General features: G+C 44.7%; 2 protein-coding genes across 2 annotated transcripts; one reads left to right on the top strand and one right to left on the bottom strand.

The window, feature by feature from the left end:
• Positions 1-21,630: 21,630 nt before the first annotated feature.
• On the bottom strand, positions 21,631-25,094 carry LOC132473522 (E3 SUMO-protein ligase ZBED1-like). The gene is made up of 5 exons (XM_060073710.1): positions 23,014-25,094; positions 22,698-22,929; positions 22,467-22,601; positions 22,254-22,331; positions 21,631-22,170 (listed from the first exon to the last, which is right to left on the bottom strand). The coding sequence occupies exons 2-5, from the start codon at positions 22,746-22,748 to the stop codon at positions 21,805-21,807; spliced, it is 630 nt and encodes a 209-aa protein (XP_059929693.1). The 5' UTR covers positions 22,749-22,929; positions 23,014-25,094; the 3' UTR covers positions 21,631-21,804.
• A 26,157-nt stretch (positions 25,095-51,251) lies between these two features.
• On the top strand, positions 51,252-53,373 carry LOC132473587 (uncharacterized). The gene is made up of 4 exons (XM_060073793.1): positions 51,252-51,458; positions 52,083-52,331; positions 52,465-53,063; positions 53,216-53,373. Exons 1-4 carry the CDS (start codon positions 51,252-51,254, stop codon positions 53,325-53,327), a joined length of 1,167 nt encoding a protein of 388 aa, XP_059929776.1. The 3' UTR covers positions 53,328-53,373.
• The last annotated feature ends 18,716 nt before the right edge of the window (positions 53,374-72,089 follow it).

Here is a 72,089-nt window from a genome sequence, read left to right as displayed (position 1 = left end):
GTGCAGTTGACCTGCAGATCCTGCACCAATGATGGTGAATTTCTGATTCCGATCTTGCTATTTTGAGGAAACAGGCTTCTCGCACTTTTTTGAATAGATAAGTCTCTTGGTTGGGATACCGCTTCAGGTGATTAGCTAATCCTGATCTTGGTGTTTTGAGAAGTTTCTTGTTTGTTCTTGATCTGTTCGAGTGGTTATGTATTCAGCCATTATTTTAAAAGAATGGGCTTGTCGCTTGACGTTCCGTTTGAATGAGTTTGACCCGCTAATCTTCCAATCACGCTGCAGTGTTGGATCTAAAGAAAGGGCCAGTCTGTAACTCTGATCTTGGTGCTGTGTGGCGATAGGTTCTTGTTTGAAATTCTGGTTGATTCATAATTCATCCGACTGGTCATGTGTTAACCAAAAGGCCAGTTTATACACTCGGTCAACTTTTTATTTGTAATTAATTACAAACAATTCGGACATTTTTTAATATAAGATAAAGAAATTGTATGAACCGGCTTATTGTCTGTATTTAAGTCGTGTTAGGATTAAGTCCTCGGAGGTTTTTACGACCCGGTTCATTTGTTGTTGATTCTGTCATAAATAAATTAGGCGGACAGAGAATAGTTAATTTGTTTTGAAGTAGTTGATAATCATAAATAAATTAGACGGATAAAGAATAGTTCATTTGTTGAAGTACTGAATAAATGTGTAAATCCTCTTTGACATCACCGCGCTGACTAACTGCACGTGCACGAGCAAACACACAGGGGACGAGCAGGAGCCTGCAGGCCAGTGTGGGGGCTACATTCCAATCTTTGGGAGAGAGACGAGCGCTTGGGGGGAGTTCACGTTTGTAGCTTAGAGATAGTAAAGTATTTAAACTAACTAGTAGAATAAACTCAAATAAATTGTATTAAATAAATAGTGTATTTCAGAAAAAATAGATAAGTAAAGTAATAAAGTAATAATTAAAAATGGCACCAACAGCGGTAGAGATTTTGAGTAGAGACCGTCTATTGCTCAAAGGTGAGATGAAAAAGATCTCTGAGAACTGGGAAGAAAGGACAGAAGCAGCAGGTACTATATGGCCCATGGGAGGGACTTTTGATTCAATAATGTATCGAGACATGGAGGTAGTAATAAGGAATTACATAGATAACAGAAGTGGAAAAACGGCCTTAGCGAAGAAAGACAGGGAAAGGTTAGTGCTAGCTTTGTTCGAAAAGGAGGGAGAGAGGTGGCGCGCAATACAACGAGTGGCCAGAAAAATAATCACAAGGGAAGAGTGTAACAATGCTGACATTTGTTGTAATGAGGGTGAAAACGAGAATGAAGGAGAGGAGGAGGATGACATTGAACATGTTGGTGAAGGGTCATCACAACCATGTGTAAAACACATTACTAAGAATGCTAAAAGGAAATTAAAGAAGCGGAACAAAAGAAAGGAGGAGTGGTCTAGTGGGACACAAGGGGCAGAGGAGCCTGGCTGCAGTACATCAGTAAGCCCCACACCACTCGAGTTAGATGAGAAACTAAGGAGATCACAGAGAGAAGGAAAAGCACCCGAAACTTCTCCGGGAAATTATCCTACTCTAGTCAACGGACAACAGGCCCATTATCAACCGTGGGGTTCACAGGACTTAAAGGGAGTCATTTCTAAACTCCCTAACATAATTAACGGGGCGTCTAAATGGATTAGAACATTTGAGGAGCTCACAGTGGGAAAGCTAATTGCAGTGGGTGACCTGAAAGCTCTGTTGGCAAGAGTATTGGGGTTATCTAAAATGGAGTCTGTACTGAGGAATGGAGGGTTGGACATAATGGATGGAATGTATGATGGGACTACACTTGATCGCTACAGAGTGGCGATGTGGAACACACTCAGAACGGAGTTCCCTACCCATATCGATCATAAAAACATGAGAGGCCTCCCCATCAATGACACAGAGAATCCTGCATCCTACCTCCAGGCCCAAGTGGACAGATGGCGCTTGGAGACGAATGAGGATCCTGAGATCCATCCGGTGTTCTCTGTCATGTTTAGAAACTCTGTGATAGAGACACTTCCCAGCCAAATCAAAGCCAAACTAGAGGATGTGGTTGGACTGTCTACATCAGGATCTCATAGAAATTTTAATGGCCATTTAGTTCATGCAGTGGATGAATATCGTCAGAATAAACAAAGAATACAGGAACAAAGCAAAGAGGTCCAGAGGAAGCTATATCAACTTCAGCTGGAAGATCTCACAAGGAAGGAAAGAGATAAGGAGAGACAGGCAGGTGTTTTAGAACCAGCTGCTGTAATTTCGCAAGCCGCCCAGCAGGGCGCACTTCAAAACCAATATCCACGATTGGCATTTTCTCTCCCAGTACAACAGCCTCAGAGCCAACTGTCACCTACTCCACCTGTTACACATGTACACATCCATAATTATGGGAACCCCACCAATAAAAATAGACAGAATCAGGGGCCCCGAGGACAGTTTAGAAACAATCAACAACCAGGATCCCAAGGACAACGCAGAGGTCCTTTAATATGTTATGGGTGCAACATGGAAGGACATATGAAGAGAAATTGTTTGACTAACCCTCTTCCATCCCAGCAAGGACAGGGTAACAGCGACCAGGGACAGGCGGGTCCCTTTTTAGGTCAGGGATACTAGGGGTGCCCAGAGAATCCACAGGGGGAGGGTCAGCTTGTAGCAATCACAAAACAAGCTGATGAGGAACCAGTACTGCAGGTTCTGATAAATTATAGAGGCACGCCAATGATGGCCCACACTACACTGGAGCCACTTACACTTGCGTAGGTCCAAATTATGCCTCTCACCTCCCCATGGCAGGAAAATTCACCAAAACTTTAGGATTCTCGGAACACACGCAGTTAATGCCTATGACAGCTCCAAGGATGAGAATCGGTGAATTCCTATTTTAAGTTGTATAAGTGAGTGAGTGAGTGAGTGAGTGAGTGAGTGAGTAAGAGTTAGCATTGAGTTAAGTTAGAGGGGACAGATGAAGTGATTTGTGAAGAGTGAGACAGAGAAGAGGAAGAGTGTGTAGATTGGCAACGAGAAGTGACGATGAGATTGGAGAAGGCTTTCCGGTTAGAATTTTCTTTGGGGAGATTCATATCTTTCGATGGCCTTTTTAAGATTAATAAATCTAGTTTTGGAGAGTGTCCAAAAAACGAATAAACCAGAAAGCAAAGGAAGTAGATAAAGAGAGGTAAAGAAAGTTAGAGAGAAGGAACGTAAGTAATGAAAAAACCCGCAGGTGGGGGCTGGACAGAGAGACAACAGAGAGAAAGAGATTGAATTTGCATTGTGCCTAATACATGATTTATGCGTTTGGATGTACTCTGTAATTGGTTCCTGTATGTAACCCATGTCCACTGTTTTAGAAAAAACCTAGAACCACCGCTGGGATTGGTGATTCTGTGGCTCTTGGAGACTCTCCATCGCATCGGAATATCATGTGGTATATATCATTACATCTTGGTACACAGAGCACTGGTGAGACAACAGGTTGGATCAGAGGGAGAAGGTGTTTGGAGAAGGGAGTGGAATGTATAGAAAGCAAAAAGGGCGGATGAGGACCGACCCGGAGGTAATAAATCAGCGGAGAGGTGGCTGGGGTCGTTTAGCTCAGGAGGTAGAGCAGTTGGCTAGTAACCAAAGGGTTGCTGGTTCGATCCCCATCTCTCCTAGCTGAGTGTTGATGTGTCCCTGAGCAAGTCAAATGGTGATTACAGGATTTAGGAATAATTATTTAGACTCCAAAACATGAGCAATTAGCGTTAAAAAATTGTCTGCACACCACACTCCACAGGAGTCAATGGGTTCAATGGCGCCAGGGTAAAATGACTCAACAAAAGAGGAGCAGACCCAACCCATGGACTCTGCGTGGATAGGTGGATGTTATTTTGGTGCTTGGACCTGACGAGGTCTAGGTGCCAAGATAACAACACAAATAAAATATTTCCCTCGAGATTATGATAAGTAATAGACAATATATTAAAAGTGATCTTATAATTTAGAAAAAACAATCGGCAATACTTAAAAATTAGACCGAATAAGTATGATAAAACGTTATCCAAATTTCTAATTTAGGTTATCCACAATGACATGTCATTCAAAATAAATAGGTAGAATAAAAGGTTTAATTAGGTCGTTCAATTTAAATAGATAGTGAAGGGCAATCGGGTAGGATTATGAAGAGAATTATGATTTTGAGTAATGGTTAAGACAAAAGTGAGTCGCGCAATATTGAAAATGCAAGTTTTAATATTGTGATTTTTGTTTTCTTTCACATCTCCCTAGTAAAGGACAGTAGGTGGGTTGACGCCACATCTGCTGGGAAGGAGTCATACGTGCTATGTTGTCAAATTGGATTCGGAAGTAGTGGGTTTACCTTCAAATGCCACTAATACTGCTGCAACACATTAATAATTTTAACTCTGATAAATTATCTTTTGTTTTATAGTCGCCCTGATTTGTATTCATTACGCACACATATGGTTGCATAAGGCAGATGCGGCTGATGACTCTGTCTCCATCCCTCCACTTTGCGATCTATACCACCATATAGGTGGGGATTGATCGTATCCCAGGTACGGCATCCTGCAATAAGCCAGTATGGAAGGCTGGTTAGCCAACGACGGGTAAGATCCCACCTTGAAGCCCGGGACAACCTAATTCAGGCACAGTCACGATTACTTGGCAGAGTCACTGTGAGCACTGGCTCACTTGATCATGGAGTGACGGACTGCAACCATCATAGGAAAAGCCGGCTGATGAAAGGTGGAGGGGGAACAGGAGTCAGATATGTCAGCTATGGCAGCAGAAGTGGTCTTGGAACGGGGCATGTCGCGTTTTTATTTTATTTTATTTTTCCTTTGTGGTATAGAAGGCCACTAATGCATGTACGTTTTTTCGGTTTAGTGCATGACTTTGGAACAGCGTGGTTTCAGGCGGCTGATGGTAAACCCACCCATATTGGGCTTTGGATTTGAACATACAGGTTTCGATTTCCCTTCCCAAAAGATTGGTTTCAGTTTGCTGATGCTTAAGGTTACACGTTTCGACGTTGGCTGCACCAACGCCGTTATTAGATTTGCTTATCATTTACTGCGCATGGCTTTGACCATTGCGCAAGGGGGGAGGTATTGAGGAGAATTAGGACATTTTTTGAAAACAAGGTTTTTCTTCACCATACTTGCAAACAATGATTAACATCCAGCTAAATAAGTGTGAAATATTTGAAAAAACAGTGTTCAACAGATGGGTAGAAGCAGTCCCATCAGAAGACCAAAGTGCGGTTACGGTAATTAAGGTTCTGACTAGAGAAGTCATGCCAAGGTTTGGAATTCCGTCACAAATTAGCTCAGGCAATAGGGCAGTGTTTATTCAGAAAACACTCAAACAAGTGATTTAACATCTGCATGTCAAACAAAGATTAGGCTGTGTCTACATTCCTCAAACCACAAGGTATGGTGGAGAGAGGAATCGGACGCTTAAGACAAAGATTAACAAAATTAAATTAGAGTACTAACTTAAAGGACTAATGCACTACGACTGACACTAATGAGTTATCGCATGAAAACTAACAGAACGACGCATCTAACCCCGCATGAAATGCTTACGGGTCAACCCATGCCTTCATCTGTCATTCGAGGGCCTCACAAAGGACCTCCATTGGAACAATTGGAAACTGAATTAAGACGCTATATGGGACAACTAACTGGCATACACAGGCTTATTTACTAACAGGAGAAAGACAGAGTTCCAGAGTTGGAGAAGGAGCCACCAAGGGGGGTGGAGCCGGGTGACCACGTGTACATCAGAGTCTTCAGGAGAAAGTGGAACAAACGAACCCAGGAGAGAAGGACCATACAAAGTCACCAACGCAACACCAACAGCCATCCACGTGGAAGGAAGTGCCACGTGGTATCATCTCAACCACTGCACGTGAGGAGTGAGGAGGAGGAGCCAGACGCAGACACACGTGGGGCTGACCAGCTGCCCCAGGACCAGATCCAGTCGAGCCAAGAGATACAGCAGCATGGTGATGCTGAAAACGGGGAGCCTGTTTCTGATCCTTTACGGGTTGTGCCAGATTCAGCTGGCACAAGCACAGACCCCGAGGAAGGATGAAACCATTGGGGCAACACAAACCTGGAAGGGCCAGGAATTAGGGGGTAGTAGGCCAACTGAAGAGAGCCAGAGAGGAACACAGGATAATCCGGCCCAAAATCATTCAGGACTGGTTGACAACAAAGGGAAAATAGTCTTGTATGCTCAGATACCACCGCAAGACCAAATCAATGACTTTGTGTATACTGTTATGTCGGATGATGAACACCTATGTGCATTAACCCTCCGCCAGAATTATGAACATGCACATAGGAAAGATCGGTGTAAATTACATATCCAATTTGATTCAATGAAATGGTGTCTAAAAGTAACGTCAGGAAGAACATGGGACTACAACGGAAATTATCAATTGAACGTGAGAGAATTTATATTTTTTAAAGCAGTGTCAGACAGAACGTTTAATTTCACATTAGAAGCAGAAGATCCTTGTGTAATCAAAAATAAACTATGGCGACAAGGATCTTTACACCAACATCCATGTCTCTTGAAGAGACTCTTGTAGAACGAACAACTGTTAAGCATTGGTCGCCGCTCTACAGCGTTTGAATTTTGCTTAGAAGAACGGACACAGCAGGAGTATGATATAGAGGTCAATTTAAATAGAACACGAACAGAAGGTATTCCATATCAGAAAAAGTATGTTATATGTTCAATGAAATGTTTTCTGCCGTTAGGATCGAGTCAACATAACAAATATCTTGAAGCTAAATATGACGGAATGCCATGGAATGTAATCATGAAAAGATGCCGAGAATTTGATATAACTCTATCACAAGAAATAGGCGAAGTAACACGACCAACACAAACCAATTTTCAAATTGAAGAAGGATTAGAATGCTTTCAAAATGACGAAGGAAACGAAAATGCCAGCGATGTAGGTAGTATAACAGAGGAACAATGTAACATAATTTGGAATGTCACGCTATTCGATATAGACGGGAAACGAATGTTATATCAGCCACCTGCGATTAAAAATATTCAGCTTTTACTAGGCTCTCAGCAGAAGTCTAGAGAGAACTACATGTCAATACTGTGGAGTGATGGAGCATTCGTGAGCCAGGACAGAGTGGCTTGGCAGAACAGACAGGCTTTAGATTGGCTTCTAGCAGAAAGGGGGGGAGTTTGTGATCTTATTGGTGAAATGTGTTGTACCTTCATTCCAAATAATACTGCCCCAGATGGATCATTTACACTTGCAATGAACAATTTAAAACGTTTAAGAAAAGAGTTAAAGGAAAACGCAGGCCATGATCAGGGAATGTTTGGATGGCTTGAAACAAAGTTTGGCATGTGGGGAATGATGTTCGCTAAGATAGGTGTAGTGCTCCTAATAGTACTAACAGCAATGGGTCTTATTTTCTGCTGCTGCATTCCCATAGTCAGATCCGTAAAAGCATCCAGGCTTTCTAAGGAGATGGCCCTCATGGTGTCTGGCATAGAGGAGTCGGGGGAGTGGGAGAGGATACTCTATGGGGAGATAGATTGGAGTGACACTAGAAAGGAGACCGGAATGTGAGAATCGGACATCAGGGGGAGTTCCTATTCTCTTAACTGGTGCCCTAACCCCCCACATTATATAGTATACCGGTACATGACAATAATCAGAACTATCCCAATCCATGCAAGCTTGTTGACAGTTTTCAGTTTTAATTTCTTTTAGTTTTAATTCCTATTGTTTACTTATTTTTTGAAATATCATTTTTTGAGTTTCATATTTTTATGTCATATATTTTGAAATGCTTATTTTCAATGCATGCTGAAAATACTGTGTTATGTGTGAATTCTAGTTAGACATGTTAGACATTTGATAGATCTTTTTGCCTTAAATCAGGTTGAGACTCCTGAACATGTTTAAAGGTTTTTAACGATGATCAAATGTAGTGCAAAATATGACCCAAACGACTGTTATGTTTTTGTTGTGACCTTAGTAGTCACAAAGGGGGGATTGTGGTAGAAATTAGTGAGTATATTCTATAGTAAACCATGATTATTAATAGGCTTAATATTTTAAATAGTGGAAAACACATGACGCCTGAGTCAGGTTTCACACCAGATGGTAGGTACGCAGAAATGCCCTGGGAACTGCAGGGTCAAGTCATGTTGACCTCCACCTTTCAGGCGTGGGTCATTTTGACTGACAAGCCTAATCCCTGCGTACCTCAGATCGGGGCACGGTTGATAACATGCTGAGATGAAGAGACAAGGCGGAAAACCTCATTAGGGACAAAGGGAACCTCCATTGGATTTCGAAGTTCCTGTATGGGTATAAAGGAGGGCTGGGACCGAAGTCCAGCCAGTGACTTTGCAAACTTACTCAGGCTGTTGTCGATGTTGTTTTTCTGCACGATAAAGTCTTTTGTCAATTCTTGCTCCGGACCCCTCGATTTCTTTTGCACTCTCTCTCTTGAATTAGTCTAAGTGTTTTAAATCTCAGTTAATCTTCATTAGTATCACCAAAAAGAGATGGATAATTATGGATGAGGGTTATAAGCTGAGTGCGTTCAACCTCCCCCAAATGGCGCAACGAGCTGTCAAGGTTAACAAGTGATTCAGAATTCTTCAACCTCCCATTTAACAGGGATTGGTCAGGAGTGGACAACCCATCCTCCTCAAGCTCTGCCACCGCATGAGGGATGGAGTCCACAAGGACTGTACTAGCCAAACACGCCGGACGGGGGCATACTGGAGAGGACACACGATCGTAATAAGTCTTCAGTAAGTTAATATGACAGAGTTGGTTAGGTTTCCTACGCAAAGGCGTGGCAATCAAATAGTTTTGGTCTGAAACTTTCTTTACAACTGTATGTGGACCAGTACATTTTGCCTGAAAGGGGGAACCAACCAAAGGCAGCAGAGCGAGAACTTCATCACCCGGGGAAAACGTGCGTTGCTCGGATCGACGGTCATAAAGACGCTTCATTTTATGTTGGGCGCCTGCAAGTTTCTCTTTTGCTAGCTCTCCAGCAGCATATAGCCTATTCCTGAATCCATTTACATAATGCAGCAAGTTTTTAGGTGGCTCAGAATTCTTCCAATCGTCCTGCAAGACACACGCACTGTGTGTCCAAACACCAGATCATTTGGACTAAAGCCTGTACTTTCCTGACTTACCTCCCTAGCCCCCAGCATCAACCACGGTAACCCCTCTTCCCAGTCTCCGTCTAACTGAGTACAGTACGCATGGAGTAAAGACTTCAACGTGGCGTGGAACCTCTCAAGAGCTCCTTGACTCTGCGCGTGGTAGGCTGACGCCTTGTTATGTTTCACCCGGAGTTGTTTCAAAACCTGTGCAAACAGATGAGAGGAAAAGTTAGAACCTTGGTCTGATTGAATGACTTTGGGGATTCCAAATATGGAGATGAACTGAGTCAGGGCACGCACTACCGACTTAGTAGTGATGGTGCGTAATGGGTATGCTGCCGGATACCTAGTGCTCTGACATATCACTGTCAACAGATAGATTGCACCCGAACGAGAACGAGGTAGGGGACCAACACAGTCAATAATGAGATGCTCAAACCCGTTGACCAATTGCCATAATTGGGCAGAGAGGAACAGGCTTTATGCTCTGATTCGGTTTTCCGGTCAACTGACACGTATGACAAGTTTTAATACACGAAGCCACATCCCTCTTTAGACGAGGCCAAAAAAAAATAACGCAAAATGCGATCATATGTTTTACGGACACCCATGTGTCCACACTCATGTGACACCTGCAAAACCAAACTATGAAATTTGGAAGGCACGACAATCTGGAAAATAGGATCTCCAACAAAATCAGGACCATGTGGCACCCACTTTCTCACAAGAACCTCATCATGAATGAAGTATGCCTGTGCACTGTCCCTCGCACCAGCAGCAGGGAGAGCCCTCTCAAACAGAGGCTTCAAAGAAGGGTCCACCTGCTGCTCTCTCACCAGGTCACCGTGAGAGACAGCCAAAGGAAAATCAGACAAGGATAACCTGATAGTTTCTGGGTCATCATCCACTTTTTTAACAACATCGTTTGCACGGCGCATCGCACGGGTGACTGCACAAGCAGTGAACACCTCGGGAAACTCCCTTTCACTATCATCAGGCCTGCTTTTAACTAGCGGTACTGACACTACCACAACGGATGGCACATCAGCCCAAACACGCGCACCAACCAAACCATTACCCAATATCATTGTGACTCCTTCAATTGGTAACGCTGGCCGAACTCCCACCTGCGCTTCACCCTGGAACAAATCAGAAAAGAGCCTTATCTTGTGTAGGGGAACATTCAAAACGTTCATGCCCATTCCAAGGACTGGAATGAAGTCACCAGTATCAGAGTTTTCTGAAAACGGCAGAACTGACGCTACAATGAACGTGTCAAATGCACCAGTATCACGCAAAATTTTCACCTCCTTTCCTTCAACAAAGGAACGTCACAGGAGGTACACCTAAGTAATCAAGTGTGCCCCTACCAATCAAGGCACCTGGGAGCCACACAATCAACAAAAAACGAAATCAATCGGTTTGAGTTCAACAGAAAATGCTTACCACTACCTGATTCAAACGGACGAGCCCCCAATTTGTCACGGCCCGGCTCTTGGCCATAACAAATATAGAGACACACCGAGGTTTAAACTGAAAAGTAACCATAATTTATTAACAGACACAAAGTTTAACCAAAAATAATGGGTCTGGAGAGGGAGAGAGCCATGGGCAGACTGGTGAGCCTTTTATCTGCCACCCTCTGATTGGGGTTGATTGGGCAGCTCCGCCCATCCGGAACCACCTGAGAGGAGAGACCTGGGGAGGAGCAGAGGATCTTGCCCAGGTTACCTATAACAGTCAGAGGGCCGTCACAAGGCCCATTCACACCCTACAGTCAATACAGATACGGACCGTTTCGTCCAGTCCCGGAGGTGATTCGTCCGTCAATGGATCCGTCGCCTCTGAGCTTACGAATCCGGAGTGCTCCGGGAGAAACAGAGCAATACCACCGGAAATCGAGGCGGCAGTAGAGTCAAAAGTCAGACCATTCGTGAAAATAGATAGAGTAGCATAATATTTGATTTGTATATATATATTGTATTTAACGTTTTATACTTACATTATACTCTATACATGGGGCCGTATTCACAAAGCATTTTATCTTACGGCTAGGAGTGCTCCTAACTCGTGCTAAAACATTTTACGTAGGAGTTTTTTCTTAAAAGTTATTCACAAAGCCGCTGAGACCTACTCTTACTAAGGATGAATCACTAAAATGAACAAAGAGTGACAGGCCGTTGCTATGGATTACGTCAATTCTCGTGCACGAGTTTAGAAGCGGTCAGTTCGGTGATTGGTTGTTCAGACGAGCCCACTAAATCACCGAAAAACAAGGAAATAGCCTAGGCTAGAAATGAATTCATATGTGCAGTTAGCAGAATACACGCATGATGACAATTTTGTGGAGACCACGATAATGACGTTGTAGCCTGCACGTTCAAGAGAGAGAGAAAGCAAACAATAAAAATACGTAAGATTGAAAAGAAATCTTATGAACTACACAAGTTTTGACTGATTTGTGCCAAGGTGTTTACCTAAAAAGTGTTTTCAAAGTGATCCCTAAATGCCAGTCCACTCAGTTCCACACGGCCCAATTCATTGTCATGTTGATCGCCATCATCATCATCATCGTCTGGCTGTGGAATGTTCCTCCGCTTGCAGAGGTTGTGTAGAATGGCACATTCAGTGATTACTGTGCTTGCCCTCTCTGGGGTGAGGCGTATTTCGCCGTGGAGGACATGAAACCGACGTTTCATCTGCCCAAATTCCTCTCTCCACAACATTTCGTGTATGTTTGTGTGCTCTAGCATATATGGAGGAAATCAGTAAACAATAATAAATATGGATTCAACAAATAAAAGGCGTCAAAGAGCCAATACGATGTGTTTTACGCATAGGACATAGCGTAATCTGCGTAATCACTTACATGTTATACTTTAACTGTGCTCCCGGTTGTGGATTGAGGTAGGGTGTCTAGAGCCACGTCTTGCATGGATAGTCACTGTCACCCAGCAAGTGACACCCAACTGGTACATCTCAAAAAGCTGCCTCAGACCGCTCACCATTAAAATGCGCGAATCATGGGTAGCTGAATCTCCAGGCCACTTTGCAACACAACCCGGTATCACACGATTGCGTGCTCCTGCGCACGAACGTTAATCTATTGAAGCGTGTTCCAGAGCACGATAGTCCGACTTTTTGCGTGCTACACAGAACGAAATGTAAACCAATGCATTCTGAATGGGAGTGTTCTAAGACAATTAACGTGCTCCACAAAACGGTACGAGAGAGAGAGGGAGGGACAGAGAGAGAGGCTTCAGAAAGGGTGTGCGCAGATAGTAGTTATGTTTATGCCAAAACCACAAATGCTATATGTATATATATATATAGCCTAATTATATTATTTAGCGTGTAATGAGACAATCTATTGCCAAATTGTCGAAGATGCCCGAGAATCTCCGGGGATATCAGCATGGGAAATCGGCGAATCAGACCCATGAACCTATAAAGAAAGACGTCATCTCAAGCGGGAGAGAACGTTTGCGGTGCTGGTTTGTGTCACGTAAGTACAGGGCTCTCATGTCTCATGCATTCGGCGTGAGACACACGCAATTCAACCCATGCACACGCTCGAACCTGGTCTCACGAAAATACGTGACACTGTCACGTTATTTAATCTATTGAAACGTGATCAGGGACACGTAGGCCTATTTTCTAAATTTTCTATTTCAATTGGAAGTAGGCTATTTGTCGTGTCACCAAGCACGACTTCCAAACTAAGGTTCTGTCCGGGAGCGTTCTCCCTAATGTCCCTTATGGAGCTCCGTACAGATCATTCATTGTTGAAAATTGTCTGTGATAACTAACAAATGACAGCTTTTGGCCACCCGTTTCTACTTAAAATTGTCTGTGATAACTAACAATATGACAGCTTTTGGCCACCCGTTTCTACTTTCACCTTTGATACTGAGAAATTGTGACAATACACGGATATATTAAATGCAGGTGCGCTGCTCTGTAGGCAAACCGCGAAGGAAAAAAGGGTAGCTGCTTCATCTGTTCTTTTTATAATTGTATGTCTTGATGTTTATTTTATCTAGCCATCTATTCTCTTGTTTTTGGCTATGTGAATGAACGTCCGCGTCGATGCCTCGATCGCAAGTCCAGTGTCGCGAGCGGACGTTGCCATGACATCTAGATATCATACCGTATTTAATGGGTTGTAGTGAGTGTAACATAATTCACCTACAGTATTTTGTTATGTGTTGTTCTTTCAATTGTGTTAGGCATGTCGTTTACTGTCTTGGTGGTTCAGGGATCGCTGTCCCTTTAAGGATTACGAGCGTCTCATGACGTCAGAGCCCATGCGGGATTTGTTTACTTTCAGGACGTTTTGATTTCCTGTTTCTCTCTTAATAAATAAACGAGTCACACAACTGTGTGCTCAACGTGCAAAATTGTATCTCTCTCTTATTGCAATTTACACAGGGTTAACATTAATATTGATGTGTAGGGGTTGATTATAACTCGTGAATAATATTGTTTCGACCACGTACTGGGGGAATACTCGTATTCTGATTGGCTGCAGTGCGTGCATTAACTCCTGATATAGCCCTACAGACACCTGCTAAGTAGTTCCAGTCAGTGTTTAGATTCTCTGCCCGAGCCCGGGTCCGACGCGGGCCGGGTCGGGCCATATTTCCCACCACTATACTCGGGCCGGGCCTTTGATCAAGCGTTTTTATTTTTATTTTACCATTGGTTTATTGGCCCAATGTGAGGAGAAATCTATGCCATGAACAGAAATATTATAGGCCTTTATTACACGGGTCTTCTCAATGCCGTGGAACGCTCCGTTCACTTGCATGGGTAGTAGTCCGGTGACTTGTCTACCCCAGCGTCTTCCGTTGCTAAGCGACGTCACCGTCTTTGCGGACAAATTATTTCTCTGCTGATCAACACTACGAATGGCCAAAAGACTTGTACCCCCCCCCCCCCCTTAAATAAATAATATGGCAGAATTATTATTATTATTATTCTCATTCAACTTGAACATGTGTTTTTAGTGGAGGAGGGATGACGTATGTTGGCCAACCCGAAAGTGAGTGTCGCCCTGGATTCCCTCGTCAAAAAGCCAACGGGTTTTGCCATTGGATTTTGGATTATTGCAGAAACATTTGCATCTTTGAAGCACCTCCTGAAAAACTGAAAATAAATATATAAAAATAACTGTGCTCCAAAGAACGAAATGTAAACCAATGCATTCTGAATGGGAGTGTTTCTCCGATTTTTCCACGCTACACAGAACGAAATGTAAACCCATGCAAATAAAGACTTCATGGTCATAATAATTTAAATATCATTAATATCCTGAGTGTGTAGGGTGGTATTCTATTTTTTTCAACGGGGCTGCATCCAGTCACTTGACCGTTATGGTTGCTATGGTGGTTGCTATTGACCGCCCCCTCTAATCCTTACATGGCTCTAAAAACCACGCGGCAAAGGAGCTGCCGTCAATTGTGTCATTTTTGTCGTAAACTAGGGTACGATGGTTAGAAAATAAGCAGATATTCCAAGGTATCCTTAAAAGGCAGCTTGGATGTTTTTATTTTCTGCAGTTTAGACTTCTACTATAACCTATTTTGGAAAGCAAAACACCAAGCTCATTGATTTAACGAAGCAGGGTTATTTGAAACAATTTATTAAATAAATATTTGTGAGATGTCATTACTTCTCCTGAGTTTGCTTCCTATTTATGTTGAGTATACACCCCTACTGTCCACAAGCATCCCCCCCCCTCCCCATATGGATTTGGAGAATGGTTGCCACGTCCCAGTGGTGGAGGTATCATGTATATGAAAGAGGGCATTCAATTATACTATAATGATCAATTAGGAGGCCGAAGCCCTAAAGGAAGTGATGCAATAGGTGACTGAGGGTCAACATTTGAGACCCCCTTTTATCAAATGGGGTCTCAAAGGACGCATACGCTTCAACCTGTGGCTCCAGCCCTACAGGAAATGACTCAGCAAGTGCTCCATCTCGTTGCACCTGCACCCAGCGGCTCGCTTGCAAGATTTTGGCCTGAAGTTCTTCCCAGACCTACACCCTAGCCATCCAACATACATATCTGAGAATCAGGCCTCTCTTTAATAATGACAAAAAGTTATGAGAGAAATAAACATGAACTTTTTGTTATCCCATAAGCGGCGTGGTGCTGGCTCCTTTTGACCTTTTGACCACAGACTTCAAAAACGTGGCCACAGGCCAGCTGTGTCTACACACCTTAAGCCACAAATGTACACCTCCATCCCACAAAAAATGGGGACTAGAAACTAATCTCTGTCTTATCTACATTTACTGTACTGTTGGAGGTCACGCCCCTTTTCCGGCCTTTTCGAGATAGCCAGGGATACTTAAATGTTTACACATATTTCCCGGGGCCCCGAGAACGACATATCCGAGATTTGGAGTTCTAGCCCCTTAGAGAAAAAAAGTTTTCCCAAATGGACTGTCATTTGAACAAAGCCCCTCAGAAGTGTTGCCTGCAAGACCTAATGGTTCAGAATGTGGTGGAAAAACTGTTTTTGAGATAGGAAGGTCCTTCCGCCCTGAAATTTGAATACCTTATTCTAGGGTCTAACTGGGACCCCCGCACCGAAACTTGGCCCGGTCGGACCCCGAGGGCAGGAAGGGGGGGCCCTTCCTGCCTGAAACTTGGCCCAGTCGGACCCCGAGTGCAGGAAGGTGGGGCCTGGACTTTCATAATCTTCGCTTGGTGAACGTGAAGGATGTTTGGTCGGATGTTATGACGAAGAATCATAATGTGAATGGGAATATTCTATAAATGTCTTGATATCATCTTTCGTCTCAACACTTCTGCTGCAGCCGCTTAAAGTCTCACTCCGAGAACCTTAAAATATGAATTTTATCAAGGTGTGCTTTGACATCTACGTTTCGAGGCGATTGCAACAGTGCCACACATATGTTTCGGGGTAGTAATTAGCTGTCGATTTTGGAGGCCTTTATCAATAATGACCAGCTATAGATTTGCTTCCCGATGGAGATTTCTGACAAATTACATGTTATTTAGCATCTACCCGTTAAGCTGAGTCCAATGAGATCAAGCTTGCCCTCTTGCTACACCGAGATCATGTCCTAGACCATGGTTTCTCAACGGGGGCGTTCGCACGACCTAGGGGGGCGCTGGGAACATGATTCCAATTTTGGGGGGGGATTTTAAACTTCTTTTTTTTTTATATTTTTTTTTTTTTGGGTGAAAGAATAGGCTACCTGAAATAAATAGCCTGATAATACAGCGCGGTTCGGTCCTGCACACACCCGGACTCCCGTTACATCAACTATCGTCATGAACTCTACAGTAACGCTGATAAACATGACCGAAGTTCGCGGGTTAACAGTTCAATAACCAACACAACATAATCAAACATGGCCGTGAGCAAAAAAAAAATCAAATTTTGTGTCATAGCCTGTTTTCCTCCTTCCTCTTGTTCAGTTCCAGCTGCTCTGAGCGTAGTCTCCACGAAAAGGCCGTTGCATTTCAAATACAAAATATATAGGCCTTATTAGGCCTCTGCGTGCGATCTGTTTTCGAGTCCGCGTTGCCCGGGCCGTGGTTCCCGGGCCATTCATTCATTCGTTCACGGGGCATGGCGGGAGTCGCGGGAGATGCGGGAGTGGTCGCTGTGCCCAAGGTCACGGTGGCCGGGCCGCAGGGTGCCGCGGCAGGACGGGAGACGTGGCGGTCGGGAGTCGCGGGAGTGCCCGCACCGCGGTAACGGTGAATGTTCAATCCAACCATTTCTTCCTCAACCAACTCATCTCTGGAAGTTTAATTGCATGTCATGAATATTCACTAATATTTTTATATTTTTTGCACCAAAACCGACTCAGAGGGTATTCATTGCTATTAGTGACCAACGCAAAATCAATTAAAAACGATGCACTGACAACTTTAAGCAATATAACACGAGTGTGAGTGGGGTTGTTAGTTTATTTTTTTATTGGTGGGGGGGGCGCCAGAGGATCAGGGAAAGGTCAGGGGGGCGTTTGCTCAAAAAAGGTTGAGAACCACTGTCCTAGACCATAGGTGTACCATGTAAAATACATGTTACCATTTGCTAGAGTGTCATGCTTGGTGTCATTGGACTCAGCTCAACGTGTAGATGCTAAATAACATGTCATTTGTCACAAATTTCTATCTGGAAGCAAATAAATAGCTGCTCATTATTGATTAAGGCCTCCAATTTCGACAGCTAATTACTACCATTAAACATGTACGAATATGCTCATGTGTGGCACCGTTGCAATCGCCTGGAAGCGTAGATGTTGAAGTACACCTTGTTCGCCCTCTTACGCCACCGGGAAGATATTTACATACTTCTGATTGACTAATGAATTGATTCAGCTATTCCCCCAGAAGTCTGGGGTCAAAAGGTCAAAAGGAGCCGGTACCACGCCGCTTATGAAATAACAAAAGTTAATGTGTATTTCTCTCATAACTTTTTGTCATTATTAAAGAGAGGCCTGATTCTCAGATATGCATGTTGGATGGCTAGGGTGTAGGTCTGGGAAGAACTTCAGGCCAAAATCTTGCAAGCGAGCCGCTGGGTGCAGGTGCAACGAGATGGAGCACTTGCTGAGTCATTTCCTGTAGGGCTGGAGCCACAGGTTGAAGCGTATGCGCCCTTTGAGACCCCCTTTGATAAAAGGGGGTCTCAAATGTTGACCCTCAGTCACCTATTGCATCACTTCCTTTAGGGCTTCGGCCTCCTAATTGATCATTATAGTATAATTGAATGCCCTCTTTCATATATATGATACCTCCACCACTGGGACGTGGCAACAATTCTCCAAATCCATATGGGGAGGGGGGGGGATGCTTGTGGACAGTAGGGGTGTATACTCAACATAAATAGGAAGCAAACTCAGGAGAAGTAATGACATCTCACAAATATTTATTTAATAAATTGTTTCAAATAACCCTGCCTCGTTAAATCAATGAGCTTGGTGTTTTGCTTTCCAAAATAGGTTATAGTAGAAGTCTAACCTGCAGAAAATAAAAACATCCAAGCTGCCTTTTAAGGATGCCTATTTTCTAACCATCGGACCCTAGTTTACGACAAAAACGACACAATTGACGGCAGCTCCTTTGCCGCATGGTTTTTAGAGCCATGTAAGTGTGGCAGCACGAGCTATGGAGTGATGCCCTTTTCTTAAGGCAGTATCGGTAGCATTAATTATTGCCAGACAACGCCACCCTGGGAATTTCACCCAGAGATTTATTTTAAGTGGACTAGCCCAAATGAAGGAAAGGCACTGAGGTCCGTTATGCAATGAGGCAGAGACGGCAGTTCGATCATACAAAAATACTTTTATTTATACAAAATGTCTGTTCTTAAGACTAGGGGATTACTCACTGCGGGGGAAAATGGGGAGAACCTATCAGTGCTGAGACTACACGTAAAACAAATGAAAAATAAACCAAATGCAAACAATACAAAAAGGGACACCGTGACCAGGACACCAGTTAGAAAACATAATGGAAACAAAATAATAACTAATAAGAGAAATCAATTAAATAAACAAAATCTATAATAAGTAAACACAAGGAGAAATCAGCAAAACAACTCTTACATAACATAACATACACACTTTAAGATGTAGTTGCACCAACTAAAAGAAAAGAGACAGTGACACAACAGGAAAAGGAACAAACTATCGCTAGCCGAATGAACGGCGAAGCGATTGGGTCCGAGTCGGCCCTGGCAAGGCAGTAATCACGTGGAAGCAAAGCAGCAGTGGTTTTTATAGGTGGATTAGCCGCCGCTGCGTCGCTACTGTCGGCCACCCAGTCGGGCAGTCCCGGTGATACACCGAATTCTGCGACCCGTCGAAATATGTGACCCCAGAGGGCGCTGTTGCACATTTTCTGCAACATGCACGAGTTTGAAGCTAGACTCGGAATGGGTACATTCGTTTTGTGACACCGGGCAATACTTTCTTTCTTGAAAGCGTCTTACTGACTGTAGCGTCTTATGGGGAAAGAAGCAACGGTGATTGACCGTACTAAACACCTTATCCATACTATGGGTCTGTGAAATGCAAATGAAATCAAATGTATTTATTAAGCACATTTAATACGGTGTGCAATTATTTATTTATGTTTTTGTTATAATGCCCACCGTTTTTATTTGTATGCCCACCGTTATTATTATTTTTTACTGCCGTTTATGAAATAAATATGAACTAATGCCACAATTATTCATGTCTGCGATCATCACAGAGTCCACAAGCAACGCAGGTCGCAATCAACGATGCCACAATCAATCTAGCGCACCGTCGAATTCTGCGCCCACACTGTAAATGCAGGAAAAATGAGGCAAACCCCAACCAAATGTTTTCAGGTAATTTGTCGTCCTCATATCTGTATTTGGACACAATTATTCATGCCTGCGATCATCACAGAGTCCACAAGCAGCAGGTCGCAATCCCCGATGGGTCACAATTCATGACAGCAGACCGTCGAAATCTGCGACCACCCTGTAAATGCGGGGAAAATGAGTCAAACCCCAACCAAATGTTTTCAGGTCATTTGTCGTCCTCATATCTGTATTTGGACACAATTATTCATGTCTGCGATCATCACAGAGTCCACAAGCAACGCAGGTCGCAATCAACGATGCCACAATCAATCTAGCGCACCGTTGAATTCTGCGCCCACACTGTAAATGCAGGAAAAATGAGGCAAACCCCAACCATATGTTTTCAGGTCATTTGTATTTGGACACAATTATTCATGTCTGCGACAGTGGTTAAATGGGGCCGGGGAACGGCGCCATTTAAGTTTTAAATTTGCCTTGTAGAATTCAGCAAGATTAAAAGTGCAAATACATCAACAAAATTCATATAAATTGGATACCTTGTGTGGTTGTTCAAGACACACTGAAGGCATGATGCCACCATAGGTTTGCAGAGAACTATATACAATATGCACACTGAAGGCATGATGCCACCATAGGTTTGCAGAGAACTATATACAATAATAATAATAATACATTTAATTTAGAGGCGCCTTTCAAGACACCCAAGGTCACCTTACAGAGCATATAGTCATCATAAATCGTTTAAAAAAACAAGACATTGTGAAAAAATAAATAAAAAAAATAAACATAAAAGTAAATAAATAAATATAACAAAACAAAACAAACAAACAATCAAAACAGTGATCAGTTAGACGTTGTGTGCGAGTTTGAACAGGTGAGTTTTGAGTTGTGACTTGAAGGTTGTAATGGTGTCTGACTGTTTTATGTGTGGGGGGAGGGAGTTCCAGAGCCTGGGTGCTGAACGACCGGGCACCCATTGTAGTGAGTCGTGATGTGGGGATACATAGTAGTCCAGCAGAGGTTGAGCGGAGGGAGCGGGAGGGAGTGTATTCTTGGAGGAGGTCGCAGAGGTAACTGGGGGCTAGGTTGTGGAGAGCTTTGTAGGTGAGGAGTAGGGTTTTGTATTGGATGCGGTAGTGTACTGGGAGCCAGTGAAGTTGGATGAGGACAGGGGTGATGTGGTCAGATGATTTGGTGCGGGTGATGATCCGGGCGGCTGAGTTCTGAATGATCTGCAGTCTGTTGATGAGTTTGGTGGGGAGTCCGGTGAGGAGGGCGTTGCAGTAGTCTATGCGTGATGTGACAAATGAGTGAACTAGGATTTCAGTGCTGGATTGGGTCAGTGATGGGCGGAGTCTGGCGATGTTGCGGAGGTGGAAGAATGCAGACCGGGTGATCTTGTGAATATGGGGTGCGAATGAGAGGGTGTTGTCCAGGATGACGCCGAGGCTCTTGACTTTGGAGGAGAAGGGTACTGGGAATCCATCGATGATTATGAGTGGAGCTGGGGTGTGTTGTGATTTAGTGAGGGTGGATTTGGATCCGATGAGCAGGGCCTCGGTCTTGTTTCCATTGAATTTCAGGAAGTTCCTGCTCAACCAGCTCCGGATCTCTTCCAGGCACGTGATGAGGGAGGTGGGGGGGATGGCAGCGGTGGGTTTGGTGGAGATGTAGACCTGTGTGTCGTCAGCGTAGCAGTGAAAATGGACCCCATGGTGACGGAGGAGTGTGCCCAGCGGGAGGAGTTAAGTAGGGATGGGTATCGTTTGGGTTTCATCCGATTCCGGTGCCTATTCGATACTTTTTAAACGATTCCGGTGCTAAAACGGTTCTCGAACCGATACTTAAAAAAACGAAACTGCACACACTTTGTCCAAAAAAATACCCTTTTATTTCCAGGGCCAAATTAAACACAATATAACTTTAAATCTTTAAACAATATAAATACAAGTAACATTTGGTAATGATAAATAAAGCAATATAAAATAAAGATTCACATTTACATCAAATAAAACAATATTGTATCAAACAATATAAATACTGGAGATCTAATCTCCATTTTCTCCTCCTAATGACCTGAACTGAACACGAACAGTGCAACACCTTAAATATTAAAATAGATATAACACAAGTATAGAACAAGATATTGCACAATTAAAGTAGCTTTTGTGACTGGTGAGGTGAGGACACTTTACAGTATATTTCTTAAAAACAATTTCTTAACATTTCTTTCTCTAACAATTCTTCTGCAGGAATATCACCATATTGGCCTTCTCTGGTAATATTCGACATCTTTTCTTACTTATTGCATGCCCAGCACACGAGAAAACCCTCTCAGAGGGGGTTGATGAGGCCTGCACACACAAGTAATTCTCTGACAGGAGAGACAAATTAGGGAGGGTATCCCTCTTACCCCCCCACCAGGCCACAGGGTCTTGTCCAGGTGGGATCGCTGGCAGGCCTTTGTAGATCTGTAGCTCTTTCTGGACCTCTTCTCTAATGGAGAGGGCACTGCTTGTGGTCAGAGTTGCATGGAGAAGTTCTCGGTCTTCATCCTCAAACAACTGCTCCAAGGCTGACATCTTGTGAGCTCTTCTTGGCTGGAAAATACAAACAGGTTTAGTTTAGCACAAAAAACAACTATTCATTGTAGACTAGATAGATAGTATGTGGTTGAACTTACATTTCTGCCTGCTTGGTCCTCCTCCACCTCATTACCCTCACCTTCTACCTCACTCTGAAGAGGGTCCTCTTTTGGAAGCTGTAGACACAAACAGATTGTCCATACAACAGCAATACTTAATTACAGAAACTGTAGCTTAGGCATGGACATAATGCACATGAAAAAAGATGAGGAATTTAGTACACTGTCCCTGACAAACATGCAGTATAGTACCTGAACTGCCATGGCATTGTCAATCCCTGCTTTCTCAAGCCTGTCCCAAGCTTCCGCAACACCAACTTCCAGCCTGCCTTTAAAGCGAGGGTCCATCAAGGTGACCTCCCTAAGGAAGTTCTGAATGTCTTGAGCCTGTAAAGAAAACATGGTTTAGTGTCTAATAGTGTAAATGGTGTAGTTTGCCTTCTTTCTTTGTGAACATGGATATTGGCTGTAGATGGATAGTACCTGGTATCTTTTTTCAAGATCTTGCCAGACCTTCTCTTTTATAGCAGCCATAAATGGATTGTCATCATCGGAGGTTGAATAGTGTGCCTCCAGCTTTGTGAGGATCGGGATGATTTGGCTGCATGTGGGGGTCTTGTCGCTTCACACGCAGAGGGTTGAGGTGTACAACACTTTCATGGCTTTCATGAATTCCTCTGCCTTCTCAAAATCTGTCTCGGTGAGCCTTTGTAGTCTGTGGAAAATAAACAATAATGTTAATTAAGAACAAAAGGTAAATTGATATTATTACAAATTACCCTCTTGTCCATCAACTCACCTGTCTCTCTCCATTGGCTTCCTTAGCCTCTGATCGAGGCAGGCTGCCTGGATTGCAGGGAATTGCTCTACAAAGCGCTCCACCATGAGGTATAGAGAATTCCAGCGAGTCCTCACGTCCAGGATAACATTATGCTCTGGCAAATCTAAAGCACAGACATTAGAATTACAATAAACAATTGCTTACATTTAAAAGTATTACTTTTCAAGATTTATTTATAATTATACATATGGTGTTTACTGAGGAGTCGCTGCTTCTCTCTTAGAACCGTTTTGCTCATAGTGGAGCGCTTCAGCCACACCACCACTGAGCGAATCTTTGCACACCAGTTGGTCACAGCTGGAATGCCGTACACCTTCTGTGCCGCCAGGTTGAGTGTGTGGGCAAAGCACCCAACTTTCAAAAAAATGCAGGTTCTTCAGGGCAACGTCCATGTTGCTTGCATTGTCTACTGTGGCAGCTATGACTTTTCCAGTCAACTTGAACTCCTCAAGAATACTGTGGATTTCTTCTGCCACCACTGGCCCTGTCTGGGACTCGTACACTGCTTCAGTGCTTAGCACTTTCTGCTGTATGCTGCCCTCGTAAATGTAATGGGCAGTTAGTGTTAGATAGTGGTCCTGGGCAACGCTGGTCCATCCATCGCAAGTTATTGCAATTTTGTTGACCTGCGCCAGCTGCTGGATGACATTCTGTTTTGAAACAGAATACCACGCAGGTATCAAGTTATTGGAGAGGTCATCCCTGGATGGTGGCCGGTATCTTGGATTGAGGGCAGTGATCATCTCCCTTTATAAAAAAATATAAAATACATATGATATTAGTCTTGTACACAGAATGTCTTCATGGTACAGAGGTGTGGCCTACACATCCATCTAGGAAATTATATTTTGATAGCATAGCCGCTACACATTTTCACCTGAAAAATGGCGATTCCACTGTGGCAAACGGATGAAGCCCCTTCACCACAAATTTGGTGACTGCCCTGTGGATTTCCTCCACCTTCTCTTGGGTTATTTCAGACCTCTTAGCCAGGGTGAAAGGTGTCACTGTGGTAACTTGAAAGGCAGAAATAAAAGTATTACAACATACAACTTATTCAGGTCACTAATGGTAGCCTATTCTGCTCAACAGCTCATTCCCCCCACTCCCCCTCCCCCTCTGGATATATAGTAGAGTAGTGGCCTCAAACAACTGTTGTCCCCATCCCCCTCTAGAAATAGCCTCAAACACAGGTATAGCTATACGTTTCTGATTAAATGGGCGATTGCGCCGTTTAATACTTATGTAAAAAAACATTTAAGTTCAACATTTTATCTTCACATATTATGACTTTTACTTTAAGCAGAGAAATATCTTCCATACAATCTTAAGCTTACCTATCTGTTTGCGTCCACGTGTAATTGCCAAATTGCGCATTCTGAATCTAGTGTTGACATTTATTTTAAAGATTTGAATACTTGGTATGAGTTTTACATTAAGCAGAAAGTCAGCAGACACCGAGTTCAAGTTTAGGACATAGCACACGTTGTCACAAACGCTGTTGAATGGCAAAGTGGTTTATATTAGCCTACATTATATTCAAGATTTGCGGTTGTCATTAAATTACTCGACTTACCCGAAGTGGAAAGGCTGCTGTGAGTGCTGTGACTGTCAGATTCATCATCGTCTGTGTTGTCCACCACCACACCGGCAGGGCTGGGAGTCTTTATTTGTCCGGCTTGTGCTGCTGAAGTGCTTGGCCTTGCGTCACTTAAATGATCGAACACGGTGCATTTTTCGGCTTTTAAATAAACACTGTGAGTCGTCAGATGTTTTGTACGATTTGTCGTGTTACCTCCTTTGCTTGAAATTACTTTATTGCATCTGTTGCAAGTCGCAGAGTTTAAATCTTTGGATGTAAAATGTAGCCAAACCTTGGAACGTTTTGCCTTCGGCATCTTCATTGATCAACAAGATCGCACTCGGTAGCGTCACTGACGTCACGCAAATTGACGCAACAACATAAGGGCGGGGGAGGGATAAAAAAATAAAAATAAAATTCAGGAACCGTTATGAGGAACCGAAATGTGCGTTCTCATTCGATCTCGTTAGAACCGTTTACGTCGGAACCGGTGTTGGGCAAAATAACCTGCTGAGCACATCACATGTACATTATAAATATAGCTAACTCCCACCCTAGCTTGAGGAGCACAACACATGGCAGTCACGTTACAATATAGTCAATTCTTAACACATAACACACACATGAGAACATGGTCAGGTGAAGGCCAGAACCAAGGCCCCATCTCTCCTCCCGGCAAATGGTAAACACTCAGACAATGCACCGTTTCATCCTCAGAACGGGAGGGCCACAAACAGGAGACTCTGTGAGGCTCTCCCCAGTCAGGAAGAACACAAGAAGATACACATGCATACACTAGGGCCTGGGAGGCAAGGTCAAGCAAAGACACACAGAACCATACACATCTCAAACGCACATACCTCATCGAGAGGAGGATACAGCATAAGAGTGTATCACACAGGAACTCATCACCTTCTTCTGCAGCAGACCTTCCACGGAGGCGAAGCTCTGGACGAACCATCAGCGCTGATTAGGGACTTAGACATATTCGATTTCTCACGCTTTATGACTCTGTATAACCGTTGCCACTTTACTTAATAAATCCAAGGTCCTCGTGCCGATAGACTTTATTACCTCTCCGTCTCATTTCATCTGGTCCAGTAACTAGACAGACCGTTTTTCCCAACAATTTGGTGACCCACGACGTGATTTTTTCTGAATTGAACACGCAACTGGGAAACGAGAGACGGAGAGCGGCACGACCTCGGGACCCCGGAGCACCGGACCGATTCCTGCAGTCTCACCTCGCGTACGCCCAACAAAAGGTAGGCAGAACCTGTTGATAATAAATCCAAACTCTGCATAGTTATATAGGAACCACATTAGGAGGTTCGCTACGGGATATCTCGTGGGGACGAATAGAGCTGCATCCCAGCATTCCCCCTAAATCCGATTGACCCTGAACGCGTGACACATCGAATATCGGCTCGTTGCATGGTGAAAGAATACCCTCGAGACCATAGGGCCTATAATAATCGGTCATAGTGATACAAGACTACCGATGGCCGTGTAATGGATGCCTGGGCCAAGAATGGAACTCAGAGGGGTGCCTGGGCCGCGGGTGGAACCCAGAGGGAATGAGGAGAAAAAACTAGGGCCTATAAGAATCGGTCATAGTGATACAAGACTACCGATGGCCGTGTAATGGATGCCTGGGCCAAGAATGGAACTCAGAGGGGTGCCTGGGCCGCGGGTGGAACCCAGAGGGAATGAGGAGAAAAAACTAGGGCCTATAAGAATCGGTCATAGTGATACAAGACTACCGATGGCCGTGTAATGGATGCCTGGGCCAAGAATGGAACTCAGAGGGGTGCCTGGGCCGCGGGTGGAACCCAGAGGGAATGAGGAGAAAAGAGAAGGGCCTATAAGAATCGGTCATAGTGATACAAGACTACCGATGGCCAAGTAATGAATGTGTATTAAATAATTCTATGTGGTAAGAAGGTTAGAGTCCCTTTGCAGAGGGAACCGTATGCCTGGGGCACGAGTGACACACAGAGAGACAGTGTGTGTGTGTGTGTGTAAGAGGCCCAGAGAGGTTGAGACGGAGAGACTATGTGTGTGTGTGTGTGTGTGTGTAAGAAGCCCAGAGAAAAAAATAAAAAGAGAACGAGCGTATCTGTGGGCCGGCTAAATATAGAAATAAATCATTCAATGATAACCCGGGTGTGTGTGTGTGCAGCGTTTGCTTGCTTTGTTGTGCTCAACGCTATTTTGCCGTGTCTGATGATTGTGGGCGCGGGACACAGAATGAGAAGTCTGTTGATATGTTTCTGTGTGCGTGAAAGAGGGAATCTGTGAGTGAATCAGTGGGTGTGTATGCGTGGCCCGCTCTATCTTGACCCGTTAAAACGGGTAAAGGAAAGAATAGATAGATTGATAATAATGAACAATGTCTCTCTGACGTATTGCTTCGGTCTATGGCTTAACCTGCGGACCTAGATAAACTGACAATGATAAATAACCTTTTAACTGTGTTGCTTCAATCTACCGTTTGACCCGTTAAAACTAGACCTAGATAAGTTGACAAAGAGAAAGGATATCTCTTTTACTGTGTTTCTTTGAATTACTACTGGACCTGTCGCATAGATAAACTACGATACTAAACAACATCTCTTTGTCGCGTTGGTTGACGATTTAGCCTGTTGAAACAGATTAATCAATAAAGATAACGATTATTGGCCATGAGGAATATCTGGATGTATTGAATAACGTCTCTAGGCCCTGTTGTTGTTTTTTGCTTCCCCCCCCCTGTTTTTTCCTCCTTTTCTCCTCCTCCAAGAGTGACAAGAGCTACCCCCTAGTCTCTCATCCGCTCTCGTGTGTTAGACAGGCCACACAGAGTTATAGCATCACGGCCGCCATTTTTTGAGTTCTCTCACTCAGTCCCAAGCCACACCTCCCCCTCCGCCAAATCTGGACAACTCCAACCCTGCCCTTCCCCAACTACACCGCCCCCTACTGGACAACTCCAACCCTGCCCTTCCCCAACTACACCGCCCCCTGCTGGACCACTCCAGCCCTGTCCTTCCCCAACTACACCGCCCCCTACTGGACCACTCCAGCCCTGCCCTTCCCCAACTACACCGCCCCCTACTGGACCACTCCAACCCTGCCCTTCCCCAACTACACCGCCCCCTACTGGACCACTCCGACTCTGCCCTTCCCCAACTACAGCGCCCCCTACTGGACAACTCCAACCCTGCCCTTCCCCAACTACACCGCCCCCTGCTGGACCACTCCAGCCCTGCCCTTCCCCAACTACAGCGCCCCCTACTGGACCACTCCAACCCTGCCCTTCCCCAACTACAGCGCCCCCTACTGGACCACTCCGACCCTGCCCTTCCCCAACTACAGCGCCCCCTGCTGGACCACTCCGACCCTGCCCTTCCCCAACTACAGCGCCCCCTACTGGACCACTCCAACCCTGCCCTTCCCCAACTACAGCGCCCCCTGCTGGACCACTCCGACTCTGCCCTTCCCCAACTACAGCGCCCCCTACTGGACCACTCCGACCCTGCCCTTCCCCAACTACAGCGCCCCCTACTGGACCACTCCGACTCTGCCCTTCCCCAACTACACCGCCCCCTGCTGGACCACTCCAACCCTACCCTTCCCCAACTACACCGCCCCCTGCTGGACCAGCTCCTCCTAGCCGAGTGTTGATGTGTCCCTGAGCAAGTTACATGGTGATCACAGGATTCAGGAATAATTATCTAGAAATCAAAACATGAGCAATTAGCGTTAAAAATTGTCTGCACACCACTCCACAGGAGTCAATGGGTTCAATGGCGCCAGGGTAAAGTGACTCATCAAAAGAGGAGCGGACCCAACCCATGGACTCTGCGTGGATAGGTGGATGTTATTTTGGTGCTTGGACCTGACGAGGTCTAGGTGCCAAGATAACAACACAAATAAAATATTTCCTTTGAGATTATGATAAGTAATAGACAATTTATTAAAAGTGATCTTATAATTTAGAAAAAACAATCTGCAATATTTAAAAATTAGACCAAATAAGTATGATCAAACGTTATCCAAATTTCTAATTCAGGCTATCCACAATGACAAATGTCATTTAAAATAAATAAGCAAAATAAAATAAGAAAGGATGCGTATGTGAGCCTGTTCTCGTGTGTGTGTCAGGGCTGCCGAGGTAGGGGAGAATCCTCTCCTACTCCGAGTGATGGAGTACACAAGGGGATACACAAGCACACTTCAGATAAAACAATATGGTTAATTAGTAAATAGAAACAATGTATCAATTCAGTGTTGAATAAACTAGATAAGGACAACGTAGAGGGTTTGGGTTTGGCATAGTAGTGAATCAAAATGTGGAAAACACTAAATGCAATCAATAGGTAGAATAAAAGGTTTAATTAGGTCGTCCAATTTAAATAGATAGTGAAGGGCAATCGGGTAGGATTATGAAGAGAATTGTGATTTTAAGTAACGGTTAAGACAGAAGTATGTCGCCCAATATTGAAAATGCAAGTTTTAATATTGTGATTTTGTTTTCTTTCACATCTCCCTAGTTCAGGACAATAGGTGGATTGACGCCACATCTGCTGGGAAGGAGTCATACATGCTATGTTGTCAAATTGGATTCGGAAGTAGTGGGTTTACCTTTCAAATGCCACTACTGCTGCTGCAACACTTTAATAATTTTAACTCTGATAAATTACCTTTTGTTTTATAGTTGCCCTGATGTGTATCTTTTACGCACACACATGCTGCATAGGGCAGATGCGGCTGAAGACTGTCTCCATCCCTCCACTTTGCGATCTATACCACCATATAGGTGGGGATTGATCGTATCCCAGGTACGGCATCCTGCACTAAGCCAGTATGGAAGGCTGGTTAGCCAATGACGGGTAAGATCCCACCTTGAAGCCCGGGACAACCTAAAACAGGCACAGTCACGATTACTTGGCAGAGTCACTGTGAGCACTGGCTCACTTGAACATGAAGTGACGAACTGCAACCATCATAGGAAAAGCCGGCTGATGAAAGGTGGAGGGGGAACAGGAGTCAGATATGTCAGCTCTGGCAGCAGAGGTGGTCTTGGAACGGGGCATGTCGCGTTTTATTTTATTTTATTTTACCTTTGTGGTATAGAAGGCCACTAACGCATGAACGTTTTTTCGGTTTAGTGCATGACTTTGGAACAGCGTGGTTTCAGGCGGCTGATGGTAAACCCACCCATATTGGGCTTTGGATTTGGACATACTGGTTTCGATTTCCCTTCCCAAAAGATTGGTTTCAGTTTGCTGATGCTTAAAGTTAGACGTTTCGACGTTGGTTGCACCAACGGCGTTCTTAGATTTGCTTATCATTTAATGCGCATGGTTTTGACCATTGCGCAAGGAGGGGGAGGTTTTGAGGAGAATTCGGAAAATTTTTGAAAACAAGGTTTTTCTTCACCATACTTGCAAACAATGATTGACATCCAGCTAAATGAGTGTGAAATATTTGAAAAAACAGTGTTCAACAGAGGGGTAGAAGCAGTCCCATCAGACGACCAAAGTGCGGCTACGGTAATCAAGGTTCTGACTAGAGAAGTCATGCCAAGGTTTGGAATTCCGTCACAAATTAGCTCAGGCGATAGGGCAGTGTTTATTCAGAAAACACTCAAACAAGTGATTCAACATTTGCATGTCGAATAAAGACTAGTCTGTGTCTACAATCCTCAAACCACAAGGTATGGTGGAGAGAGGAATGGGACGCTTAAGACAAAGATTAACAAAATTAAATTAGAGTACCAAATTAAAGGACTAATGCACTACGACTGACACTAATGAGTTATCGCATGAAAACTAACAGAACGACGCATCTAACCCCGCATTAAATGCTCAAGGGTCGACCCATGCCTTCACTTAACATTCGAGGGTCCCAAAAGGGACTTCCATTAGAGTAAGTAGAAATAGAATTAAGGAAAATATGTTTGAACATCTAACTGTTCCAGGGCCGGAGGAGGAGCCAGATGCAGACACGCCCGGAGCCAACAAACTACCCAAGAATGATGCAATCAAATTTCGGCAGGGTTTGAATCAGTCCTGTTTTGGTGGTCCACTATTAACAAAAATGTTAATTGGATAAATAATATATACTATAATCAGCAACGGTTTGTCAATTTTTCCACGGATAAGGTCAAGGGACTATATAAATATAGATATGCTATTGGCAGAGCAAGGAGGGGTGTGTGGGATGATAAGGACAACATGTTGTACTTTTATCCCAACAACACGGCCCCTGACGGGTCAGTGACAAGGGCCCTGGCCGGCCTTCGAGCTCTTTCCATCCAGATGGCAGAGGACTCTGGGGTCGACAACCCCATGGAGAAATGGATGACTGACATGTTCGGCAAGTGGAAGGGCCTTCTCATGGCCGTCCTGTCATCCCTGGCTTGCTTTGTCGGGATTGTGGTCTGCTGCGGGTGTTGCTGCATCCCCTGCGCCCGCACCCTCTGCTCACGCCTCATCACCACGGCCCTCGAAAAGGAGAAACAACAGCCCCCTCCCTACTCCGAAGCGGCCCCCCTCATGCCCCTTCTGGATTGCCTGGACCAGCTTCCCCTGGACGACCAGATAGTGCCTGCAAACTTTGACTGTGAGTATGGCCTCCCTCACCCTGCAACCTTTGACTTTGAGTACGAGCTCCCCTACACACTCCCAACCCCCACCATCGACTGCGTCCCCGCCGAGCCGGACATCTACCCGTGAGTGCTAGTGGCCTCTCCAGGTGCACGGCCCCGGCGTCCTGTTTCCACCACCGTATGCTGAAACCCCACCACGGCACCCCCCTTCCCCCCCCCGCCTGTGACGTGCTAGTAACCTCTCCAGGTGGGCTGCCCCATTCCCGTCCCCGCCAACGGCACCACCCCCCTCCCACCTGATGCACCCACGTCGCCCGGACCAGGGATCTGCGTTCCGGTACCAGGGGCTGCGGCCCGTTCCCTTAAGGCTTGAGGGCGCACCTGGCTGTATTCGCTTCTGTACGCTTCACTGTTTTTAGCCGCTCCCATATCTATGCCCGCGTCTACGCAACCGACGCCGGGAACGCAAATGTTGTTTATATCGCTGTCCCACTAGATGGAGCTCGGGGATACACACGGGCGAGATTCCAGGGGCCTTGATTGCCCGTTTATCAGATGAGGTCCTGAGCGCAGTTGAATAAAAGGGTCTAATGCTCAGGTGGCGCCTTGCGACCACCTGCCCGTGATGACGCTCAGGACTATTCCGTGGTTTCAGTTGTTCCCGTGCCCCGGGCCTACCCTGAATACCCCATGCGTGTGATTGCTTATTGTTACACGACCAGTTAACTCCTCCTCACATCCTTAGTGTGCGGTCATCTAGGGATGGGTTGAGGGGGATTGCCATTCGTTGTCTACCTCATATCTTTCTGATGTTATTATTATTATTTAGGGACACGTTTCATGGTTACATTTCTTTCCTGTGATCGTTAGTGTAGTGTTTGTGTGATTGTTGCATTTTGATATTGTTATTGTTTGTTAGTCTTATTGCTGCTTTTTGCTGATACTGTTTTTTGTTTGGAGTTTGTTTTATTGTTGCATTTTTGTTGTTATTATTATGGTTTGGTGTTGGTTTTGTTGTATGGCCAGCTTTGTTGTTGGTTGTTGTTTTTTGGTATTGTTTGATATTAGTTTTTTGTATTATTGTATATTTGTGGTATGTTTTTTGTGTATTATCTGCGGCCAGTATTGTTGGTATTGTCTGCTCGCGATGTAAGGCCGGGGTGGATGCCACCCCCTAGGTGGGGTGTGTATGGCATACCCATGTCTGAAGCATGGGTGGCGTTTCTCCCACGTGGTTCCCCATACACCCGGTCCAGCGAGTTGTTTTAGTCCCATGCTCATGGTTGTTTGTTTTTATGATCGTTTTGCCTTCTTTCTGTTATTTCTAAAAGTGTTATCATGATAGTTCCGCGCTGTAGTCCTATCCCTCGTACCCCTAATGAGTAAAAGTCGTCTTGCGACGACTTGAGGGGGATATGTTGGGCAAAATAACCTGCTGAGTACATCACATGTACATTATAAATATAGCTAACTCCTACCCTAGCCTGATGAGCACATCACATGGCAGTCACATTACAATATAGTCAACTTTTAACACATAACACACACATAATATATAGTCAGGTCAAGGCCGGAGCCAAAGGCCCCATTTCTCAGCCAGGCAGATGTTGTACACATCCTCAAGAACGGGAGAGTCACAAACAGGAGACTCTGTGAAGCTCTCCCCCGTTAGGAAGAACACAAGAAGATACACTAGGGCCTGGAAGGCAAGGTCAAGCAAAAACACACAGAACCATACACATCTCAAACGCACACACCTCATCGAGAGGAGGATACAGCATAAGAGTGTATCACACAGGAACTCATCCCCTTCTTCTGCAGCAGACCTTCCACGGAGGCGAAGCTCTGGACGAACCATCAGCGCTGATTAGGGACTTAGACATATTCGATTCCTCACGCTTTATGACTCTGTATAACCGTTGCCACTTTACTTAATAAATCCAAGGTCCTCGTGCCGACAGACTTTATTACCTCTCCGTCTCATTTCATCTGGTCCAGTAACTAGACAGACCGTTTTTCCCTACAGTGTCCAATATATATAAGTATAAATGTCCAACCGAGAGATCCTAGCACCGATCCTAGCTAGCAGGTCATCAAACTGGGCCGGAGTCAACCTCAAATAGCGCTGGAAGCGTTCGTCATCCAGACGGAGCTCCTGCAGAAGACGGTGAAATTCACCGAGCTCTGTACGGCTCCGAATGGTCTCATGAACCCATAAACGACGGGCATTCCGACGTCTCTCCCTCTTCCACAACAGGTAAAGACATGCAATGCTCGTAATGTCGGCCATGGTTGTGAATGAATTCAGAAGCACCGCGGGAAAAACTTGCCGCGCATCAAAACTGCGGCGCAGCAAAACTTTTGCAGCGCAGCAAAAACCTTGACGCGCCGCAAAACCATTGACGCGCTGCAAAACTTTTGACGCGCCGCAAAACTTCGGCGGCAACGCGTTCGGGCAGCAAATGCATCTTTTGGTGTGAACGCAGGGTAATGACGTCTTTGGTATCACTCCTCAAGAGGTCCGGTAACTTTTCAACCCCAGCGTCTTCGGTTGCTAAGCGACGTCAACGTCTTTGGCGGACTATTTCTCTGCTGATCAACACTACGAATGATGGTAACAAATAAATTGTAACAAGCCACACCATGTGAAGTCATTTTTTCGTTTTGGCAAGTAGCCGTGTAATAAGCGGGATAATGTATAGAACGTCGCCGGTCGAATTTAAGCCCCTTCAGTGGGAAGCAATGGGAGCGTGTCTATGTTCCCCGGGTCCTATGTTCCCCTCTTTGTATGAGACTGGGGAACATAGGACCCTTTTTAAAAAAAAGGGTCTATATTGGGGTCTATATTATATTGGTATATACTATCATATAAAGTGCTCCGGGAGTCGCAAACGGTAACAATCACTTTCTCCTCCATGCTGCAGTTCACCCCGGACTGCACTGCACTGAGTTGGCCGGTTGAACGCTGATTGGCTGTTACGTTACACATGTCACTCAGTGGCCAGGCTGTTGAACGCCGATTGGCTGTCATCACGCGAATGTCGCGTCAAAGTTTAAATATCTTTAAAGATTGATAGATTGCGGGGAACATAGGACCCTTTTCCCGGAAAAGGGTTCTATGTTCCCCGCTTTTCCCCAAAAGGGTCCTTTGCTCCCCGGTATGTATGGCTACAGGGGAACATAGGACCCTTTTTGGGAAAAACGGGGATCATAGAACCCGGGGAACATAGGGATGACCGCGAAGCAATTACCCTCGCTGCGCGTCGGTGTCCTGTTCGCCCTGTCGGGGCTTATTTTCCGGATAATGACCGGCATTCTATACATTATCCCTTACTTATTACACGGCTCTTCTCAATGCTGTAGACTACATTCGTATTCGGTTGCTAAGCGGCGTCAACGACTTTATTTCTCTGCTGATCAACGCTACAAATGATAACAAATACATTGGAAAAAGACACACTGTGTGAAGTTATTTTTTCGATTTGGAAAGTAGCCATTACTAATAATACCAATACTCTTTGGCTGGGATGATGAGGCATCAGGCAATCAAGTCATTTTAGCCTGAATACATAGGTAAGAAGCACCAGAGCAGGTTGCTAGTACCATGGACAGTATCAGAACGATAACCTGTTGAATTAAATGGATTTGTGGTAGGCTACACCGCGGGATGCATCTGCAGACCTCTGCCACATAAATAAAGGTAAGACGCGATATTTATTGCTTAAGATTTGCTGGTGCTGTGGCAAGGTCTTTTGTGTTTTTTGCACTCAAGCGGAGTCAGTCTCTTGTTGACACAAATTGACTTTTGTCATTCTTGAATTGTGGAATAATTGAGGGGGTGTTGGGCAAAATAACCTGCTGAGCACATCACATGTACATTATAAATATAGCTAACTCCCACCCTAGCTTGAGGAGCACAACACATGGCAGTCACGTTACAATATAGTCAATTTTTAACACATAACACACACATGAGAACATGGTCAGGTGAAGGCCAGAACCAAGGCCCCATCTCTCCTCCCGGCAAATGGTAAACACTCAGACAATGCACCGTTTCATCCTCAGAACGGGAGGGCCACAAACAGGAGACTCTGTGAGGCTCTCCCCCGTCAGGAAGAACACAAGAAGATACACATGCATACACTAGGGCCTGGGAGGCAAGGTCAACCAAAGACACACAGAACCATACACATCTCAAATGCACACACCTCATCGAGAGGAGGATACAGCATAAGAGTGTATCACACAGGAACTCATCACCTTCTTCTGAAGCAGACCTTCCACGGAGGCGAAGCTCCAGACGAACCATCAGCGCTGATTAGGGACTTAGACATATTCGATCTCTCACGCATTATGACTCTGTATAACCGTTGCCACTTTACTTAATAAATCCAAGGTCCTCGTGCCGATAGACTTTATTACCTCTCCGTCTCATTTCATCTGGTCCAGTAACTAGACAGACCGTTTTTCCCAACAATTTGGTGACCTCCGACGTGATTTTTTTCTGAATTGAACACGCAACTGGGAAACGAGAGACGGAGAGCGGCACGACCTCGGGACCCCGGAGCACCGGACCGATTCCTGCAGTCTCACCTCGCGATCGCCCAACAAAAGGTAGGCAGAACCTGTTGATAAAATCCAAACTCTGCATAGTTATATAGGAACCACATTAGGAGGTGAGACTGTGAGAGCGGTTCGCTACGGGATATCTCGTGGGGACGAATAGGACTGCATCCCAGTATTTCCCCATAAACCCAATTGACCCTGAACGCGTGACACATCGAATATCGGCTCGTTGCATGGTGAAAGAATACCCTCGAGACCATAGGGCCTATAATAATCGGTCATAGTGATACAAGACTACCGATGGCCTAGTGATAAATGCCTGGGCCAAGAGTGGACCCGGAGGGATGCCTGGACCGCGGGTGGAATCCAGAGGGAATGAGAAGAAAAACACTAGGGCCTATAATAATCGGTCATAGTGATACAAGACTACCGATGGCCTAGTGATAAATGCCTGGGCCAAGAGTGGACCCGGAGGGATGCCTGGACCGCGGGTGGAATCCAGAGGGAATGAGAAGAAAAAACTAGGGCCTATAAGAATCGGTCATAGTGATACAAGACTACCGATGGCCAAGTAATAAATGTGTATTCAATAATTCTATGTGGTAAGAAGGTTAGAGTCCCTTTGCAGAGGGAACCGTATGCCTGGGGCACGAGTGACACACAGAGAGACAGTGTGTGTATGCGCGAGTGAGAGAGAGAGAGAGACGGGGTGGCTGTGTGTGTGTGTGTGTGTGTGTAAGAGGCCCAGAGAAAAAAAAAAAAAAAAAAAGAGAACAAGCGTATCTGTGAGCCGGCTAAATATAGAAATAAATCATTCAATGATAACCCGGGTGTGTGTGTGCAGCGTTTGCTTGCTTTGTTATGCTCAACGCTATGTGTGCAGCGCTTGCTTGCTTTGTTGTGCTCAACGCTATTTTGCCGTGTCTGATGATTGTGGGCGCGGGGACACAGAATGAGAGGTCCGTTGATATGTTTCTGTGTGCATCTGCGAGAGACAGAATGAGAGGTCCGTTGATATGTTTCTGTGTGCGTCTGTGAGAGACAGAACGAAAGGTCTGTTGATATGTGTCTGTGTGCGTCTGCGCGAAAGAGAGAATCTGTGAGTGAGTCAGTGGGTATATGCGTGGTCCGCTCTATCTTCGCCCGTTAAAACGGGTAAAGGAAAGAATAGATAGATTGATAATAATGAATAATGTCTCTCTGACGTATTGCTTCGGTCTATGGCTTAACCTGCGGAAATAGATAAATTGACAATGATAAATAACCTTTTTACTGTGTTGCTTCCATTTACTGTTGGACCCGTTAAAACTAAAACTTAGATAAATTGACAAATGACAAATAACCTTTTACGGCGTTGCTTCCATTTACTGTTGGACCCGTTAAAACTAAAACTTAGATAAATTGACAAATGACAAATAACCTTTTACGGCGTTGCTTCCATTTACTGTTGGACCCGTTAAAAACTAGACCTAGATAAGTTGACAAGGATAAGTGATATCTCTTTTACTGTGTTTCTCTGAATTACTACTGGACCTGTCGCATAGATAAACTACGATACTAAACAACATCTCTTTGTCGCGTTGGTTGACGATTTAGCCTGTTGAAACAGATTAATCAATAAAGATAGATAACGATTATTGGCCATGAGGAATATCTGGATGTATTGAATAACGTCTCTAGGCCCTGTTGTTGTTTTTTGCTTCCCCCCCCCCTGTTTTTTCCTCCTTTTCTCCTCCTCCAAGAGTGACAAGAGCTACCCCCTAGTCTCTCATCCGCTCTCGTGCGTTAGACAGGCCACACAGAGTTATAGCATCACGGCCGCCATTTTTTGAGTTCTCTCACTCAGTCCCAAGCCACACCTCCCCCTCCGCCAAATCTGGACCACTCCAGCCCTGCCCTTCCCCAACTACACCGCCCCCTGCTGGACCACTCCAGCCCTGCCCTTCCCCAACTACAGCGCCCCCTACTGGACCACTCCAACCCTACCCTTCCCCAACTACAGCGCCCCCTGCTGGGCCACTCCAACCCTGCCCTTCCCCGACTACACCGCCCCCTGCTGGGCCACTCCAGCCCTGCCCTTCCCCAACTACACCGCCCCCTGCTGGACCACTCCAGCCCTTCCCTTCCCCAACTACACCGCCCCCTGCTGGACCAGATCCTCCTAGCCGAGTGTTGATGTGTCCCTGAGCAAGTTACATGGTGATCACAGGATTCAGGAATAATTATCTAGAAATCAAAACATGAGCCTTAGAGATTATGATAAGTAATAGACAATTTATTAAAAGTGATCTCATAATTTAGAAAAAACAATCGGCAATATTTAAAAATTAGACCAAATAAGTATGATCAAACGTTATCCAAATTTCTAATTCAGGCTATCCACAATGACAAATGTCATTTAAAATAAATAAGCAAAATAAAATAAGAAAGGATGCGTATGTGAGCCTGTTCTCGTGTGTGTGTCAGGGCTGCCGAGGTAGGGGAGAATCCTCTCCTACTCCGAGTGATGGAGTACACAAGGGGATACACAAGCACACTTCAGATAAAACAATATGGTTAATTAGTAAATAGAAACAATGTATCAATTCAGTGTTGAATAAACTAGATAAGGACAACGTAGAGGGTTTGGGTTTGGCATAGTAGTGAATCAAAATGTGGAAAACACTAAATGCAATCAATAGGTAGAATAAAAGGTTTAATTAGGTCGTCCAATTTAAATAGATAGTGAAGGGCAATCGGGTAGGATTATGAAGAAAGTATGTCGCCCAATATTGAAAATGCAAGTTTTAATATTGTGATTTTGTTTTCTTTCACATCTCCCTAGTTCAGGACAATAGGTGGATTGACGCCACATCTGCTGGGAAGGGGTCATACATGCTATGTTGTCAAATTGGATTCGGAAGTAGTGGGTTTACCTTTCAAATGCCACTACTGCTGCTGCAACACTTTAATAATTTTAACTCTGATAAATTACCTTTTGTTTTATAGTTGCCCTGATGTGTATCTTTTACGCACACACACGCTGCATAGGGCAGATGCGGCTGAAGACTGTCTCCATCCCTCCACTTTGCGATCGATACCACCATATAGGTGGGGATTGATCGTATCCCAGGTACGGCATCCTGCACTAAGCCAGTATGGAAGGCTGGTTAGCCAATGACGGGTAAGATCCCACCTTGAAGCCCGGGACAACCTAAAACAGGCACAGTCACGATTACTTGGCAGAGTCACTGTGAGCACTGGCTCACTTGAACATGAAGTGACGAACTGCAACCATCATAGGAAAAGCCGGCTGATGAAAGGTGGAGGGGGAACAGGAGTCAGATATGTCAGCTCTGGCAGCAGAGGTGGTCTTGGAACGGGGCATGTCGCGTTTTATTTTATTTTACCTTTGTGGTATAGAAGGCCACTAACGCATTAACGTTTTTTCGGTTTAGTGCATGACTTTGGAACAGCGTGGTTTCAGGCGGCTGATGGTAAACCCACCCATATTGGGCTTTGGATTTGGACATACTGGTTTCGATTTCCCTTCCCAAAAGATTGGTTTCAGTTTGCTCATGCTTAAAGTTAGACGTTTCGACGTTGGTTGTACCAACGGCGTTCTTAGATTTGCTTATCATTTAATGCGCATGGTTTTGACCATTGCGCAAGGAGGGGGAGATTTTGAGGAGAATTAGGAAATTTTTTGAAAACAAGGTTTTTCTTCACCATACTTGCAAACAATGATTGACATCCAGCTAAATGAGTGTGAAATATTTGAAAAAACAGTGTTAAACAGAGGGGTAGAAGCAGTCCCATCAGACGACCAAAGTGCGGCTACGGTAATCAAGGTTCTGACTAGAGAAGTCATGCCAAGGTTTGGAATTCCGTCACAAATTAGCTCAGGCGATAGGGCAGTGTTTATTCAGAAAACACTCAAACAAGTGATTCAACATTTGCATGTCGAATAAAGACTAGTCTGTGTCTACAATCCTCAAACCACAAGGTATGGTGGAGAGAGGAATGGGACGCTTAAGACAAAGATTAACAAAATTTAATTAGAGTACTAAATTAAAGGACTAATGCACTACGACTGACACTAATGAGTTATCGCATGAAAACTAACAGAACGACGCATCTAACCCCGCATTAAATGCTTAAGGGTCGACCCATGCCTTCACTTAACATTCGAGGGTCCCAAAAGGGACTTCCATTAGAGTAAGTAGAAATAGAATTAAGGAAAATATGTTTGAACATCTAACTGTTGTACATAAGTTTGTAATTCCAGCAAGAGAAACACAAAGTTCCAGGGCCGGAGGAGGAGCCAGATGCAGACACGCCCGGAGCTGACCAACCACCCAAGGATGATGCAATCAGATTTCGCACCGGATGGGTCGGTGGCCAGGGTGCTGGCAGGGTTACAGTCCCTCAGATTAGAGTTGGCAGAGAGCTCCGGAATTAATGACCCCTTCACAGGATGGATGGAGAGCCCAATGAGCGATGGGCGCTACAGGTGCAGCCGGTGCCATCCAAGCTTACCTGGGGATCGAGTATACACCGGAGAGTTTGGACGAGGGACCACCAGAGGGGCCCGACCTGATCCGGCTGGAGAACATGGTGGGCTGCCCCATTCCCGTCCCCGCCAACGGCACCACCCCCCTCCCACCTGATGCACCCACGTCGCCCGGACCAGGGATCTGCGTTCCGGCACCAGGGGCTGCGGCCCGTTCCCTTAAGGCTTGAGGGCGCCCCTGGCTGTATTCGCTTCTGTACGCTTCACTGTTTTTAGCCGCTCCCATATCTATGCCCGCGTCTACGCAACCGACGCCGGGAACGTAAATGTTGTTGTTTATATCGCTGTACCACTAGATGGAGCTCGGGGATACACACGGGCGAGATTCCAGGGGCCTTGATTGCCCGTTTATCAGATGAGGTCCTGAGCGCAGTTGAATAAAAGGGTCTAACGCTCAGGTGGCGCCTTGCGACCACCTGCCCATGATGACGCTCAGGACTATTCCGTGGTTTCAGTTGTTCCCGTGCCCCGGGCCTACCCCGAATACCCCATGCGTGTGATTGCTTATTGTTACACGACCAGCTAACTCCTCCTCACATCCTTAGTGTGTGGTCATCTGGGGATGGGTTGAGGGGGATTGCCATTCGTTATCTACCTCATATCTTTCTATTATTATTAATATTATTTAGGGACACGTTTCATGGTTGCATTTCTTTCCTGTGATTGTTATTGTGTAGTATTTGTGTCATTGTTGCATTTTTGTTTATTGTTTACTGTTTGTTTTATTGTTGCATTTCGTTGTTATTCTTAGGGTTTGGTGTTAGTTTTGTTGTTGGTTGTTGTTGTTTTTGGGTATCGTTTGATATTTGTTTTTTGTATTATTGTATGCTTGTGGTATGTTTGTTTTTTGTGTATTACCTGCTGCCACTTTACTTGGTATTGCCTGTTCGCGATGTAAGGCCGGGGTGGATGCCACCCCCTAGGTGGGGTGTGTATGGCACACCCATGTCTGAAGCATGGGTGGCGTTTCTCCCACGTGGTTCCCCATACACCCAGTCCAGCGACTTATTTTAGTCCCATGCTCATGGTTGTTTGTTTTTATGATCATTTTGCCTTCTTTCTGTTATTTCTAAAAAGTGTTATGATGGTAGTCCCGCGCTGAAGTCCTATCCCTCGTACCCCTAATGAGTAAAAGTCGTCTTGCGACGACTTGAGGGGGATATGTTGGGCAAAATAACCTGCTGAGCACATCACATGTACATTATAAATATAGCTAACTCCCACCCTAGCTTGAGGAGCACAACACATGGCAGTCACGTTACAATATAGTCAATTTTTAACACATAACACACACATGAGAACATGGTCAGGTGAAGGCCAGAACCAAGGCCCCATCTCTCCTCCCGGCAAATGGTAAACACTCAGACAATGCACCGTTTCATCCTCAGAACGGGAGGGCCACAAACAGGAGACTCTGTGAGGCTCTCCCCCGTCAGGAAGAACACAAGAAGATACACATGCATACACTAGGGCCTGGGAGGCAAGGTCAACCAAAGACACACAGAACCATACACATCTCAAACGCACACACCTCATCGAGAGGAGGATACAGCATAAGAGTGTATCACACAGGAACTCATCACCTTCTTCTGAAGCAGACCTTCCACGGAGGCGAAGCTCCAGACGAACCATCAGCGCTGATTAGGGACTTAGACATATTCGATCTCTCACGCATTATGACTCTGTATAACCGTTGCCACTTTACTTAATAAATCCAAGGTCCTCGTGCCGATAGACTTTATTACCTCTCCGTCTCATTTCATCTGGTCCAGTAACTAGACAGACCGTTTTTCCCAACAGGGGGGAGTTCATGAGTTTTGGTCAGAATGCCTGATGTAGGTTGGTTTTGATGGAATGCGTGCTGTGAATTGAGAACAGCTAGATCCTGATGTGATACAGCTGTGCAACAAATATTATTTTCTTTTTCAATCTTGACGATTTTTGTAGTGCTGTGTGTAGCCACACCTTGGCCCTTCTGAACTTAAACACGCAGTTAAATTCCTTTCCTAGCTCCTCTTGTTTATGTTGTTAGCTTAGCCATATCATGTCACGTTGTCAACATTGGATACATGGAGCAGAACATAGTGGGTAATAGGCTATGTCCGATGCTTTTTGAAAACGTTTTCTTCATAAAACGTGCCAGACGGATTTTGTATACATTTTATTCCTTAGTAATTAGCTACATGGTTATGCCGTCTTTCAGAAACTTTCATTACCGGCACTAAAGAGAGAAAAAGGAGTGCATCCTCATTGTACCCAGCACTTCTAAAAATGCACTTCCGAATGCGTCTCTGTCCCCAGCACATTTCAAACCAAACTGACGCCAATGGTAAGGGCTCTTGCTTGCCGGAGGCTGGGTCACGTAGCTCCTGTGCGTCCATTTCCGCTTCTGTGCAGTGACAGGTGAGCTGCCGGTCACGGCTGCATCTCTCTTATACGTTGCCTTCCAGTGCTAATTTTAGTTATTGTTTGTAAAGGGCTCACTTGGATGTTGCTGCTGGCTGCGCGCTGCTCATCAATACATAGCCGATGCCGCCTACTGAACTGTCGCTTTCGTATAGTGTTGCGCTCCCTGCTCCACGCCCTGTTGGCCGGTGTTACACCGAATTCTGCGACCCGTCGAAATATGTGACCCCAGAGGGCGCTGTTGCACATTTTCTGCAACATGCACGAGTTTGAAGCTCGACTCGGAATGGGTACATTCGTTTTGTGACACCGGGCAATACTTTCTTTCTTGAAAGCGTCTTACTGACTGTAGCGTCTTATGGGGAAAGAAGCAACGGTGATTGACCGTACTAAACACCTTATCCATACTATGTGTCTGTGAAATGCAAATGAAATCAAATGTATTTCACTGATTCTTGAGAGTCGGGACAAAACACGTTTTAAAAAACTTTTTTTTTAAATCCACACTATATCTATTAGAGTTATATGTTTCTGCAGAGAAAGGTATTAGCTATTTAACCATGCAAAGGAACAGGTTCTGAATAAAAACACACTTTTAACAAATAAACATGTTTCCCTTCAGAACTAGATTTGTGTCAACTCCATCAGACACACTAAAAAGTATAAAATGTTAATTCTTTCAATCCAACAAGAATCTAAAGTTCTGAAGTATGTTGTAATAGTGTTTAGTATCTCTGATATGTAATAAAATACAATATATAAACTTAAGTTGTGATTTCCCACTATTCTGAAAACCCAGCATTTCTAAATATTTGCATTTTCAAACTTCTTTTTAATTTCAATATTGTAAAAACAAATTCCTTAAATAAATAAGACACAAGAGGATGTAGATCAGATGGTCCTTTATTACAAAAACAACATAAACTGAAGGAAGAATTTTTTTTCACCAAAAAATTAACAAAAACATAGGTCTGACACTGTTGACGAAGATCTGACGGTGTTGACAAAAAACTGATGGTGTTGACAAAAAAATGTGTGTGCATTGCTGATTATTGAACAAATGTGCTTTTTAAACACTACTACTAAAACTACTCCTTGTTATTAGAGTATTGAACTTACTGTAAAGCAAATTATAATAAACATATTGCACATACACCGTTTCCAACTATCAAAACAACAATAAGGGAAACCAGGGTCCCTCCTCCCCCTCTGTTATTATCTACCTCCCCTACACCACTTCCTCCTCTCCTCTTCCTCTCCTCCTTTGTCAGTAGTCATTTACTTGGTCTTCATCATGAATTTCTTTTTTAAAGTGGCGTGTGTGTGTGTGTGTGTATGTGTGTGTGTGTGTGTGTATGTGTGTGCACGTGTGTGTGTGTGTGTGTGTGTGTGTGTGTGTGCGTGTGTGTGTGGCTGGGTGCGTGTGTGGCTGGGTGTGTTGGATGTGTTATTGCCCTGCACTGCCTACTTCATACTGGGTGTGATCTTAAATTGACATTCCTTAACAACAATCCTGCAACACAAAATCTGTAGCTTAGAATCAGGTTAAATTAGCTTACTTAAGATTTCATTTTTGTCTAACCCGCACTTGTGCACTTGTGCCTTGAGCAACAGGCGTCGGACATGCTCACGCTCTATGAAGTCCATCACATCAGGGGCTATGCTGTAGATCTCTCGTGTTCTTAATTTGACTGGTGATGCATTTCCCATTAGTTTCACTATGATGTCTTCAACTGGGCAGAAACAGACATCCTTTGTGAGAAGCTTAGGCTGATAATTTGCTGTTGGACCATGGGGATGCAGAAACTCCACTTTCACATCGTGATGCTCAGTATCCACAGCAATGGTCTTGGCTAGCCACCAGTGGCCATCATATACTACTGCTAGCCAGTCTCCATTATTAAGGCTGCCAACAGTCGTAACTGTCACAGTACCCTCGGGACCTTTCAGAAGCTCCTCATCCAACTCCTCCATCACATCTTCCATTTCCAGATCCTCTTCCATCTCTTTTTCCATTTCCTCCAACAACATGGCCAAAGGTCTTTTCTTCGCTGCCCTCCTTGTATCACTGTGCTGTTTCTCTGGGTAGCCATGGAAATAGAAGGTAGCTGGGCAGAAGCACTGGCAAACCAACGTCTTGCTGCAAAAGCAGGATAGTTGTCTGTGGTGGATCCTGTTATCATGTGGGATGACCTGATGTATTTGTCTTGTTGAGGGAACCTGTTTGAGAGGATGCATGAGAAGTGTATCGTATCTTTGCATGTCTTCTTCTGCAACGTGGTACAGCTGAACGCTCTTCAGACTGTTTGAGACCTTTTCAAAGAATGTGTGTCCATCTGTCATATCATTTCCTCTCAGGACCAGGTTGTCAGCTGTTCTTTTCACTGTACCGCCAATGCCGTCTGGTGCCTGTTGGGCAAAATAACCTGCTGAGTACATCACATGTACATTATAAATATAGCTAACTCCTACCCTAGCCTGATGAGCACATCACATGGCAGACACATTACAGTATAGTCAACTCTTGCTCTAACCCAACGAACACATAACACAAACATGATAATATATAGTCAGGTCAAGGCCAGAGCCAAGGCCCCATTTCCCAAGCAGGCAAATGGTAGACACAATGCACCAGTCATCCTCAAGAACGGGAGAGCCACATTTAATTTATCACACAGGAGACATTTTGAGAGCTCTCCCCCGTTAGGAGGAACCAAGAGATACACCTGCCCATACCAGGGCCTGAGAGCCACATTAAATTATCACACAGGAGACACTTCGGGGGGGGCGCTCCCCCGTTTTAATTTATCACACAGGAGACTTTGAGGAGCTCTCCCCCGTTAGGAGGACACATGCATATACCAGGGGCCTGGGAGCCAAGGTCAAGCAAAAACACACAGAACCACACACACCTCAAACGCACACACCTCATCGAGAGGAGGATACAGCATAAGACTGTATCACACGGGGACTCTTGATCTTATTCTGAAGCAGACCTTCCACGGAGGCGAAGCTCTGGACGAACCATCAGCGCTGATTAGGGACTTAGACATATTCGATCTCTCACGCTTTATGACTCTGTATAACCGTTGCCACTTTACTTAATAAATCCAAGGTCCTCGTGCCGACAGACTTTATTACCTCTCTGTCTCATTTCATCTGGTCCAGTAACTAGACAGACCGTTTTTCCCCTCATGCCCCCTTACCATGGGAAGTGGGGAAGAAGTTCCATGTTGCTCTTTCAAACCCCAGTGTATGGGGGGATACAAGACAGAAGGAAAAAATTCTTCTTGTTCTTATACTGTTTACTTGGACCATCAGACCAAAAGTGCACGGTGGTAACCTGCGGATATCTCGTTTTGATATCTTTTAGGACTGGATCCATGTGTGTCCAGATTGCTGCAGCATCCTGTCTCTTTGACTCTGAAAGTGTGCAAAACCCTGCCTTTCCACCCTTAATGTAATACATTCCGGTATGTAGCGTTATCTGTGGCAGATTTTGTCCAAAATGGCAGGCCTGTACTTCAGATTGATACTTGCATCTCCAGGATTCTGAAAAGTCAACGTGAACAATTGCTGTACTTTCTTCACAAGTCTCAATTGTGTTTCTGTATGCTTTTGACTGGTTTTGCACTAAACACACATGTGTTGTGGTTTCATTTCTGAGTATTTGCTCATAGAGTTTGATGAGCTCTGAAAGACTGCCACTGTGTTGGACGAGTTTAGTGTTGATGTGGATTCCATTGACTGTGTCTTCTTGAACTCTCTCCCACTGCTTCCACTGAACATGGATTTTGTCTTGCTCTTGGGTTGTAACTGTACCTTTGTTTAGACATCATGAGCAGGTGCGAAGAAGGCAGGCCTCACTTGCTGGAGAGCAACAAACTAATTGAAAACTGTCATCCAGTTTGTTTGACTTCACAACACCAGACATTCTAAGGACCTCAAGCATTAAGTATGCATTTTCATGCTTTTGACACAGACATGTCTTTCGATCAGATGCTTTTGGTGCTGTAATATAGAATGGCTTCAGAGTACAGAAAGAAGAATAGCTCAGCTTCACAGTGGGGTTCCTAATGAGGAAATCAGTGTGGAGGTTGATCATGGAGTCTGTCAGGATCATTCTCTGCTGCTTCATCTTATTCCTAGTGATGGTGTCAGTCTTATCAGTGGTCACATGTGCAGAGTTCAGGAAGAAATCCTTAACAGTCTCTGTTATACCCTTTAGGAATGTTGGCTTTTTCTTTGTCTGTTTCTTTCCTCTCATTAACTTGTAGGTTATCCCAAACTGGTGGATTTGGTGAAGGAGACGATACTTTTTTAGAATCTTGCCTGATGACACACTTAGTGCTGGTTCCTGACGCCGTGGCCCAGGAGTTTGTTTGTTTTTCTTCAGCTCTCTTCTTAGGATGTTGTGGAATAGAAGGGCTTTCTTGATTTTTGGATTCCTAATTTTGCTTCCTGATAGCATCTTCTTTGTTTCTGTTCCTGGGGAGTCAAGTGGTGTTTTAATTGTAGCCTTTCTTCCTCAACATATTCTTTTTCTCAGTTTGTTTCGTTGCTTTGTTACCTTCTTAAGCTTCTCTTTCAAAGTTTTTATTTCTCTTGAATGCCTTTTTCTCGTTTTACTTCTCTCCCTTTCCTGTCTGAGAGACTGTCTGCTGTGTCTGGCATTGTATTCTTGAATATTCTGATCTTGCGGACTATCTGGAGGGGTGTGAGCCTCCAGCACTGCATCTTCATTGGATCTTTTCTGTCTGGACCTTTTCTGTGCCTCTCTCCAATACTTTCTCCAATTCCTCTTTGCCCTGTCTCCCATGTCGTCTATTTGTATTACTTTTTTGTCTGTAACTCTCTTCTTCCACCTTTGTCTTTCCTTCTCTTGGATAGCATGTTTGCTCTCTTGGTCACTGCTCAATTTTTCCCTTCTCTTTCGTTGGTACTCTCTATTTCTTCTCCTTTGCTCCTCAACTGACAATTTCTGTCTAGCCATGCTTTCCTACAATACAAATTTAAATAATAACAATTTTACTTAAATAAGACTATAGAATCAGATTTCTATTTACTTGACATGATTGATGGATGGATGGATGTAAAATCCTCAAGGTGCGGGATGTAGTTTTCATAACCAGATATTATGAAAATCTACACACTGGCTTCTCATCTCTCTCTCTCTATCTCTGTCTCTACATATATATGTAGAGACAGAGATATATGTGCTGGGAAAGTTACACGTTATACAATAATAAGTAGACCACTGCCTGCCCATTCTCTACAAGTCAGATGCGTATGGTTAAATAATGTAATGCATGCTATGCTATGTATGTACATTTATGTGTAAATAAAACCCTGAAATAACATTTTAACCCTTTACTATATTCAAAAATGATATTATATTAGCACATTAAGAGGTTTTGGGGGATTTGTCAACTCTGTCAGCTTATAGGTCAACTCCGTCAGACATAAAACCAGACGGATTTGATTTCTGACGGAGTTGACGTAAGGGCATGTATTTTCCCGCCAAAACGTGTATTGTACACGGCAGCTAGCTAGTTTTTCCTCAGTTGCTAAGTGTCCCAATAACCACACTAAAATGCTTAAATTCAATCCTCTATGGTTTAAAAAAAGTATCTTAACAGAAAGATGGTATTGACATGGTCCAGCTGTGACCAAAGGAATATTGACATTGATTGTCTAAAATATCAAAAAATTTAAAACGTACCAGAGCATGTGTGGTAGTGTTGCATTCACCACAGGCAGGGAGATGAAAAGGGGTTCTCAGGGATATAGCTGACCATGCTATTTCCTGATTTATTGTGGCTTATGAGAAAATCTGACGGAGTTGACAGAAATATTTATACCCCTTCTTTTTTATTTGATATATATGTTTTCACAATTGTAGAGCTTTTTTAAAAGTTTTTTGGGATGGTCAACATTTTGACCTCTTGCTGAGGACAAGTGCAATAACATTGACCTTCTAACCACAGACCATACATTTAAACAAATCTTCCCCAAAAAGATAAAAAAATATATTCTAAAAATCACATAGGTATATACAATTCCTTTAGATTTAAATTTGGAAGTATGTCAATCATGATGAATTTCTTCATTTTTGATATAAAGTAGACTTTTCTATGTAGGACATGTTTTGTCCCGACTCTCAAGAATCAGAGATTTATTAAGCACATTTAATACGGTGTGCAATTATTTATTTATGTTTTTGTTATAATGCCCACCGTTTTTATTTGTATGCCCACCGTTATTATTATTTTTTACTGCCGTTTATGAACTAATGCCACAATTATTCATGTCTGCGATCATCACAGAGTCCACAATCAACGTAGGTCGCAATCAACAATGCCACAATCAATCTAGCGCACCGTCGAATTCTGCGCCCACACTGTACACACTTTTGTGTGTAAAAGTGTTTTTTTAATCTATTTTGTATACTGGTATGTTGTTTTTATGTTCTTGACTTGCCTTAGGACAACGGATGAAAATTAGCAATTAAGCTAACTCCGGCATATTTATATTGATGCTCTGGCTGACATATTGATTAATGTGCACTGTCCTAATCAAATAAATAAATAATAATAATAAATGCAGGAAAAATGAGGCAAACCCCAACCAAATGTTTTCAGGTCATTTGTCGTCCTCATATCTGTATTTGGACACAATTATTGATGTCTGCGATCATCACAGAGTCCACAAGCAGCAGGTCGCAATCCCCGATGGGTCACAATTCATGACAGCAGACCGTCGAAATCTGCGACCACACTGTAAATGCGGGGAAAATTTGTCAAACCCCAACCAAATGTTTTCAGGTCATTTGTCGTCCTCATATCTGTAGGCCTATGTGCACACAATTATTCATGTCTGCGATCATCACAGAGTCCACAAGCAGCAGGTCGCAATCCCTGATGGGTCACAATTCATGACAGCAGACCGTCGAAATCTGCGACCACACTGTAAATGCGGGGAAAATGAGTCAAACCCCAACCAAATGTTTTCAGGTCTTTTGTCGCCCTCATATCTGTATGTGCACACAATTATTCATGTCTGCGATCATCACAGAGTCCACAAGCAGCAGGTCGCAATCCCCGATGGGTCACAATTCATGACAGCAGACCGTCGAAATCTGCGACCACACTGTAAATGCGGGGAAAATTAGTCAAACCCCAACCAAATGTTTTCAGGTCATTTGTCGTCCTCATATCTGTATGTGCACACAATTATTCATGTCTGCGATCATCACAGAGTCCACAAGCAGCAGGTCGCAATCCCCGATGGGTCACAATTCATGCTAGCAGACCGTCGAAATCTGCGACCACACTGTAAATGCGGGGAAAATGAGTCAAACCCCAACCAAATGTTTTCAGGTCATTTGTCGTCCTCATATCTGTATGTGCACACAATTATTCATGTCTGCGATAATCACAGAGTCCACAAGCAGCAGGTCGCAATCCACGATGGGTCGCTTAACCTACCTGCTTCATCATGTAAACAAATATGACGTTGGATGTGTCTGATTGGATCCAATTTGAATTCCGTGACATATAAACAGATTGACAACCGTTATCAGAAAGTTAACCACCACAACGTACACTTTATTAGCAGCAGTTTCAAGGCAAGTTTCAACACTTTATGAGCAGCAGTTTCAATATATTGTAGCCTATATTGTGTATATATTATATATATATTGGCTATATTATGGAGAAACGAATGTTTGATGAATTGAGGGAGTTTCTCATCAATGAAGAGTTTCCCAATGAAATGGACAAGAAAAAGCGCTGGACATTTCGACGACGAGCCTCAAACTTTTTGATCGATGGTAGGCCAAAACTAGATATTTTAAATATTATTGCAATAAATTATTTATAAATAAATTATGCAGTTATGCTTTGCAATTCATGTGAGGCTGTAGGCCGAATTAAACTAAGCTTAAAGGGTAGCCTACTCAATAATTGCCATCCTATCTTCTAGACGGCGAATTGTTTTATGTCAGACGTAGGGGCTCGGACAAGGAGGAAAAGGTGAAAGTGGTCTTGGGGCAGCTGAGGCCGACGCCTTATTTAAAGAATTTCACTGTAGTGACATTGGTGCACACTGCGGCCAAGTTCGTACCAGGAGCGTGATCTCACAGAGGTTCTACTGGCCTGGCATGTCCACCGACATTGAGAATTGGGTTTGTTTTTGCTTTCATATTTAATAATTTTCTACTTTATTCAGCACAAAAAAAACGGCAAATCACATGAAAATGTCTTCCATAGGTATCACAATGCACTGTGTGTCAGCAAAGTCGACATGACCTCAAGCTTGGCACAGAGTATATACCAATAAAGGTAACTTAACCCATGCATTTTCCTATGACGATGGGAGGAACATTAATCATATTTTCAACATATTTCATGTGTGAATAACATAGCAATTACCTCTTTCTCTGTCTTTCTCTCTTTGTTTTCAAACAGACCAAAGTTCCTTTTGAACTTATAGGCATGGACCTGGTTGGCAAACTTGTAATGACTGATCAGGGAAATCAGTACATCTGTGTGATGGTGGACTACTTCACTCGATGGTCACAGGCCTATGCCATCAAATCCAAATCTGCAGCCGAGGTCACACAGTGCATTCTCAAATTTGTCTACCAATTTGAGGTGCCACAGAGAATACTTACTGACCAAGGCAGAGAATTTGTCAACCAAGTATGTATTTTTATCAATATTTTAGCAAATATTTGAACTTTCAAATGACTGTTTTATTTATTCAATGTTACAGTGGGGTTAATTTGTTCTCTGCACCATTCATAGAGATCAACACCAAAGTGTGCCAAATTTTGGGGATAAGGAGGAGTCTCTGTGCCCCATACCACCCCCAGACGAATGGGTTGGTGGAGAGATTAAATGGCACTATACAGAGGTTAAGAGATGCATTTTACAACTACATCAATTGACAAAATTACCTTGTTAAAAATCGAAGAAACAGCATTTAACATACTCAAATAAAAGGGTAACATTAAACTTTTTTCAACTATCTAGAGCTCTGGGGAAGCTCACAAGAGAAAAACCCAACACATGGGATAGATACCTGGACGCTGTGATGTTTGGTTTGCACACCAAAAAGCAGCTCACAACCCGCTTCTCTCCATTTAACCTGATGTTTGAGAGGGAAGCAAGGTATCCATCTCAGGTGCAGGAAAACTATAAGGTTAGTTGGAATGTTTATATATATTCTCTTGTTCTTCAAAAAACAATTTTGAACAATTAGTGAATGACGTTACATAGTTATGAACTGTAATCAAATTAAATAAGCAATTTTGTTTTTTACAGGTCGATGGGTCCTTTGAGGAGCAGTTTAATGAAGAGGAGGTGGCAATGGACATCGAGCGACAGGACAAAATTGTCAGCATTGTCCAGCAAAATGTGGAGAAGGTTCAGGAGAGAACCAGAGGGAGACTGCAATCCCTGAAAAAGAGAGCGAGCTTTAAGGTGGGGGACATGGTGTGGAGGAAGAACATCCGTAGCCTGCAGCGGAAAGGGGGAAAGCTGGATCCGGAGTTTCTTGGGCCGTTCACAGTGGTGAACATTGAAGAGAAAAGTGTTGACCTTGTGGATAGTTCAGGAAAATCTATCCACAAGGTCAACACTGATCACCTGAAGCTGCACACTACCCCAACCCCAAGAATTCCTCAGAGGTTGAAAATTCCCCCAGTCTCTTCCATTACCTCCACTCCACCTGCTGCCACCTCCACTCCACCTGCCACCTCCACCTGCTGCCACCTCCACTCCACCTGCCACCTCCACTCCACCTGCCACCTCCACTCCACCTGCTGCCACCTCCACTCCACCTGCCACCTCCACCTGCTGCCACCTCCACTCCACCTGCTGCCACCTCCACTCCACCTGCCACCTCCACTCCACCTGCTGCCACCTCCACTCCACCTGCTGCCAGCTCCACTCCACCTGCCACCTCCACTCCACCTGCCACCTCCACTCCACCTGCTGCCACCTCCACTCCACCTGCTGCCACCTCCACTCCACCTGCCACCTCCACTCCACCTGCTGCCACCTCCACTCCACCTGCTGCCACCTCCACTCCACCTGCTGCCACCTCCACTCCACCTGCCACCTCCACTCCACCTGCCACCTCCACTCCACCTGCTGCCACCTCCACTCCACCTGCTGCCACCTCCACTCCACCTGCTGCCACCTCCACTCCACCTGCTGCCACCTCCACTCCACCTGCTGCCACCTCCACTCCACCTGCTGCCACCTCCACTCCACCTGCTGCCACCTCCACTTCAGAGAAATGTACGTAACGCTATGAAGCTCACTCTGATATTCTAAACTTTTATGTAAATGTTCAACCTTAAAAGTTCAGGTAACTCAAACAAAACTGCTGTTCAGGAGAGAAGATATTGAATCGATTTGATAATTATAACATTTTCTTTTCTTCATGTAAGATGTTACAGAGGCTTGGGACGGCAAAAATGTTCATGTTCTGCTGTCCAGAATCGGACCATACAAGCTGTTTTATTGGGACATCTGTTGGACAACTCCGGGTCAGGAACTTGAGAGTGAGGTAACATTCAGTATTTTATTCTCCTTTAGTTAACTTATATAACAAAGAAATCTCCAAATGCTAGTACACCATAAGTTAACTGACTTTTTCAAATGGATTTGCTTTCCCCAGGTGATCAAGGCCCAATCTCAATACTTCCCCTTACCCCTTATCTTCCCCCTTACCCTTGAAGTTGCGCGTTCATGTGAGAGCTAGTGGTGTCTCAATACCCAATTTGATCAAGATTAAGGGATAAGATTGAGTGCTATGTACCCCTTATTTTTAAGATGATTTGAGAGCTCACTTGCTCCTCCAAGGGCTATCCCAGAGCACATAGCGAAACCGGGAATTTTAAAAAAAACATGGCTGCTTGATGCGAGGAATATTTTACAGCTATCTACACAACTTTTTATATGTTTATAATGACTCGGTTTGATCTGAAATGTGCTACACGAACGATGCATAGTATTGTAGGTCTTAACTGAAGCTTTCAAACGGTAGTTTTAGGATACAATTAGCGCGTATACCACCACTCCATTGGCTTATATGGTAGCTTGCCAGCTAGATGCTAGGCCTGCTGCAGCGGATTCGAATTGTATCCGAATCCGTTCGGTTCGTTTACCACAGTTCGGAGCATTCTGGAGATCCGCGGATTTCGGTTTCATGAAGGCATTGCCTTATGTAGCGTATTTTGCCTACTGTAGCCTACGTCCGATACAAAAGGGTGTTTAGGACCCAGCGGAATGCATTCTCTCCAGTGCTGCCCGAGCCAATGAGACTTTTCCCGCCCCTCCCTTCAGCCTGTCAGCGTTCAAAACAAACTGGGCTTTAAACTTCGTTGCGCTCGTCGCCAGAGTTCTAAGCCTCGTCGGCCGTTATCCCTTACATGTTACACTCAGTGCACCATGTTTTCAAATGCATTTAGGGGAACATTTATTGCATAAAAAAGCCTTGCAAGTTGTCTGATTGCAGTCAATTAACACATTGCAAATAGCCTGTGGGTCTCATTCATTTTTGTGTTTCTCCCCCAAACCCTCCGTCAAAAAAAAGTCTGCCTTTTTACTATCACGGACATGATCCGAACCGTATCCGAAACCGAGGCCCAAAACGGTTATCTGAACCGAACCGTGGACACACTGATCCGTTTCACCACTATGCTACACACACCCTCAACTCTTCAACGATGGCGGCAGCATCTAAGATATATATATATATATCGCTCTTCTTCTCTGGCTTTTATTGGTGTTTCGGCGCTCTGGTGACGGGGCAGCCAGCTGGCGACGATGAATGATGACGTACCCGAAACCGAGTGGCGTCTCATTTCATAGGGGAAAGATCTCAGCCCTTGGCCCTTACACTTGCAAGTGCTAGGGTTAAGACAAAGACAAAGACAAAGCAAAAGGGGCAAGGGGAAGAATCGAGATTCGGCCTTAGTTCACTCTTTGTGATTTATCCTTAGTAAGAGTAGGTCTCAGCGGCTTTGTGAATAACTTGTAGCGGCCGCGTTGTCAGAATAACACATTGCTACACCCCTTTCCAGTAAAACACACCTCCATTCAAGGCTTCCTCCGTCATCCACCCCCATTCATCTCCTACTCCAATGGAAATCAACTGCCCACCGATTCCGCGCAGTTTAAAAAGTCCGTCCTCCAAGCAGGAAAAGGGGGTAGCGAGTGCAAGTCACCGTAAAAGGAGAGTCCGTGTAGAAGAAGTGGGACCACGGCGTTAAGCGTCTTGTTTGAAGTCCGCGTTATAATCAGCTTTGCAACCTTGTCCTGGGAGTTTCGTCGGCACGTCGGCGATTGCCTGCATGTGAATGTCGTCATTCCCCAACCGGACGTTGCTTCATGGGCACCTGAACCCAGGGGCGGACTGGGGGAAAAAAGTGGCCCGGGAGTTTCTGTCAGACCGGCCCACTCAATACACGCGCGCGGCCCACTAAGTACACGCCGCGTTGCCCACTCAATGGATCGCGCGTATCGAACAGTCAGTGGCCTTCTGGGAAAAATACCCATACACTTAACATTATTTTGGATGATTACAAAGAAATTACATCATATATGTATGTTTGTTTTTTAATAACATTTGGATCCACCAATTTGCCTGGATGGACACATGGAATAAAATGATTATTGGCTATTGTAACACTCCAAGGTAGGTATAGTTTGCTAGATGAATATGCTTAACTCTTGGCTAATATCAGATGGTTATACAAGTATAACTACAAAGCCTTAAGGAATGAATGTCAGCAGAGAAAGACCACACAATAAAGAAACTGGAATCAGAGGGTAGAATTAGCATGAACAATATATTAGAAATGAACAGAACAGAACATACGATGGGGTGTGAACATCAGTGGTATCAGTAGTGTTGCATGCTGGGTGTGTGATTGTTTGTGTGTGTAGGGGTGCTGAAGGTGCATAACAAAACAGTAAGTTACATAACGACGTTCCCGAAATTCAGCCGTGGTGTAGAGTTACAGCCACTCCGAGCCAGTCGCACATTGAGCTTCCCCCAAATGCGCTGTTTTGGTGGCTGTAGCTATAATGCAAATGAGGAGGACCGAGGCGGGTCAAGGAGGAGGGTGGGGGTGTGGCCCTGAGCAGCTTGCAGCCACGGTACCATTCGCTCCGTTTACAGTGGATGTATCGCAATGGCGAGGCTCACACAGCCTTTAGCCGTGTTCTGTAAATATTCTAGAACACACGGGAGTCCTGGAGCTCTATATCAAAATATTATCATATAGCCTACATAGATATCTATATCATATAATATTATAACGGCCAAAAGATGTGTGAGCCGATATTATGAATCTCAAACGACCGCGTTGGGTTCTCCGACGTTCCTGGTTCTTCAACGTCCTCATCAATGTGAAGTAGACTGAACCACGACAAGGAGGAGAAAGGGATCGTTGCCGGGCAGCGCTTAGGCACCTCCGCCTCCGGCGGTGGTCCCTCAGCGGGTCTCAAGCTGGAGACATTCGCCGCTAACAATCCCTTTCTCCTCATGGGTTGAGCGCATGCGTAGAACTGGGTGCCGCGTTGCGTGTATGTATGCAAATCCAAATTCTCTACCTCAATCCGCACAGCTGAGAACACTTCGGCTGTGTAAGAACCAATTTAGAGGTGTTTATTAATAAGGTGGAGATCTTTTCTTACTTTGGACTTCCGAAGTCTGTAAAACACATATTAGAAGACACTTAAAAAAAAATTGAAAAATAGTCACCATGAGTGTGAAGACCGATTGCGAGTAGCAGTATAAAAGTCAGTCAGTGCGATTGTGATTAGAAATGTATAGCTCTTGGAGAAAATGTGCCGCTGTGATGTGACGCTTGTGCCGCTGTGATAACCATTGTAGGGCTGATGCGATGATGGGCGTGGGCCGGTACATAATAGTATTTTGGGCCATCGGCCCACCCCCCGGTATTCCCGATGGCCAGTCCGCCCCTGCCTGAACCTCACAACTGACTGACTCTGACTCTGACTAATGCTATCAACTTCGGTACCGTGAGTACCCGGTGTGTACTTTTGTTTTGGGTGGGTTGTTGCTACACCGGGTCGAGAGACGCTGGTTATTGTGATTTATTTCCTTATTTTTCGCGGTAATACCCGAAACAGACTTTTCTATTGGAGTTCGCGGTAAAACCCGAAACGGACTTTTCCCCAAATGGATTAAAAATGGGATTAAACGACTGATGCGTACGCACGCTGCATTTATTTTCTTCTTGTTTGTACTGTACTGTGGATAATTATTATGCAATTATATTGTGAAATCGCATTGTGTATATTGTAAAATTATATTGTGTATATTGTAAAATCGCATTGCTGGATTGTCTTTGTGATTTATTGTTGCTCCTTGATCTGCCTAGTTATTAATTTGTGTGGGTTAACTAAGCTATTTTCGGTTATGTTTTATTTTACTTTGTCAGACTTGACTCTGACTGGCACCCCAACATTCAACTTAGTCTAACCCGCTACAAAATGGCACCCCAGACATCTGGATTCACTAAAACCCGGGATTAAAAAAGAAAAAGAAATCTTCATATTAACCCTTTTCAGGAATGGATTTATTTTCCCCAACACCTGTTGAAATGGCCTCGGCAAAGCAAGACTGCGGAGAAACTCAGCCATCTGCAGCGAAAACCACATATTCCTTATTGGATATGGATTTTTGTGTTACATTGAACCCGGATTTGTCTCAACCTCTCATTCCTCTGGCAGTGGCAGCTCAAAATGAAGTTGGAGATCAAGATGGTTGTTCATCTTCATGGACGACTGAATTAAAGGCACCCAGTGCAACTTTATGTAAACATTCAAGGAAAAATAAACATTCAATTTCTAGTCTTTTTTACACGTAGTAAGTTTCAATAACTCCATACCATTACATATCGACATTCAAGGAGCAAAGATGAGACGTCGTTGTGTGGTGAGAACTGATAGAAAATCGTAAACAACAACAATCGCCGGTGGGGAGAAGCCATTTTTCCATTGACTGGAAGCCTGCTTTATTTATTGTAGGTTACAAAAAATAAAGAAAATGGCGGCATTGTTGTTGTTATCGATTTTCTATCAGTTCTCACCACACAACGACGTCTCATCTTTGTTGCTTGAATGTCGGTATGTAATGGTATGGAGTTATTGAAACTTACTACGTGTAAAAAAGACTAGAAATTGAATGTTTATTTTTAAGCCTCGAAAGTTGCACTGGGTGCCTTTAATGGAGGAACCAGTCGACACTCATATAACAATGAAGGCAACTTTGGAGAAAGAATTTGAGACTCTAAGGGAAGCACAAAAACAACACAAGGAGGACCTTGAGACCTTGGAGGACCTTGAGTTTCATTTGCATGAAACTCTGGACAAACAGTCATAATTTCTGAGGAGAGAGTTTGCAGCAAACCTTAACTGGCGCTTAACACACCATCATACAGAGATTTTAAAGGACATCAAAGAGTTCATGACCCCAGTCGCACAATCAGTTCATCACCTGCAGGAGGATGTGTGGAAGTTGCCCCAAAATATGGACAACGTATCCCAGGAATTGGGTACAATGAAACAGACATTGAATGTATCTGCCCTTGCACCACTCCCTGTTTCAGCAGCACCGAAAGATGTTCGGTTGGAGGAAGCTCAGAGGCAGCGCCTCCAATCTACTGTTCTGACTGATACGGCAGGCGTGCTTCTGACTCCAGAGGATTTTCCTGTTCTGTGTGAGCCCAGGGCACGGTTAACAGGAAAATGTCCTGTAAAACTGCTGTTCCCATCATTTGGAAAGATGGAGGATGAACCAGATCCCCTTTTGTACTTGGAAAAATTTAGTGATTTTCTTGCTTTAAATCCGTTGATGGATGAGGAATTGATGGCAACCTTGAGAAATGTTCTACATGGGACAGCGAGAGACTGGTGGGATGTGGTACGTTTAAACACATACCTGGTCAGACTTTCAACAAAAATTCCGTGCTGCCTTTCTGTCAGAAGATTATGAAGATGAGCTGGCAGAGAGAGTGAGGACAAGAGTTCAAGGCAAAGGTGAAAGCATTAGAGATTTTGCTTTCAGATATCGCTCCTTGTGTCAGAGGTGGAAGCCTGAAATTCAGGAAGACGCGGTCTTAAAGCTGATTTTCAGAAACATCAATCCCCATATGGCAAGCCAGCTCCGAGGCAGAGTAACTACAGTGGATGAACTGGTGAGGCTTGGACAACAACTGGAAAAGGACAGGGCAAGTCAAATTAACTATGAACAACGGACAAAAAAAATTGTGAAGCAGAAAGAGAAAGTGGAGATGGTTACTCCTAATGACCCACCACCGCAGAAAGAAAACATTTGCCATGTGGTTTACTGCTGGAGGTGTAAAGGCAGCCATGCTCCATATTCATGCCCAAATTATAATCAGTTCAAGAAATCTAATTCCCCTGGACAATCCTACCCGCAACAATCCCACTCACAGCACTCCCGCCCTCAACAATCCCATCCGCAGCAACAACACCCTCAGCCGCATCATTCTCAGCAGTCTCACCCGCAACAACCCTACCCACAGCACTCCCACCCGCAACAATCCCATCCGCAGCAACAACACCCTCAGCCACATCATTCTCAGCGACCCAACCAGCAAAAACACTCCTCTAATCAAATCTACCCACAGCCTTTTGGCTCTTCAAATCCCCAGAACCATTCTTCAGTGAACGCTGTGACCCATTCAGCTCAATCACCGTTATGTATCACCTCACATCTCTTTGTACAGGGCCTGAAAAATTCAGCATCCCCGGGGGAAGCACTGATACTGCCATCCCACGACAACTGAAAGTGGCCTTGACTATAAGGAACTGGACAGGAAAAGCTGTTGTTGATACCGGTTCCACATATACTCTGCTAAATGAACACATCTGGAACAATGTCAAAGCTGCAAATGATAAACTTACCCCATGGACCGGTGATCCTCTTTACCTTGCTGATGGGCAACCCAGGAAACCCCTTGGGTGGGCCGAGCTTGAAATGAGCCTACATGATAAGACCTGGTTGATTACTGTGGTGGTCCTAGACTCCAGGGGCCTTATGTACTAAGACTTGCGTGGATTTCATACTGAAACTTGGCGTACGCCAAAACCCAGAAACTCTTACGCACAAATAAATTCAGATGTATCAAAGTGTGCGAACGCATGGATCCAAGCACGTTTCTTTTGTACATCTCGATCAACGTGGAATTGAGCGCACATGCCGAGGTGCCAAACTCCTCCCTGTCCACGCCCTCATTTAAATATGCAATTTCATTTAAATAGGCCTCTAGACCTGAGATTCACCTCTTAATCCGATCACCGGAGTCTGAGCTCGAGATTTTGCTCCACGAGGTAGAAATGCGCAAGCATATGCTATTTGGAACCCTGTCAACAGGGATAAATGCAAAACAAAAGAGAAGTGAGTGGGAGCGTGTTTGCGAGGCCGTCAATGCAGTGGGGTCTCAGCAGCGCACACACTCTGAAATTAAAAAAAAGTGGTCAGACCTCAAGGTGGAGGTGAAGCGGAGGGTTTCTGCCCAACGCCGAAGCGTGACCGCAACAGGTGGGGGGACGGGAGTGGGGGAACTCTCCCCCTTCGATTTGAGAGTGGCCGCTTTGATCGGTGACACAGCTCTCACCGGAGTGGTGGGAGCCCATCAAGGGGACACCGATCATCCCCAAGGTAAATATGCTGAAGTCATAAATGCTGTAATTATACTGGTCATACAATTGGCTGCTTGCAATACACATAAGTCGTGCGTAAAGATGCCAGGATATTAAAGAATTTGACTCGTGTTTATTAACTTAAATTTTTTATTTTTGAATAGAAAAGCAAGGAGAGGGCACGGTTTGCTCCGTCGGCCCCGGCGTCTCCAGCGCCCTTCGGATTTGACCATTTGCGATGTCCTCTAACAACGCTAACGCAGCCATTTTTAAAACAATTTTCTTTATCCATTGCGCATGCTTTTATAGCCACCCATATAATTGCAAGGTGTGTTAATTGTTCATTAGTGTGTCTCTGATGTGCAAATCACTCTGATGAGTCATTGTTTTCACCTTTTTTCCCAGTTTCCCAGCGTCACCTCTAAGTGTCGCCAAAGGAACAATAGCTGTAGAAACGTGCGTACGACAGCTCTGGAGCTGGCGTGGGGACCGCACATTTTTACGGTCATTTCACGTTTTGTACATCTGAACGTGAGCGTGGAAAAGGACGTACGCCACGTTTTTGTGCGTACGCAACCTTAGTACATGAGGCCCCTGGTCAGACTTTCAACAAAAATTCCGTGCTGCCTTTCTGTCAGAAGATTATGAAGATGAGCTGGCAGAGAGAGTGAGGACAAGAGTTCAAGGCGAAGGTGAAAGCATTAGAGATTTTGCTTTCAGATATCGCTCCTTGTGTCAGAGGTGGAAGCCTGAAATTCAGGAAGACGCGGTCTTAAAGCTGATTTTCAGAAACATCAATCCCCATATGGCAAGCCAGCTCCGAGGCAGAGTAACTACAGTGGATGAACTGGTGAGGCTCGGACAACAACTGGAAAAGGACAGGGCGAGTCAAATTAACTATGAACAACGGACAAAAAGAATTGTGAAGCAGAAAGAGAAAGTGGAGATGGTTACTCCTAATGACCCACCACCGCAGAAAGAAGACATTTGCCATGTGGTTTACTGCTGGAGGTGTAAAGGCAGCCATGCTCCATATTCATGCCCAAATTATAATCAGTTCAAGAAATCTAATTCCCCTGGACAATCCTACCCGCAACAATCCCACTCACAGCACCGCCGCCCTCAACAATCCCATCCGCAGCAACAACACCCTCAGCCGCATCATTCTCAGCAGTCTCACCCGCAACAACCCTACCCACAGCACTCCCACCCGCAACAATCCCATCCGCAGCAACAACACCCTCAGCCACATCATTCTCAGCGACCCAACCAGCAAAAACACTCCTCTAATCAAACCTACCCACAGCCTTTTGGCTCTTCAAATCCCCAGAACCATTCTTCAGTGAACGCTGTGACCCATTCAGCTCAATCACCGTTATGTATCACCTCACATCTCTTTGTACAGGGCCTGAAAAAGTTCAGCATCCCCGGGGGAAGCACTGATACTGCCATCCCACGACAACTGAAAGTGGCCTTGACTATAAGGAACTGGACAGGAAAAGCTGTTGTTGATACCGGTTCCACATATACTCTGCTAAATGAACACATCTGGAACAATGTCAAAGCTGCAAATGATAAACTTACCCCATGGACCGGTGATCCTCTTTACCTTGCTGATGGGCAACCCAGGAAACCCCTTGGGTGGGCCGAGCTTGAAATGAGCCTACATGATAAGACCTGGTTGATTACTGTGGTGGTCCTAGACTCCAGGACACTGGCTTTTCCTGCCCTGATTGGTTTGGACTTCGTGTTTTTTACTGGTATGCAGCTTGATGTTGCAGGCGGGATGTACTGGTTCCGGGATAATGCGGAAAATAAATTCTACTTTTGTGCAGAGTCCTCTCTTTCTGGGGAGGGGGAGAATGGCAACTCTATTGCCTTCTTTTCTGTGGTAGCTCCATCGGCCACTGCACTGTTCCCTACACAGGCCCCTTTGGAGGACTCAGACTTGATGCTGAGGGCAGTTCAGGAGTCTCACCTGGAGGAGCACGTAAAACCTCAGTTACATAATCTGTTATGTAACAATGTTGATGTGTGTACAACCAAAGTAGGACGTACTGAGATATTGAAGCATCAAATCTTTCTCACCAATCCTGTACCAATTCGACAGAAACCCTATCGAGTCTCCCCTCCTTAACAAAAGGTGATGAAGGAACTCATCGAGGACATGCTACAAGATGACGTCATTGAACCTTCTTGTTCTGCATGGGCCTCGCCTGTGCTGCCCTACAAAGGCAAAGTGCAGTAACTACGTATTTTGTCAAAATTGAGTTCAGACTGAAAATGGGTTTTATGTCACCTTCTTTGTCTTGAGACAAAAACTCTTGGTCCAACTGTGTCCCGTTTTAGAGAAATCCCTATGTAAAATTTGCAGTAACTACAAAATCCAACCCAATACCAAGGCTAAACGCAGTAAGTGAAGTTACTGCGTTCTGCCTTTGTTCACCCGGTATTGACACAGTAGATACTGCGGTCTGCCTAAGTAGCGCACGCCCCATCCGAATCTACTGTACGCACGGCATTCCCGCTCTCACACACCACCAACAAGCAAACAAGCTATACGCTATCCTAAAACTGATCATGGCACAATCCAGAGGAAAACTCATGGTGGAACTTGCTTTGAAACGCAAGTATCCAGACAATGGTAAGGACGATGGATAAATATCAAGAACTGACCTAAATCTATTAAACCATTTTAGCCTACCTGCTCCCTTGAAGCCTGTAGCATCTTTCCACTCTGGAAACGCTGTCATAGTCCAATTACGATCACGTCGCTGTTTACTTCTCATTCCACACGCTACATCACATGGTTTAGGTAAATTATCGCGTTGTCTAAAGGATAGCCAATGAAGTTCAAGCAGAAAGTCGCAAACCCACCATCGAGATCAGTCGACTTCTTCGTCACTCATTTTGACGTTAGATCTAGTTTGGAATATTATTGCCAAGTATTTTTTTTCGGTGCGGATAGATAGTCAACGTTTTCCAATAATTCTACTTTCTTGAGCGTCATGTAAACGCACTGACTGACCAGAGGGGCGGGTCTCACTGGCCGTGACCCAGGGCACACGGTCTAATGAACAACACAACTTTTTCTCATGCAAACGCATGAGAACTATTTCTAGGAATCTACATATAAGATATACAGGATGAATAAAATGTGCATACTAATTATGAGGAAAAAACTAATACTTAGAATACAAGGAAAGTTATGATAATCACATTCTTCTTTTATGATTTTGCAGTATGTCATGAGAGAGCCCAATTTCAACCAAACAGTGAGGATGAGACACTGAGGGAAGAGTACCTTAAAGGCTTGTTTGCCTCAATGGAGGCAGAAGTTGAGGGCCATTCGACCCAGGGTTCAGAAGTGAATTATTTTACAGCTCACAGGGAAGAACAGTGCATGGTGAAGGGAGATGGTTGTTATGAGGAGGAGGAGGAGGAGGAGGAGGAGGATGTGGATGAAGGGGATGTAACGTATGTGCCAGAAAATGAAGGTGATGAGGATGAGGATGGTAGCGATGAAGTTAGCACCAGCATTAACCGTCAAGAGCCATCCTCGGCTGACAAACAAAAGACCCCACAGCTTAGGAAGCCTTGTGGCCTAATTTGCAGAAAGAAGTGCACATCCAAAATAACAGAGGGCCAGAGGAGTGCAATATTTGGTGCATATTGGAAGATGCCCTATGCAGATAGGAAAAGCTTTATGTTCCATATGATGTCAAAAGAAAAGACAAAGCGACTCACCACAGGGGGCCCAAGCAAGCGCAAGCGGTCATACAAATACCACCTTAAGGATGACCAGGGCCAGCGACATGAGGTGTGCAAAGCAATGTTTTTATCCACCCTAGGGTACCACTCGAAAAATGACTAATAACGACGGTTTTTGGTGGTGCTGACTCCTCAGGTCTAACCCCACCGCCAGAAAGAAGGGGAAGGCATACTCCAGCTAACAAGATCGACTTGACTCCAATGTTTAATCACATTGAGTCATTCCATCCATCCATCAGCCATTATAGGCGAGAGCATGCCCCGAACAGGAGGTATCTGCCAAGTGACATCACCATCAAGTCCATGTTTCAGGATTACAGGCAGAAGTTCACAAAAGGCTCCTATGAAACCTACAGGAAGGCCGTAAAGGAGCTAAACATCAGCTTCACAAAGCTAGGGGAGGAAGAGTGTGAACACTGCCTGCGGCACGAGGTCCACCTAAAGCAAGATCACCAGGCTGATGCCCCTAAATGCCACAATTGTCTAAAGTGGGAGGACCATAAGAAGAGAGCAGTGAGTGCAAGAACTCATTATCAATTGGATGCAGAGAAGGAGCAGGTGGATGAGGTCATCCGTAGTGTGGACTTACAAAAAGTCATCATGCTGCCCCGAATGCCTGGAGTGAAGACAGCAGTCTTCACTCGTAGAATCACTGCTTTCCACGAGACCTTTGCAAGTGTTGGCAAATTCAAACCTTCAAAGAAGAAGACGCTGTCTGTGGTATGGCATGAGGGGATTGCTGGCAGATCAGCAGCAGAGGTGGCATCTGCGTTTGTCACCTCCCTTCATCAGGAGAGGGATGTGCGCTTTGTAAGTTACTGGGTGGACAACTGCACATCACAGAATAAGAACTGGACCCTTTTGACCACTTTGGTTAAAGTTGTAAATCACGCCGCCAATAACATCCAAACAATTACCCTGAAGTATTTCGAACCAGGACACACTTTCATGAGTGTGGATAGCTTCCACCATGGAGTGGAAAAGGCAATGAGGAAGCAACCTGGAGGTGTCGTCTTGGACTTTGAAGACTTCAAGGGAGTAATTGCATCGTCCAATTCTGGCAGGGTGAACGTAGTGGACCACCAGTGCACAAACTTCCTTGCCTGGAGCAGCGGCCACTCAGTGACCAAACTCAAAAAGGTGCCAAATCTGTCTGGAATGGCCATCATCCAGCTGAGAAGGGGTTCCAGGAGCATGTTCATCAAAATGGCTCATGATGAAGTAGAGTACACAGAATGTGACTTTCTCATGAAGAAGGTAAGACAGCATAAGATATATCGCATGAAGAACTTTAAACATTGTACAACATGCAATTATATGAAAATCTTGATTGACAGGTGACCTTGGAGTACCCTGGGCAGTTGAGACCTGGAGACAAGGGGGTAGAGAGGGAGAAGAAGATGGACATCATCGCTAAAATCTGCCCAATGATGCCCCCACACCGCCGTCACTTTTGGGAGAATTTGGCTGAGGAGGAGTGAAAAGTGAAAGTGAAAAGGAGCGAAAATAAATGTGCACGCACACGCACACACAAAACACACCCACACACTACACGTTTTCTCTCTCTCTCTCTCTCTGGCACGCTCACATGTTGTATGTTGTTACTGTTTGGTTTCTGTTATCTGTTATCCTTATCTGTAGTTCTTATGGATATTATTATAGTTCAAACTAATGTACACTTACTTTAATACACACATGTATGCACATGTATTCAAGAGTTCCACTGAATCACTTATCTAAGCTTCCCACTGGCTGCCACCATGCAGTAGCCCCTACACACACACACACACACACACACACACACACACACACACACACACACACACACACACACACACACACACACACACACACACACACACACACACACACCCTTCTCAGCCCCTGAAAGCACTGAGGCTGCCTCATTTTCTTTCTAAATGCTTGTTGTTCTGCCTTTTTGACTGATTTAATTTGTATATTTCCAAGTGCAGTTTTGGAATTTAATGAATACATTTTCCAATTAAAATGAAAATCCACAAACCAAAATACTATTGATTGTGTGTAAAATGTTAAGTATATTTGGGAAGATAATGACAATGTTGATGACCAAAAAACGCAATTGAAGGGTTTGATTTCAAAACGCTATATATTGTGTAACCCCAGTGATGTCAACAAAATAGCATTTTTGTTGTTTTGTTAAAGTAAAGATACATCACAGAACACTATTCCAACTGCAGGTTCACTGATATAACCTAGAACTTTTTTATATAAAAAAAAGATTCATGAAAATTCATTACAATTGTGGATATAGCGTGTTAGAACCAAACTCTTCAATTGTTTAGGGCTGCGATGTGTGCGATACTCTCACCCTATTAAAAACCTTCATAAACGAAGCAAAAGCCAATAAAATAAAATAAAAATGCATAATACAAAAAAGTTACTTTCAGAACACATTTCAATCGTAGATACTGCACTTTGCCTTTGTAATAGTACTCTAGTTGTTCGAGGTAATACAAAGGCAGAGTGCAGTATCTACAATTTTGGGGTCAAAGGTCATATCGTCTGTCTTTTCTTTTTATATACAATTTTCCTTCCTATGAAGGTGTTAATTGAAAGTATCACCACTATTGTACCTGCAACAGGTTTGGCCGGCCAGTATGAAAACTTTGAAGGCATTTTTCTCAGTTTCAATGTTGGCGTAGTTACTGCACTTTGCCTTTGTAGGGCAGTGTAGTCCTGATTCCCAAAAAAGACGGGAAACCACGGTTTTGTGTTGATTACCGAAAAGTGAATGTTAACACAGTCACTGATGCTTATCCCATTCCCACAATCCAAGAGATATTGGATAGCCTCTCGGGTGCTGTTGTTTTCTCTTCACTAGACCTAAATAGTGGCTACTGGCAAGTGGATATGGATCCAGAGGTGAGGGAAATCACAGCCTTTATATGCCCTCATGGACTGTTCCAATTTAAAGTCATGCCATTTGGACTTAAGAATGCCCCTGCCACCTTCCAGAGGCTCATGGAGAGAGCCCTGGGAGAGCTGAAGGGAATCATCTGCTTTGTCTACTTGGATGACATTATCATCTTCTCTTCGTCCTGGGAACAGCATTCTTATGATGTCCAAGCTGTCCTGGACAAACTCAGAAACGCAGGCCTCTCTGTGAATATGAAGAAAGGTAAACTGTTCAGAACCTCTTTGAAATTCCTGGGCCATCTTGTCTCTGCTACAGGAGTCCATGTTGACCCAGACAAGATTGAGGCTGTGCAGCACTACCCTGCACCCACCAACTTGAAAGCCCTACAAAGGTTCCTGGGCATGGCTGGGTGGTATCACAGATTCGTCCCCAACTTTTCCCAGATTGCTGAACCACTCAATGCCCTAAAGAAAAAAGGAGCAAAATACTGCTGGTCACCTGCATGCCAAACATCGTTTATTACCCTAAAAAAGCACCTGGTTAAACCACCTGTCCTGGGCCACCCAAGCTTCGATGCACCCTTTGTGGTATACACCGACGCCAGTGAGATTGGACTTGGGGCTGTGCTTGTCCAGAAATCCCACCAAGGAACCGAGGAAGTCCTCGCCTTTGCCAGCCGCAGTCTAAACCCTGCCGAGAAAAACTATGCTGCCACTGAGCTAGAATGTTTGGCAGTGGTGTGGGCAGTGGAGAAGTGGAGAACTTACCTGGAAGGTAGACTATTCACAGTAGTTACAGATCATGCCTCTCTACTATGGGTGTTCAAAACCACCAAACCCAGCACCAGACTCATCAGGTGGGCACTCCGGCTCCAAGAATTCTCCTTCACTGTTGAATACCGAAAGGGAAAGTACAACACTGTACCGGATGCCCTCTCCCGGGCTCCTACAGAATCCATCCATACAACCGCACCGGTGTGTGCTACCATCGCATCTTCCCCTCCAAAACCATCAAAAGAGCTTCCTATCTCAATTGAGGCCCTGTGGAAGACCCAACAGGAAGATCCAGAATGTCAGGTTCTATATCAAAAAGTAGTAGAAACCGGACAAGTCATTAATTCAAACCCTTCCTACATCATTCTGGATGATCTCCTCTACCGTCTCGTCACCCTCCCATACAAAACCATCTACCAACTCTACATACCTCCTAGCTTCCGCTCACACTTACTAGACTACTACCACCAAGATCCCCTCTCTGGACATCTTGGCAGGCACAAAACCTACCGAAGACTACAACATCTTGTCTACTGGCCAAAGATGAGCTGGGATGTCAGAGAACATGTAAAAAACTGTTACACATGTCAACTTTACAAACCAGAAAACAAAAAACTTGCAGGAAAACTCCAACAAACCCAAACTCACCGCCCCTGGGAGATGCTGGGAGTGGATTTGATGGGCCCCTTTCCCAAAAGCTCCAACCAAAATGTCTATCTCCTTGTGTTTGTAGCTTATTTCTCACGATGGGTTGAATTGTTCCCCATCCGAAATGCCACTGCTGAAACCATCTCTCGGGTCATGGTCAAAGACATCTTGACCAGGTGGGGCATTCCTGACTACATCCTGTCGGACCAGGGAACACAGTTTGTTTCATCAGTTTTTCAAACTGTATGCAGGACCTGGAATGTGGGACACAAGTTAACATCTGCATACCATCCGCAAACTAACCTTACAGAGAGGGTGAACCGTACCCTAAAATCCATGATAGCATCCTATGTTGGTGACAATCATAAACATTGGGACAAGAACCTGTCGGAGTTCCGGTTCGCGATTAACTCTGCAGTCCAGGAGTCAACAGGCGTTTCTCCTGCAGAGCTTAATCTTGGTCGCTCCCTCAGAGGACCTCTTGATGCAATGTTGCAACCTCAGGAAACTGCTCCTGACACCCCTCCATACACCAAAATCACACAGCTCAAAGATCTCTGTTCCTTTGTTGAAAAAAATCTGGACTCTGCTCGTCAACGGCAGAAAAGAAACTATGACAAACACCGACGTGACCTTGAGTTTCAGGAACAGGACAGAGTCTGGTTGAGAGCCCATCCTCTCTCCAAGGCTGAAAAATCATTTGCCGCCAAGTTAGCCCCAAAATGGCAAGGTCCATATCGGGTAGTGGAACAAGTTGGGCCGGTGAACTATAAAGTTGTTTTAGAAAATTCAGGCAAAGACTTAAAAGTTGTACACATTTCCCGTCTCAAACCTTGCTACCCGACTGCTCAGGACCTACAGGAGCAGGAGAAAAAACACCTTCTTGAAATCTTCAATGAGGAGTCGGATGAAGAGGACTTCCTTGGGTTCGCAGACACCTCCGGTTCTAGTACAAAATAAACTAGGAGGTGATTCTGTGTAAAACGCACACTTAGTAGACAACTACTGCGCCTTACCTTTGGTCGGCTTCTGCTAAGGGGGGAGGAGTGTAGCGGCCGCGTTGTCAGAATCACACATTGCTACACCCCTTTCCAGTAAAACACACCTCCATTCAAGGCTTCCTCCGTCATCCACCCCCATTCATCTCCTACTCCAATGGAAATCAACTGCCCACCGATTCCGCGCAGTTTAAAAAGTCTGTCCTCCAAGCAGGAAAAGGGGGTAGCGAGTGCAAGTCACCGTAAAAGGAGAGTCCGTGTAGAAGAAGTGGGACCACGGCGTTAAGCGTCTTGTTTGAAGTCTGCGTTATAATCAGCTTTGCAACCTTTTCCTGGGAGTTTCGTCGGCACGTCGGCGATTGCCTGCATGTGAATGTCGTCATTCCCCAACCGGACGTTGCTTCATGGGCAACTGAACCTCACAACTGACTGACTCTGACTCTGACTAATGCTATCAACTTCGGTACCGTGAGTACCCGGTGTGTATTTTTGTTTTGGGTGGGTTGTTGCTACACCGGGTCGAGAGACGCTGGTTATTGTGATTTATTTCCTTATTTTTCGCGGTAATACCCGAAACAGACTTTTCTATTGGAGTTCGCGGTAAAACCCGAAACGGACTTTTAATTAAAAATGGGATTAAACGACTGATGCGTACGCACGCTGCATTTATTTTCTTCTTGTTTGTACTGTACTGTGGATAATTATTATGCAATTATATTGTGAAAATCGCATTGCTGGATTGTCTTTGTGATTTATTGTTGCTCCTTGATCTGCCTAGTTATTAATTTGTGTGGGTTAACTAAGCTATTTTCGGGTTATGTTTTATTTTACTTTGTCAGACTTGACTCTGACTGGCACCCCAACATTCAACTTAGTCTAACCCGCTACAAACTTTTAAGAAAAAACTCCTACGTAAAATGTTTTAGCGCGAGTTAGGAGCACTCCTAGCGGTAAGATAAAATGCTTTGTGAATACGGCCCCAGATGTTATGTAGATATTTTAAATATAACTATGCCATTTCAAATGTGAAATAAAAGTGTATATCAAACATCCCTTAAGCGGCAAATATTTGTTCCTGGAAAATATTGAATTATTTAATAGAATAGTAAAAGTATTTACTCAATTCAATTAATATTCACTAATACCCTCATCCTCCTCATCGTCATCCACTTATCCGGGGTCGGTCGCGGGGGGAGCAGCTCAAGCAGGGGGCCCCAGACTTCCCTTTCCCGGGCCACATTGACCAGCTCTGACGGGGGGATCCCGAGGCGTTCCCAGGCCAGTGTTGAGATATAATCTCTCAACCTAGTCCTGGGTCTTCCCCGAGGTCTCCTCCCCACTGGACATGCCTGAAACACCTCCCAAGGAAGGCGCCCAGTGGGCATCCTTACCAGATGCCCGAACCACCTCAGCTGACTCCTTTCTAAGTAAAGGAGCAGCGGCTCTAATCCGAGTTCCTCACGGATGGCTGAGCTTCTCACCCTATCCCTAAGGGAGACGCCAGCCACCCTTCTGAGAAAACTCATCTCGGCCGCTTGTACCCGCGATCTCGTCCTTTCGGTCATCACCCAGCCCTCATGACCATAGGTGAGGATAGGAACGAAGATCGACCGGTAGATCGAGAGCTTTGCCTTGCGGCTCAGCTCTCTTTTCGTTACAACGGTGCGGTAAAGCGAACGCAATACCGCCCCCGCTGCTCCGATTCTCCGGCCAATCTCACGCTCCATAGTACCCTCACTCGCGAACAAGACCCCGAGGTACTTGAACTCCTTCACTTGGGCTAAGGACTCATTTCCTACCCGGAGTAAGCAATCCACCGGTTTCCTGCTAAGAGTCATGGCCTCAGATTTAGCGGTGCTGATCCTCATCCCAGCCGATTCACACTCGGCCGCCAGCCGATCCAGTGAGTGCTGAAGGTCACAGGCCGATGATCCAATGAGGACCACATCATCCGCAAAAAGCAGTGACGAGATCCTCAGACCACCGAACTGCAACCCCTCCCCACCACGACTACGCCTCGATATCCTGTCCATGTATATCACAAACAGGATTGGTGACAAGGCGCAGCCCTGGCGGAGACCAGCACCCACTGAGAACAAAACTGACTGGCTGCCGAGAACACGAACACAGCTCTCGCTTTGGGAGTACAAAGATTGGATGGCCCTGAGGATAGACCCCCTTACCCCATACTCCCGCAGCACCTCCCACAGTTTCTCCCGGGGGACCCGGTCATACGCCTTCTCCAGATCCACAAAACACATGTAGACCGGATGGGCATACTCCCAGGCCCCCTCCAGGATCCTTGCGAGAGTGAAGAGCTGGTCCGTAGTTCCACGTCCGGGGCGAAAACCGCATTGTTCCTCTTCAATCTGAGGTTCGACGATCGGCCGAACCCTCCTTTCCAGCACCTTGGAGTAGACTTTACCAGGGAGGCTGAGAAGTGTGATACCCCGGTAATTGGCACACACTCTCTGGTCCCCCTTTTTGAACAGGGGAACCACCACCCCGGTTTGCCACTCCTTTGGCACTG

Source organism: Gadus macrocephalus, chromosome 15, assembly GCF_031168955.1.
Source record: "Gadus macrocephalus chromosome 15, ASM3116895v1".
In the NCBI taxonomy this organism is placed as follows: Eukaryota; Metazoa; Chordata; class Actinopteri; order Gadiformes; family Gadidae; genus Gadus; species Gadus macrocephalus.
Note: the sequence above shows the minus strand (reverse complement) of the source record. Positions and strands in the feature narration are given on the sequence as shown.

What these genes read in the sequence shown, in the direction of transcription:
- LOC132473522 (XM_060073710.1), bottom strand. Translation starts at nt 22,748, where the DNA reads ATGGCTGCTATAAAAGAGAAGGTCTGGCAAGATCTTGAAAAAAGATAC. An exon ending in ATCTTGAAAAAAGATACCAG is followed by an intron (nt 22,602 to 22,697) that starts GTACTATCCATC and finishes TTTTCTTTACAG; the next exon opens with GCTCAAGACATTCAGAACTT. An exon ending in ACAATGCCATGGCAGTTCAG is followed by an intron (nt 22,332 to 22,466) that starts GTACTATACTGC and finishes TTGTGTCTACAG; the next exon opens with CTTCCAAAAGAGGACCCTCT.
- LOC132473587 (XM_060073793.1), top strand. Translation starts at nt 51,252, where the DNA reads ATGGACCTGGTTGGCAAACTTGTAATGACTGATCAGGGAAATCAGTAC. An exon ending in GCAGAGAATTTGTCAACCAA is followed by an intron (nt 51,459 to 52,082) that starts GTATGTATTTTT and finishes TGTTTTTTACAG; the next exon opens with GTCGATGGGTCCTTTGAGGA. An exon ending in CACCTCCACTTCAGAGAAAT is followed by an intron (nt 53,064 to 53,215) that starts GTACGTAACGCT and finishes TCTTCATGTAAG; the next exon opens with ATGTTACAGAGGCTTGGGAC.